The sequence below is a fragment of the Pipistrellus hanaki genome (assembly GCF_964339955.1).
Source record: "Pipistrellus hanaki genome assembly, chromosome: 2".
NCBI classification, from domain to species: Eukaryota; Metazoa; Chordata; class Mammalia; order Chiroptera; family Vespertilionidae; genus Pipistrellus; species Pipistrellus hanaki.
The window spans coordinates 191659110-191720570 of NC_140504.1; the positions used below are offsets into that span (position 1 = coordinate 191659110).

Here is a 61461-nt window from a genome sequence, read left to right on the forward strand (position 1 = left end):
TAGAGTGATATGATCAAGGTGACAGAGCTACTGTGTGTAGGGCGATCAGGAGAGGTCTCTGAAAGGGGTGCTGATGTCCAAATGACAAGAACAGGCCAGCTGAAACCGGTTTGGCTCAGTGGATAGAGCATCCGCCTGAGGACTGAAAGGTCCCAGGTTCGATTCCGGTCAAGGGCATGTGCCTTGGTTGCGGGCACATCCCCAGAAGGAGGTGTGCAAGAGGCAGTTGATCGATGTTTCTCTCTCATCAATGTTTCTAACTCTCTATCTTCCTCTCTGTAAAAAAGCAATAAAATATATATATTTTTAAAAAGAACAGGCCAGCCATGAAACAGTCACGGGGAAAACATTGCAGGGGAGGGACCGGCAAGGCAGCACCAGGTCTCCACATAGGATGTGCTTGAACATTCAAGAAGCCAAGAGAAGGCCGTGTGGCCAGAGTGACGCGGGCAAGGAAGGAAGGACCGAGTGTGGAGGGACCAGACCATGCAGGGCTCTGTACGCCTGGCAGAGAGTTGCGATTCAAGTGAGGTGAAAATCATTGGAAGATTTTAAGCAGCAAAATGACATGCTCTGGTTACATTTACATTTGTTATTTATTTATTGAATTTAGAGGGAGAGAGGAAAGGAGGGAGAGAGAGGAGGAAGGAGCAGAGTCTCCAGTTGGAGCTCCTTAAAGCCACAAGCTTCCCCTATTTACTTATGCCTGGTTCACCGGGTTCAGCACCCTAGGAGCTTGGGTCACGAAACTGTGACAGGAAGCACGTTAGTGTAAAGGTTGAGTAAGATTCCTGACCCTTCACACGTCCTCACAATGGCCAGCACAGGGCCCAGCACAGAGCAGGTGCATCCTAGGTGTCCATCAAAGAGAGTTAACTGAATGGACTAGTGTGTTTCCATGATGATGATTAGTTGTATCCTCAAAAGGGACTGAGAAAGCAGACCTGAAATTCTCCCGGAGCTCAAGAGCAAGATGCAGTTCCCTTAGGGAAAACCTGTCCCCTTCCTCCCTCCCGGGAGGTCTGCGCCCACAGGCATCACGTCACGCTTAGGAGAGGCCATTTGGCGTGAGCCCTAACCATCTCCAGGCCTTCTTGCCAGGCTGCCTAAAATGCAAAGTTCTGCTGCTCTTTGCCGAAGCCATTTCTCAGGGCTGTCTTTGCGGCAAGCAGCCTGGAGGGGTGAAGTCATGGCGAGCAGACTTGCTTACACTGGCACTGGCTATAAACCAGTGGATCCCTCCATCTCTGCGTTTGTCCACTTAGGTGTGTGCCCCTCCCACTTCCTCTTGGGCCCCTTCTCCAGGCCTCCTACGCATGATTCCCCACGTAAAGTGCTCCTCCTACGGCCCGTCCCTTCCCTCTCTTCACCCAGCCGGCTGTCACTGGGAAGGACCCTAGTCCTGGAGTTCCTGGCCCTTGAAACAGCTCTCTCCACTCTCCCGAAATGTGTCCTTTCCGTTGGTGCAGATTCGGTAGCATGGGATCTCCCTGGAGCAGGTCATTCCTGGCAGAGTGCTCCGTCATTCCTCCTGATGACCTCTAGGAGGCGGTCGCAGGCCCATGATGGTCTCTTCTTGAACACTTGCTGTCTCCTCCTCTAGTGAAGGAGACCAGGCTCAGGCTCTCAGGACTTCCGCCAGGCAAATACCCCTGCATGGCTTTAAAAAAGGCGACTTCACTTCCCTTATATGTATTTTCTAGGACTCCATTGAAGACACTGGATTGTCACTGATGGCTGCGAGAACGACCCTTCTCATCTGAAGTCTAAACAGTGAGTTCCCTTGAAGACAAAAATCTTCTGTAAATGGCAATCCAGGTAGAACAAAGGTTGAACCTGAGCCGGGAAGAAGAGGAGTGCATGCCTGGCAGGGAGGGGCCACCTGGGATTGTTAGAGAGTGGGAATTTTTGAACATGCTTCCTCCTACTTGACTTGGCCTTGAATCCCAGCTGCACCTCAAAAAGTAAGACTACTCCTATTCCATAGAGGCTGTGGACTATGCCCCAGGTAGTGTTATCGCCAGGCCAGGCCTTGAGATGGGGCCAGGTCTCATGGCCCCTTCCCAGCACGTAGGTCTTCTTTCACAGATCACTGTAAATAATATGGTCATCAATAACATGACCCTGACATTACTTAAGAAAACTGTTTTGTGTTAAATTACTTACTCTTCAAAAACAAGATGTGGTAGATGGGTTTAAAAGCGGTCCTACACAAAGGGTTGGGGCTACTCTCTGGACTCCCCGTGTGGAGAAAGGCAGAGCTGTCGCCGGCCGGCTAATAAAGGCTCTCTAAACTTTAATTTAGTCTGGACTCCAGTGGTCGTTCACTCACCTTCATTCCATAACAGGATCTCCGCTGGTCGCAGAGTCTCCAACTTAATCCTCATATAGGAGGTTCTCTGTTTGAACGATAAGATGGGACTACCCAGGGCAACATCTCCCCAGACCCCATTTCACAGCTGAGGCAGCTGGGCCTGGACTGAGACACCCAAACCCACCACCCTGGTGAGGAGCAGCCATGAGCTTTTGCCCCAGTATCCCCAAGAATACACAAATGTTTCGCCTTTTTGTTGTTGTTAATCCTCATCCGAGGACATTTTTCCATTGACTTTTAGAGAGAGCAGAAGGGAGAGAGAGAAACATCAATATGAGAGAGACATATCATTGGTTGACTCCCACATGTGCCCCAGCCAGAGCCGGGGGTCGAGCTTGCAACCGGGGCTCGTGCCCTTGACCGGAATTGAACCTGGGACCCTTCAGTCCATAGGCGGACGCTCTATCCACGAATCCAAGTTGGCTAGGGAAAATGTCACACTTTCAAGGCACAGTGGAATGTGTCTCATCTTGTTATAGATTTCGATGGCAAAGCGTCATGCTTGTTATGCAATGACACTACATCTGTGCTAAGAGAATGCAGTGCATGTATGGGGCCATGGCACCTAAATGTTTGCTGCCTGGTGGCCTACGGAAAAGGCTGGCCGATCCCCGACCTTGGTCCATCCTGTCTTCACAGCAGCCCATGGCCTGGGCTGCAAGTCTGACCACACTGCATGCCGATGTCGGCTCGGTTTCCCTTCAAATACCAGCCCCAACGCTCAGCCTTTCATCCGCAGCTGTGCGTGGGCTCCCCACAGTGCCCTTGACTCTTTCCTCTTCCCTCTGCCAACACCAGCCCTGCACTCGGCCCAGCGCCACCCCTGCCCCCAGCCCCCACCCCCAGCCAGCCCGGAACTTTCTAGCCCAAACAGCCCGTCATTCTGCAAATATTTCCTGATTCCTCTTCTGTACCCAGCCCTCGGGAAGTTGACATTCCAGGAGGGTGGGGGCGGTGTCTGTGCGCCAGACCTGCCCCTGCCTCTCCCACCCTCACGCTCAGCCATCTTCCTGGAATTAATCACAGAATCTGCAAATGACAGGGTGTGAGACAGAATTATACAGCCTCTGAGCTTCTGAGCTCTTGGGTTCCTAAAAGCTTAGAAGGGAAGAAATGCAGGAGGTTGAGCCATTAAAATGTTAGGATTAGGAAATCGTAGGGTGTTGAATTGTTAAAAAGAAAAACATTAAAATGTTGAAGTGCTATGCTGCCATAAAAAAGAAGGAATTCTTATTATTTGCAGCGACCTGGATGGAATTGGAGAACATTATGCTGAGTGAAATAAGCCGGTCAATGAAAGAAAAACACAACATGATCTCACTCATTTATGGATAATAAAGAACATTATAAACTGATGAACAAAAAGATAGATACAGAGGCAGTAAAGCAACAAACAGACTGTCAAATTACTGCGGGGAGGGTAGGGAGATCTGGGGGAGATAAGAGATCAACCGAAGGACTTGTAAGCCTGCATATAAGCAAAACCAATGGACGAAAAACTCTGGGGAGGGAGGGCATGTATGGGAGTGCGGCTGGGGAGGCGGGGGAAGCAATGGTAAGATATGGACACATAATACCTTAATTTAAAAAATTTTTAAAAAGAAATAAAATAAAATAAAATAAAATAATAAAATGTTGAAGTGGTGGGCTTGTTTGACCTGGGTATGCTAGAATCGCAGATTCTTACTCCAATGGAGTGTCTTGGTGGAAGAGACCTTCTGGGTGGTCAGGGACCCACGTCCTACGTGAGGCAGGAACCCCTTCCCGACCCCTGCAGCCTTCCTCTCCCTGTCTGACTTTCAGGGTCTCACTGCCCAGTCGCACTGTGAGCTGCCACCCAGAGCTGTCCAGGTCTCCAAGCCATAATCACGTGGTCCCCTCTGCCCGGCTCCTCCTTCCCCTCTCTCTCACCTCCCAACCTCTCCCTCTTGACAGACTAGCCACCCATCAAGGGTCTCCCCAAATGTCCCCTCCACCAGGATGTGCCCCTTCATGCCCCAAAGCAGAGGTCACAGCCCCCCCTCTATCCTCAGGTGCATCTTAAGACTACAAGTCACTTTCATTCTCAGAGCCTCAGTTTCAACATCTGCAAAATGGCCGGAATGCAAGTACCCCATCCAAAAGGATTGCTGTGGGGATGACATGAGAGAACGCGGAAAGCACGTAGGCCACACCTAACATTAGCCGAAGCTCTGGGACACGCTGGCTCCAGAGCCCACGCTGGGTGCTCCAGGCACACCCCTCCGGGGGCAAATGGGGAATGGATTGGACACGGCGTTGAGCCTGAGCTGGAAGAAGAGGAGTGTGCACCTGGCAGGGAGGTGCCATTCCAGGAAGACTTTCTGATGGAGGATGGCTGCCTTTGCCAGGAAGCATTTAGATGGAGGTGGCAGATGAAGGTCAAGTATGGGGTGAGGCTAGCATGTGATTTCCCCCAGCATTGGATGAGTGACAGGTGAGAGGGCAGGGCTGGCGTAGGAATAAAGGAGTGTTTTGAGCAGATCTGGCTAGAAATGCCAGGGGTGATCACCTGTCCCCTGTTAGCTCCCCACAGACACTCCCCCTTTCTAAACAAAAGTTATGACTGGATCAGCCCTGTGGTTCTTTTATTATTATTATTATTATTATTATTATTATTATTATTATTTTAGAGGGAGAGGAAAGGAAAGGGAAGGAGAAAGAGAGAAGCATCAATGTGAGAGAGAAACATTGATCCGCTGCCTCCTATACATACCACAACAGGAGATCCAACCCCAGGCATGTGCCATGATCAGGAATCGAACCGGCGACCTCCTAAAGTAGGGGTGTCGAACTCAATCAGAGAAGGGGCCAAAATCTAAAATCCAGCCTAAATCGAGGGCCGAATGGTTTACTGAACAGTCATAAACTGACAATGTCATAAACTGACAGCGGAGTGCAGTGATGACAGCGCGGTGCGGGCCACATTGCAAGGCCTGGCAGGCTGGATTTGGCCCGCAGGCCTTGTGTTTGACACATGTGTTCTAAAGCATAGAAGGACATTCAAGCCACACTGCCCGGGGCCCTTGTGATTCTTATCACAATCACAGATGCCCTTCAGCAGTAACCATCAGGAAACTCTGGGGGTGGAAAGCTTTATGGTCTGCAGGGCCTGGAGACTCTGTGGCAGGCCTGGGCCGCACTGTGAGCTCACAGACAGCGCACACGGGCCAGGGTCTGCTTTCACGGGGTTCGGGGTCGGGGTGGGAGCTAGGGTTTCAAAGGCCCACTACTGGCGAATGTAAACATACGAGTGAGAGTGTAAAGTGCAGGAAGAGAACGAAACAAGTAGCCCAGACGGGCAGTGATGGAACCAACCACAATTTCTGACACAGAGAAGCCTCCACGCCAGAGGCCCTGGCTCTTGACCGAGCCCTGTGGCTGCCCCGCGTGTAATCAGGGTGTGAGGCTGTCATTGAAGTGGCCACGCTCACAGCTTCAGCCACCACTTGCTCTACAAAAAGGAGAAAACCCACCAGCCAGGGCTACACCACGGGCTGAGTCATCCAGCCTGGTGGGGTATGAAGGGTGTGAAGGGTTTAGCTCTGACAGAGGCACCACAGCAAACAGGGCAAGGAACTGTGCACTTATTGAGCACTTACTGTATGCCCGGTGCTATGTTAAACGTTGGCTGTGGGCTGGTTTGGTCACCGACAGGCCCACTGTTCAGATTGAAAGTGTAACAGGAGAGTTACAAACCCAGCTCTGCTGTGTGACCTTAGGCGGGTCATGCCCCTCTCTGAGCCTCAGTTTCCTTATCTGGAGCACAGGGATAACAATGTTAGGCTCCACCAAATAAATGTATCAACCTTTGACAACTTTTGGCCTATAAAAAGGGCAATTTCACGTCATTCGATCTGAAATCCACCCTGGTAAGTTACTGGGAAGATTAAGTGAATCAATTCATCTAATTTCCTTGGCCCAGTGTCTGGCACATAGCCCGTGCTCAGTAAACAGTAGCTCGTCTGCTCTCCTTGTTCTCATGACAACATTGAAGCTCAGAGAGGTGAAGGAGCTTGTCCGAGGCCACCCAGCGGCAGGCAGCAGATTCAAACCCAAAAGCACACTCACTCCCCTCTGGAGCGGGAGGTGGGGAGCTGGGGAGGGGGGCCGGGAGCAATGCCCAAGTCTTCTTTGCACACCTGCTAGCTGGATCCTGGGGCTGGGCCCAGGTTACCTGAATCACACCTGGCTGAGGCTGAGAAACGGGTGACAACCCAACCTGGAGGGCATCCTGAAGGGCAGCGGGGGCGAGGGGGGTGGTATAGGTCAGGAGAACTCAGCCAGCAGGGATGAAGGGAGAGTGGGGTCAAGGTCAGAGCCGGCTACAAGCTTTTCTAGACTCAGCTTCCTCTCCCGGCACAAAGAACATGACTCTCTGTATGTGAGAGTCTGGGAGAGTGAGTCTGTGCCTGTGTGCACACGTGTGTGGGTGTGTGCTGCCTTGTGGAGGGAGCCTGGGTGGGTGAGCACATGCATGAGCCTGTGTGTGAGAGATGTGCATTTCTCCTGTGTGTTTCGTGTGTGTGTGTTGTGTGTGTGCGTGTATGTGTGTGTGTGTGTGTGTGAATGCACATGCATGCGTCTGAGTTTCTGTATGTGCCTCTACTGGTATTTCCCAAACAGGATAGTACATCAGTGATTTCAGGATTAGTCCTCACTTTGTGCTATGGATGTCCCTGCCCATCTCTTCATTTCTCCAACCCTCAGTTTCCCCAGCTGTCAGAGGTGTTGGGTCAGGTAACCTGCGGCAAGGTGGTAGATGGTATTATTGCTCCCAGAGACTTGCTCTCCACTTCTCAGTAAAAGGGTTTTGGATCCTAAGCTATTGATGTGTGACTTGTGGTTTCTCCTTGTAGAATATACTTCCCTGCCCAGTATCAGACTTGGTCATATGACTTGTTTTGGCCAATGAAATGTGAGCAGAAGTTCCGCATGCCAGTTCAGAGCCAAAGCCACAAGGCCTACTGGGCATGCCTGTCACCTCTCTCCCATCCTCATGCTGGGAGAATGGCATTGCTCAGACTTGAGCTGCGGGCTGGCCCACATGTGCACACAGGCACGGACTCACTCTCCCAGACTCCCACGTAGGGAGAGTCATGCTCTTTGTGCCGGGAAAGGAAGCTGAGTCTAGAAAGCTTGTAGCCGGCTCTGCCCTTGACCCCACTCTCCCTCCATCCCGGCCCACTGAGTTCTCCTGACCCCTCTCCTCCGTGCTCTTCCAAGGTGCCCTCCGGTGAGAAAACCTCCAGCCTCCATGCTGCGAAGATGGGTATCTTGCGCCACCTTGTGGTCACCACCTCTTCCATCACCCACCACCTTTTTCTTTTGTATCTTTTTGCCATTGGCCCTCATGCCTCTGAGAACTCCAGAGGAATCCCAGTCTCTTCACCACATATTTACCTCCAGGCCCCAGCAGCACAGCTCACCCCAGGAGAGACTATTGTGAACAGGGTGGCTGCAGTCCCTGCCGCACAGAGCAGAAGAGTCCGGACTAGCACTTCCGATAGAAATATAACACGAGCCACAAATGCACACCTCACGTGGACTTTTACGTTTTCTAGCAGCCACGTATTTTAATTAAAATAGGCGGGTGGAATTGATTTAAATAAATTGTAATTCAACCCAATAAATCCAAAATATTATTTCCACCTGCAGTCAATATTTTTTCAAGTACCTTATTTTATTATTATTATTATTATTATTATTATTATTATTGCATGCTAATTCTTCAAAGTGAGTGTGTTTTACACTTACTGCGAGACTCAGTTTGGACCAACCACATTCCGAGGGCTTGGGGGCCTCGTGTGGCAGCAGCTATATTGTTGGAGGCAGTTAGGGGTGATCAGGCTGGCAGGCAGGTTTGTAGTTAGAAGCCAGCAGTCCCAGATTGTACAATATCCATGCTGTTACAGGGTACCTGCCTGTCAGTCACTTAGTAGCCAGCTCCATTATCAGATTGACTGTCGCAGTATCACAGTGCTTGTGTTCAAGTAACCCTTATTGTACTTAATAAAATCACATTCACATAACTTTTATTACAGCTCATTGTTATAATTGTCCTATTTTATTAGTTACTGTTGTTCATCTCTTACTGAGCCTAATTTAAAAATTAAACTTTATCATAAGTATGTATGTAGAGGAAAAAACATAGTCTATAGAGGGTTTGGTACTACCCATGTTTTCAAGTGTCCCCGGAGGGTCTTGGAACATATCCCCCACAGATCAGCGGGCACTTCTGTGTCTCCCATACGAAGGAAAAAGCCGAGGCCCAGCGAGGTCCCCCAGACGGTCAGGGGCAGAGCCGGACTTGACCCCGGGTTAGCCAAGCCCGAAGGCCGTGTAAGCGCTTTACCACAGGCTGCCGGTGCCTCTGCACAAACTGGGGATAAGAATAGCTCCCGCCTCACAGCGTTGTTGGGGGATTAAATGAGCTAAGAGGTGTGAAGCCCTGGGATCAGCTCCTGGCACAGCCTCCGGGCTCAGTAGGTGTGGTCCCTCACGGCCCCCTTGCACTGGCACTGCCTCCAGGCCGGCAGCCCCTGCCAGGAGGTCATTCTCAAAGAAGGAGGCCACTCTCAAAGGCATTAGCAGTGATCATCGAGGGCAGTGGTCGGCAAACTCATTAGTCAACAGAGCCAAATATCAGCAGGACAACGATTGAAATTTCTTTGGAGAGCCAAATTTTTTAAACTTAAACTTCTTCTAACACCACTTCTTCAGAGTAGACTCGCCCAGGCCGTAATATTTTGTGGAAGAGCCACACTCAAGGGGCCAAAGAGCCGCAGGTGGTTCTCGAGCCGCAGTTTGCCGACCACGGGTCTAGGGTCGCGGGGAAGGAGATTTTTTAAGTGCTCCCAGTGGTCAGGTATCACTTGTGTATTTCTTTCTTTTTAAATTCTTGCTCCTATGACGCCCTCGGTGAGCTCTCAGGCTCCTCAAGGCCGGCCCTGGAGATGTCTGAGTCACCTTGCAGGTTCCCCCAAGGCCTGGCACAGAGAGGCCCCAGGCAAGGGTCATAAAAGCCCCTCCCAGCCCAGGTTCCCTGGCCACAGGCCTGGCAGGAGCCAGAGTTGGGGGTTTGGGGTGCAGCTCAGTGCCAGGAGCCTGCCCAGGCTAAGCCTGCCCTTGGCTGGCATTCCCCAGAAGGCACGGTGAGATCATGGGATGCCTCGGGGCTCTTCCGGGCCCCAGGGGAGCTGTGGGCGCAGCCTGATGTCTGAGACCTCCGGCCCCGAATCCGCCGACAGCTGTGGCCACTTCAGCTATTTTAAACCCTTGGGCTCCCATCACACAGTGAGCCCTGCAGCCAGCATCCAGGGCCCTGGGCCAGGGGCAGAGCCCCGGGGGTGGGTCAGCAGGGCCAGGCTGGACTGTAAAGAGAGGGAAATTTCATTATGTTTTAAAATATATTTTATTGATTTTTTACAGAGAGGAAGAGAGAGAGATAGCTAGAAACATCGATGAGAGAGATACATCCATCAGCTGCCTCCTACACAGCCCTCACTGGGGATGTGCCTGCAACCAAGGTACATGCCCTTGACCAGAATCGAACCTGGGACCCTTCAGTCCGAAGGCTGACGCTCTATCCACTGAGCCAAACCGGTTTCGGCTATTTTTTTTTTTTTTTAAGCTCTTCCTTTTTGCCAGACACTGCACTGGTGTTTTGCATAGATTGTCTCATGTAAAGTCACCCTACTTACATCGATGCCGAGAGACCCGTTGTTCACAGATGAGGAAAGTGAGGCTGCGAATGGCAGGGTGAATTGTCCGAGGCTCCACAGAGCCTGGCGCTTCCTGCCCTGCCAATCAAGAGACAACATTCGCCAAAACCGGTGTGGCTCAGTGGATAGAGCATCGGCCTGCGGACTCAAAGGTCCCAGGTTCGATTCCAGTCAAGGGCATGTACCTTAGTTGCGGGCACATCCCCAGTAGGGGGTGTGCAAGAGGCAGCTGATTGATGATTCTCTCTCATCGATGTTTCTAACTCTCTATCCCTCTCTCTTCCTCTCTGTAAAAAATCAATAAAAATATATATTTAAAGAGAGAGAGAGAGAGAGAGAGAGAGAGAGAACATTCCTCCTCTGTTCTTACCGCTTTGCCCCCCTCTGCCCTCTCCTCCACCCCCCCCCCCCCCACATCTGTGCAAGTTGCTACCCTGGCTCTGCCACTCTAGGGCGTCATGAGGCTGAGGACAAATGCCTTAAGCTTTCTGGGCTCACCTGCTTCGTCTGTGAGGTGGCAGTGTTGTTGGGAGGGTGCAGTGATCTCATACCAACACATGCGAAGTGCCCGGCAGCAGAGGAGGGCTCACAGGAAAAACGCAACAAGGCTCACTCCCTCCTGCCCTCCTATCTCTACCCGCTCCTGCCGCGACCTGCCCGGGCCGCCTTCCGTGGGAGTGCAGTGTTCCTCCCCGACTGTGGGCCCCACTTTCTGGCGGGTGAGATAAGGGCGTCATGCTCTACGACCCCCAGGAAAGTGGGAACCCCGGCATCTACCCAGTATCTGCCTCACAGTGATTCCTGGCAGAGGGGTGCCCAGACAGGAGCTCACCTCAGAGGCCTCAAAGTGAGCTCCGAGCTGCACCCCTCTTTCCTCTGACAGGCGGCCACCAGCTGGCTGTCTCCTTATAGGACGATGCCCTCCAGAGCCCATCAGAAGTTACCAGCACCTTCCCGCGTCTGTGCCTTTGGGGTGGGGATGCAGTGGGGGGGGGGGGGGGGAGGGGGAGGCGGGAGGCACGTGCTCCCTAGCCTCACTCAGGCTTTTCCCCTTCCCCACCCACATTCCTCCCAGATCCTGGCCACCCCAGAGCAGCTGGGCTCTTCACTAGCTCCCAATTTGGCTTTTCTAGGAGGCCGAAGAGGCCGCTGGGGTCAGGCGTGTGTCTGAGCTCTTCACCCTCTGAGTGTCACCCTTCAGGGCTCCCATCCTCCCAGCAGACCTCCTCCAACACTCATCCCCTCCAACCTGTCCCTCCCCTCTTATACCCCATTCACACACACACCCCTCGGCTCAGGTTCCCAGTAAGGACTTGCCACACGTGGCTGAATTATTTGAACAGACTTGGCGTCAGGGCTGGAGGGCCTGGGACAGGGGTGGGGTCTGGACTGGCTGTCCTCCTGCACCTCAGCCTCCACAAGACACAAACTGGTGTCCGCGGCGGCGCCTCTGGCACCCTCCTTTGCCCAGTGGCCCGCCCAGTACATCGCCCCCTCACTGTCCCTCCACCGGAGCGTCAAGATTTCAGCTCACAAACACTGGCCCTATCAATCCCTGTCTCTCCAGCCCTCATGCAGCCCCAGCAGGGGTCTTCATTGACCCTCCCCAGGGGCACCTCCCTGCACCGCAGCCAGAATGGCCCCTTTGACTGCCACACCTGACCACTCCTCGCCAAGCCAAGGCTCCCATCGCCCACCAATGCATTGGCTTGGCAATGTGGCCCAATTCTCCCTGATCTGATTGTTGGGGGGTGGAGGAGGTGTCCTGCTGTATCTGGCTTCCTGCCTCTGCTCAGACAGCTCCCTCTCTTCCCTTCCCCGCTTTGCAGAGGTCTCTTTTCAAAAGGCTCTGGTCCCGGACCCCAGGCCAGGTTAGGGCACCCACTCCTCTGGGCTCCCACCACCTCCTGCCCTTGCCCCTGTGGCACCTCCCCATTCGCGTTATCTACCCCGCAAGGCTGGGGGTACCCGAAGGAGGTCCTGAGCCTGCATTCGGGGGGCCCGCAGCCGGGAGCCCCCTGAAAGCGCGTTGAATGAATGACTCAGCCAGCCACCGGCACAACATTGGTCTCAGCTGATCTCCTCGCTGCCACCAGGGGGACGCGGAGGAGCGGAGGGCGTGGTCGTGGTTGACTGACCGGCCGTCAGCCCAACGGGGAGGAGCTATCAGACCGCCCCGCCTCCGCCCCGCCCCCCGGCGGCGAATAAGGGTGCGGAGCAGCGGGCCGGCGGCGGCGGCAGTGGTTCACCTGCGCCAGGTGCCGGGCGGCGGACCCGAGAGCACCGCACCAGCGGGCACCGCACCAGCGGGCACCGCACCAGCGGGCACCGCGCGGGCCGGCGCTGCGGGAAGATGCTGCGCGAACGGACGGTGCGGCTGCAGTACGGGAGCCGCGTGGAGGCCGTGTACGTGCTGGGCACGTCCCTCTGGACCGACGTGTACAGGTGAGCAGGTGCCTCGTCTGCCTGGCCGCCTCCGACCCAGGCCCCCCGGGAGATCTCCGTCCCGGATATCCCCATACCCTCCCGATACCCTGCCAATACCCTCCCGGGACCGGACAGCCTTACTCCAGCCTGAGTTGCCCTTCATCCCGCGCCCAGACAACCTAAGAACCTCATCCAGAAAGCTGACAGCCCCGAGCCTTGTATCAGCTTCCCCGAAATCCTGAGACCCTGCTAGACACCCAGCCCAGCCCCAGCGCCCTCACTGCCCCTTTCCCAGCCCCCTCTTCTGCACCCCGGGCTTCTGCCCTCTCCAGCACCCAGGGCGACCTCAGCACCCCCTCAGCCTTCCCGCCTTCCTCTCCCCTTTCACTTCCCCACTCTCCCCTCAGAACTGCCCTTCTCCCCGATACCCCCCTTTCCCTTCAGCCCTTCCACCTCCACCTCCGCCCAGCCGCTCACCCACTCCCCGCTCAGCTGAGCTCCCTCTGGGAGCTGCTGGGAGCTGCCCTGGGGCGGACTCTGGCCCCGGGGGTGCTCAGGCTCCGATTTCACCCTGTGGGGGCTGCTGTCCTCGGGCACTGGCTGTGGGCTCCGTGTCCCGAAATGCCTTCCCTCGACTTCACCCTGGGGTCCAGGAGGGACCTTGTCCCACCCGCTGAGGTGGCGGAGGTGGGGTCTTCTTCAGAAGAATGGCCCTAATTGGGACCTGTTCCCCCACCCTCTGCCCATGAACTTGGTGGGGTGCAGGATTTCTGAGACAGCAGAAAGAGGGGTGGGGGGACTGGGGTCAGGGCCCCACCCCAACCCCCAGGAAGCAGCCAAGTCAATGATCCATCTCCCTAAGCTGTGTGAGGTGGGCCTTGTGAGGGTGTGACTGGTGCCAATGACACGGTGGGGAGTCCAAGGATCACAGCCTCTATTCCAAGAATTCCAAATGTTCCCTGATGTCAGGGGGAGCAGGGGGCAGGCAGGGCTGAGGTGGGACCCCGCGCTGATATCTTTGGGGGGGTCCCCTAACATCTCTGTGCCTTGAGCTGAGCGGGAGGTGCCCATGTGGCTTACTGCTCCCAAATCACTGTCCCCGGAGTGCCCTGCCTCTCTCAGGCCCCCACAAACCCCTTCCCTGTGTCTTTCCACTCACCCTCCCCAGCCCCGGCTCTCTGACCCTTCAGGGCCCTGGCAGTACTGCCCAGCCAGCCTCCTGCCGCCTCAGCAGGCACTGGCCATGAGGACACCATCGAGCCCCAGGCTCCTTCCGAGGCGAAGGGCCCGCTCCCTGCAGGCCAGGACCCTCCCCATCAGCGGCCCCGGCCTCCGTTGCCCCACATGTGAGTCTCGGGGGGTTCGGAGGGCCACCGCACAGCAGCGGGGTGCAGCCCAGTCCTCGGTGGCCTGGGAGAGCTCCTCTTTTCCCACCCCCACCCCCACCCTGAACTGGGCACTGCCAGGGAGCCGGCTGGGAGCCAGGATGCTCAAGTCTCTAAGCCTCTGCTGTCACCATACCCGCCTGTTTATGCCCTGGACGCAGCCTGGAAGGCTGGCAGGAAACCTCCAGTGGGGGGTGGGGAGCAAAGAAGGGGGGTCCAGTGTAATTGGGGGGAGGGAGTGTGGGAGATGTGGACTCATCTTTGTCCTTTCTCAAGAAATCAGTCACAGCCACAATGACCCACACCCCCCACCCACACTTCACTAAGACTATCCACTCCCCCCACCCCCGCCGAGAGAGGTGCAGTCGAGCCCAGCACTGCCCAGCAGCGGGGAGAGTGCCAGCCACGGACAGAACCTCAGGTCATTCTCCATTTTCCAGTAGCCACGTTTTTTAAGGTTAAAATAAATAGGTGAAATTAATGTTAGTAATAGATTTTATTTAGCCCAATTTGTGCAGACACATTAGCATTCTGACTCGTAATCAATATAACAGTTGCGTATTAGGTCGTTTGCAGCCTCTTTTGCATATTAAGTCTTTGGGATTCGGTGTGTCTCTTATACGGACATCACGTCCCAGTGCGGTGACCGCATCTCAGATGCTGCACAGCCACCCGTCGCTGGTGGCCACCGGGCCGAACAGCCAGGCCTCGAGCCGGGTTTCTCAGCCTGGGCGCTGTTGCATTGTGGGCCAGAGAATTCGTTGTTGTGGGGACTGTCCTGTGCATCGTCGGGTATGAGGCAGCATCCCTGGCGTCTGACCCCGAGATGCCAGTAGCAGCCAGAAAGGAAGCCCATTCTGGAACGAAGGAGGCAACTGTTGTTCCTCCTGTTTCCGTGGCGGGAAGAGCTCCTGTCAGTATTAACAACAGCAGGGGGTACGAGGGAGCTCTTATGGACCAAATGCATGACCTGCTACCTTCCTCACCAGAGACCTCCGGGTCCTGCTGGGATCAACCCATTTTGGAGATGAGGAGAGTGAGGCTCAAAGAGATGAAGCCATTTGCCCAACCTCTCTTAGGACTCAGGTCCAGCTCTGTCTGAACTCATACTCAGCCTCCCCTCTATCCTGTGTGACCCTAAAACTGGCAGGTTGCATTGGATGACCCTCTCAGCCGGTGTCTCTTCCACCCTCCACCTGAGCCCAGAGACCCGCCCACCTGCTTTCCACCCTCCCCTTCCAACTGCGTCCCCCCTGACCCAAAGGTCCTGACTCAAATCCCCACGGGATGCTCCCCGCCCCAGGGTCTCCAAAGAGACACCAAGGTCAAGGCCTGGTGCGCCCTGGGCCCAGTGAGTTAGGGATGGTATCCTGACTCCTCACGCCTTCAGAGTCACGGGCGTAAGGGAACAGGGTTTAGCTCCCACACCCTTTCCCAAGGGCCCTGGGCCCCCCTTTCCTGAGCTGCACACACAGCTGGGCCCTCGCCTTCCTCGTCCCCAGCAGACCCTCCGACCCACCCACCCTCTCCCAGCAAAACAGGACGGATGCCCTGTCCCAACCACGTTCCGTCTCCGCCAGCTCTGAGCACATGCGCGGGAAGTGCGGTGCTTTGTGTGGAGATGGGCGTTGAGATAGCTGTGAGGATACTTGCCACTTCCTTCCCCTGCTCCCACGTGCACTGTCTCAGTCTGGCCGTGTACGCCTTGTCCACACATCCCGCCGCGGTCTCTCTACCTGGCCGCCGCTCTGCCCTGGGGCCGGCCTGGGTCCCCTCTGATGGTGACTGGAAGCGGGAGAGGGGTTGGTTTCACCAGGTTGGTTTCACCATCTCTGGCAGGTGATGCTTCCCTGAGCCGGAGCCAGGGACACCCGTGCAGCCTGCAGAGAGCGGAGAAAGGGCAGCCGTGGGGTAAAGTGACGGCGGGTCACACCCCGCCCAGCTCTCCCACTGACCCACAAACCACCGGGAGACGGCCCTCCTGGCCTTCCCTCCGCTTCTTACATCACATCACATCCCATCACGTCTCAGTGCGGTCACCGCATCTCAGATGCTCCGTAGCCGCCTGTCCCTGGTGGCCGCTGCTCAAGGCTCCCACTGGGCAGCTCACCCCCAGTACCTGGTCGGGAGAGGCTGGGTCTGCACCCTGACCCTGCAGGAGCTCCAGGGCAGAGTAGGTGTAAACAGTTGTCTTTGCCCCTGCAAGAGACATTTGACCCCAGGACGAGCCCAGGAGGTAGGAGGTAGGAGGTGATCCCTGCCCCCTTCCCCAGGAAACCCCAAGGCTCAGGCTGACCAGGCACTTTTCTCAGCAGGGCCTTGCCCCTCACTCTCTGACAGGAGATGGAGAGAGGGTACCAGGGCAGAAGTTCCTAGACGTTGGCACAGTCGAACCCCAGGAAGAGTGCGCTATGTCTCCCATCCCTGACTAGCCCCCAGACTTCCTCCCTCCGTCCCTTGGTTGAGATGTTTAGAAAGTACCCTTAGGACGAACGCCAGGGAGGGTGTGCGATCCGGTCTGAAGCGATGGGGACTTGGGGTGCCGTGGTCTCCCCTCCCCACAGAGTGCCAGGCCCTGCCTCGCTGAGTTTTCTCCTGCCAGCTCTCCAGCACAGACTCCGCTCCAGCCGCACTGGCTTTGGGACGCTGTCAGCCCCGGAGCACCCAGCTCACGCCCACCACAGCACCTCTCAGGTGCTGTCCCTCTGCCTGGAGCACCCCCAGCCCCAGCCCTCCACAAGCCTGACCTCCACCCATCATGTCTCAGCTCAAATGTCACTTCCACCAACATGTCATGGTGCCCTTCGCTGAGCCCCAGGCACTCTGTACCTCATGGCTGTGTTTTTTTCTTTGCAGATCTTATTATATGCACTGGCCATTCCTAGCTAACATTTAGTTAACGCCTCTTTTTTTTTTTTTTTTTTTTTTAACATTTGGATATTTGGATTCTTTTCAGTCGGTGTTGTTGTTTTTTTTTGTTTTTTTTTTCCAAGTATATTTTATCGATTGTTTTTACAGAGAGGAAGGGAGAGGGATAGAGAGCTAGAAATATCGATGAGAGAGAAACATCGATCAGCTGCCTCCTGTACACGCCCTCCTGGGGATGTGCCTGCAACCAAGGTACATGCCCTTGACCGGAATCGAACCTGGGACCCTTCAGTCCACAGGCCAACGCTCTATCCACTGAGCCGAACCGGTTAGGGCTAGTTAATGCCTCTTTTGAATCAGGCAGCCTTCTCAGCAACTTGCATAGTGACCTTGTTCATATTTAATAATTTGCAGGTGTTTAAACTTCATAACACCTTAAGGAGGTAGTGCCATCATTGCCCCCTTTGACAGTCAGGGAAACTGAGGTGAGGAATGTTTGTCCAAGAGGACACGGCAGGCAAATGGTGGCAGCACAGAGCCAGGCCCGTCTGCACTACCAGTGGCTCCTGGGGGGACTTGTGCTTTAGGTGTGACCCCTCCATGCTCACTGCCTTGCTGGTTCCCATGTCCCTCCAGCCCCTAAGTCAGTGAAGGGCTTCTTAGTTGAATGAATGAATGAATGAATGAATGAATGAATGAGTGAATGAATGAATGAGTGAGTGATGTGCAGCCTGTGATGTGTTGGACTGGCTTGTCATTGGGCTGAGCTCTTCACCCCCGCCTCAAGGGACAGACACCGTTGGGTGGGCCAGTGGAAGGTCGGGGCATGCGGCCGAGCTTGGCCAGAGCAGCACCTGCTCCCGAGAGAATGATGGGCGGAGGAATCGGGCCAAGTCAGGCGGCCCCATAAATCACAACAGCACCCAGAGCCCTCAACCCCAAACAGGAGGCCCTGCCAGGAGCTGCTCCGGGCTCGGGTTTCAAGCTGATTCTCAGGGAGCGGTGAGGTTCCCGGGAGGACCAGGCCTGAGGGTCGAGCCCACAGCCTCCTGCACAGCTGGGGTCCCTTTCCTTCCTGTCCATAGGGCCCTGGGTTGTGGTGGGAGCACAGTAGCAGCAGCTCACCCCAGTGCCCACCCCCCAGCTGGACAGGCACACCCGCTAAACTTCGGGGGGAGGCCAGTTGTCAGAGGCAGCTCTCTCCTGCCCAGCCATGCCAGACCCTGTGCCCAGGAATTCTGACTGGTCCAAGCCCCAGTCAATAACCCAGGAGCCCAGGGCAGAATCCAGCCTTTGCTGTTCCCTTTCTGGGCCTCTGACCCTCACATGAGAAATAAGTAGGGGGCTCTAGCTGGTTTGGCTCAGTGGATAGAGCATCATCCAGCGGACTGAAGGGTCCCAGGTTCAATTCTGGTCAAGGGCACATGCCTGGGTTGCGGGCTTGATCCCCATTGGGGGACGTGCAGAAGGCAGCCAATCAATGATTCTCTCTCATCATTGATGTTTCTATCGCTCTTTCCCTCTCCCTTCCTCTCTGAAATCAATAAAGATATATATATAAAAAAGAAAGGAAAAGAAATAAAGAAGTAGGAGGCTCTAGAGGCTCCAAAGAGCTTCTCCTTTGAGCCTCTCCTGAGCCAGGCTTGCCACTCACTCCGCCCCCCACAGATGTCCTTCCTAGGGGACCTTTAGAGAGGACTGTCACCTTCAGACCCTCTCTCAGGAAGGGAGCAGCCAAGTGTAGAGCTGACCTCACCTTTTGCCATTACTGGCCCTGAGACTTAGGTCAAGGGTTTGCCCTCTGTGGGCCTCAACATGCTCATCTCTATAAAATGGGATGACATTAATACAGGCTTCATGGGGTTATCGAAAGGATGGACTGATAATCATGTGGGCCAAGGGGCTGAAACCCTGCCTGGAACCTAACAAATACTCATAAGTAGTTATCATGAGTTAGTATTGGGTCCGTTATGTATTATTAAATAATAATGAGATATGGCCTCCAAGAGTTCACAAGGCTCATGAGAGAGAAATGCTGAATATTTGTTAAGTGTTGTTTGAGACACCAGCAAAGGGAGGGAAAGATGAGTCCTGACTGATGGATCAGGGAAGACTTCCTGGAAGAGATGGCAACCAAGATGCAGAAGGGACAGGTGTTCACAGTGTGACCGGGACATGCTATGCAGAAGCGGAGGTACCCAGCAGGAAACGTGGGACACATAGGGGCCGAAAGGGCAGAGTTCAAGTTTATCCTGGAAGACAAAGTAAGTTCAGACCAGGGTCTTGAATGCCAGGCTCAGGCGATGGACTTTGTCTGTAGGCAGTGAGGCATCATCAAACGTGTCCGGGGAGACAGCGGCCATGGAGGACATTGTTTCTTCCCTAGGGGGAGGATCGGGGCAGCTGGAGGCACCGGTGCCTAGAGAGAGGCTATTGAGGTTACCAAACAGAGAGGGAGGCTGGCTGAAGGGTTGCCTCCGCCAATCCCTGTCTAGAAGCAGCCACCCACCTCAAATCCAGCCACCACCTTGCCAGTACGGCTGCCTTGCCTCCCTCCCCAACCCCTCACCTTGAGGGGGCTCACCAGAGGTTGCATGCCAGGCTGGCACCCACAGCCCCCTCAGCTCAGACTCCTCCTGCAAAGGCCTGAGGACAGGACATTGTGCTCAGGCTGCCAGGAGCTGGGGTCACTGCAGCTGAGCCCAGTCGGTGTTAATGAGGCTCGGGGCAGGTGGACAAGCTGACAGCCAGACGCTCGCGAGGAGCAGACATGCCGTGCCCACTCCTGGGGCTGAGCGAGCTGCCCTGCCTGCAAGGCCACACTGGTGACCCTGACCCCTGACTGGGTGAAGCCACCGAGACCGGGTAGCTCCCGGCAGCTGTGAAGCGAGGCAGATGTTAAGTCAGAAAGCCCAGAATTCCCTGGGGTCGGGCTCAGTGAGCTTCCCTCTTGTACGTCTGACACTGCTTTGCAGCCTTGCGCAAAGATCCTTTGACACCAACCAGCCATTTATGTCCATTTCCATGGCCACCACCTGGTCCCAGACCACCACGCCGCTCACCTGGGCAGCTGCAGCCGCCTTCTCGCTGTTTCCCTCTTCCGGGTATTGCTCTCCTGAGATCCACCCCCCACCCTGCACCTGGGTCAGCTGCCCACAGCGCAGGAACAATTGACTGAGGATAGGACATTATGTTTCAAACCCCTGCTTTGAAGCGTGTTCATCGCCATGACCGGGCCCTCTCCTCCCTCTCCTCCCCGCCCCCGGCTCACAAGCTCCAAACTCACAGACCTTCCAACTTCTCCCACGCGCTGGGCACACGTCCGCCTCAGGCCCTCACTCACCCTGCCGTCCTGGCAGCTTGGAAATCCCTGTCCTCCTCCCTCTCCTCGCTCTGTCCGATCAGTGTTTCTCAAGCCGTGGCCCCCACGCCAGCAGCACCTGCGTCTCCGGGGAGTTTGTGAGAAACGCCTGTTCTCATTTGATGTCTGTATCAGATCATCACATTGGACACGTCAAATACATACATGACATTTGTCCAGTGTTCCTCAATGAACTTGGAGGAGGGGAAGAAATACAGTGTCTCAGGCCCCGAGCTTCTTCTGCATTAGAAGCTCGGGGACTGCCACCAAGCTGAATTTTAACAGGTCCTTGGGGGATGCTGATGCATGCTCAGATTAAGAGACACTGGTCTATTCGTTCTTGTCTGTCCTTCAGAGGGGAGAGTGTAGGTCTTAGCTCAAATGCCGCTTCCTCCAGGAATCCCTCCTTGACTCCCTGGTCAGGGCCTCAGGCATACCACACATCTCCTTTATAGCAATTCCCATAGCTATAATCACACAATTAATTGTGTGATTCATTGAAAGTCTTTCTCTTCCACTAGAATATATGCTCCATGGTCTAGGATTGTGGTCGGCAAACTGCGGCTCGCGGGCCACATGTGGCTCTTTGGCCCCTGGAGTGTGGCTCTTCCACAAAATAACACAGACTGAGCCTATTTTGAAGAAATGGCGTAAGAAGAAGTTTAAGTTTAAAAAATTTGGCTCTCAAAAGGAATTTCAATCGTTGTACTGTTGATATTTGGCTCTGTTGACTGATGAGTTTGCCGACCACTGGGCTAGGAAATGTTTTTTGTCAATCTGTTCCCAGCACCTAGAACTGTGCCTAGCACATAGTAAGTGCTCACTAAACACATGAGGAGTGAATGACTAACGACATAAGCAAGCCCTCCTCTTCTAGCCCTTCCTGCCGAAAATATTTCTATTAACTGCATGGCTACATGGGCCAGATGCTGAAACAAAAAGAAAAACAGCCCCTGTCTCCACAGGGGAAAATAAACATGGGGACAGATCAACTACATTGTGTCTTCAAATAGGGTGGACAGTTGCCAGGCAGAGAATTCCGGGAAAAGCATTGTGGGTTGAAGGAACCACATATGCAAAGTGCACGGTGAGATGGAGCAGTGCAGGCAGCTGAGAGGTTGGAAGGAGTTACAGGAAATGAGTCTGGAGAGTCGGGCTGAGATGTAGTGGTGAAATGCCACTGAGTGAATTCCAGGCTGAAGAGTTTGGATTTTATTGTATGGGTCGGTATGGGGAGCCACTGCATAATTCCAAGCAGGTGAGTGGCCTGCTATCTTTTTTTTTTTTTAATATATATATATATATTTTTTTTTAATTGAGTTTTTACAGAGAGGAAGAGAGAGGGATAGAGAGTTAGAAACATCGATGAGAAATATCGATCAGCTGCCTCTTGCACACCCCCTACTGGGGATGTGCCCGCAACCAAGGTACATGCCCTTGAACAGAATCAAACCTGGGACCTTTCAGTCCGCAGGCCGAAGCTCTATACACTAAGCCAAACCGGTTTCAGCTGTTTGTTTGTTTGTTTGTTTGTTTGTTGTGTTGTTATTGTTGTTGTTGTCGTCACTCCAGTTACAGAGTTTGGGAAGCCAAGAAGGGTAGCTTCCTTCATTCATTTCCCCCCCAAAGCCTGTAGTGAGCATGGCCATGTGCTGGGTGCTGGGATGCAGTGGTGGGCAGAGTAGATGTGGTCCCAGGACCTGGCAGCCTGTCCTCTGTCTGCACTGTCTTGGTCTTTGCTGCTATCCTATAAGCAGGAGCTCAGAGCCACCTCCAACACCCCCACTCTCTCGCCCTGGACAGTGTCCAGGGCGCCTCCCTGCAGCCTCCGGGGGTAGCAGAGGGGCCCACTGCCCCTGGCTCTTGGGTTTCTGTGGAGGTTCTGAGAGGTTCTTCCGGGAGGGAGGCAGCCACCCGGATCCGCCTGGGACAATGGGCGCCTTTGTTGCTTCTGCCAGGGCTGCTCCAAGAATAGCTGTTTGTTCAGTTCCAAGAAGGGCTGGTGCTGGGGAGCAGGAGGGCGTGGGGCCCTGGGGCTTCAGCGTGGGCCAGCATTCACCCCTGAGCCTCTGGGCCTCCTCCGCGTCTCCCTGGCCCGGAGGAAAGAAGGCAGCAGGAAGCATCACTGACAGCGCTAACTACTGCCAGTCTGGGTCCTAAGCCAGCATCCCGCCCTGCGAGTTTGTAACGCTTTTTTTTTTTTCTAAATAGAATTGTATGCAGAGCCCAATCTATAAAACCAGGTGGAATAACAGTGGCTCTAGCTGAAGTGGGGACCCAGCGGAGAGAACCCCAGCTTCTCAGAACCTAGGACCTTAGCCTCAGCCCGGGACTGGTCCCCTTCACTCAATGAGCACGTGATGAAACAGAGATGAGGGCAACCCAGGAAGTTGGTGGTCCCAGCAGGGACTTACGCTCGAGGAATATTTCCCAGGACTGAGCCCACGATTGCCCAAGCTCTTGTGATTTTTACCAAAACCATATTTCACCTACAGTGCTATTAGCAGTGTTCTGTAAATTAGCTCACAGTTTTCCTCTACCTTTATTTTAAATGGAGATCTTATATCATTGCCATATGTAGCAAGCCTTCAGCAATTGCCTTAAAAAGATAACACATTTAATCAATACATACATCTTTTAAAATGCTCATCCGCATGCCACATGAAGGCATTTTACACATGTGCCCACACCTCCCTTTGGGAAATGCTGCCTGGTGCTTCTGTTTGTTTGTTTGTTTATTTTTTTAATATATTTTATTGATTTTATACATAAAGGAAGGGAGAGAGATAGAGAGTTAGAAACATCGATGAGAGAGAGTCATCGATTAGCTGCCTCTTGCACACCCCCTACTGGGGATTTGCCCGCAACCAAGGTACATGCCCTTGACCAGAATCGAATCCAGGACCTTTCAGCCCGCAGGCCAATGCTCTACCCACTGAGCCAAACCAGTTTCGGCACTGCCTGGTGCTTCTGACAGGCTCGCCTTCGTCCTGCTCGGCCCCCTGAGCAAGCCAGTGGCAAATGGGGCTCGAACCCACATCTTCCCTGCGTGTGTCCCCAACCCAGGGTTTTTGCTTAGACTCTGTGCTTCTCCTGATGACGGATATGGACAGAGGGCAGCAGGCCATGGCCAGCAGGCGTCCAGCTGTTCTCACGATAGGCTGGGGACGTAGAGGGTAGACGGGCACGAGTAGGAGTGGCCTTGGCGGCTCCTTTCCCAGCGATGAGTATGAGCTGCCGGACCCTTGCCCACTCTCTCCCGCCAGTGGCCATGACCAGTGGGCTTCGCCAGAAGCCCCTGTCGTCTGGGGCCCGGGTCACAGAGACCCTGTGTGGTGGCCTCTGCAGATTCACACTCACCACAGTGGCCGCCCAGGGCTCTACCCACCAGACAGCACTGCTGAGCATCTAGACCAGGGTCTCCCAAACTCCAGCCTCTGGGCCAGCAGCCCAGCAGCTCCTGAAAACACGGTGGAAATGCACATTCTCAGGTCCCACCCCAGACCTGCTGAATCCGAAACTCAGAGGAGGGGCCCAGCAGTCAGTGCTGCTGCTGCTGCTGAACATCAAGAACCGTTGGTCTGAACCTCATTCAACCCTGGTCGCTGTTCACACCTTCAGCGGCCCTGTCACACCTCAGTCCTGCCAGCCAGACTCTCCAGGGATCCATAGTCTGTAGCCTTAAAATAAACCCTGAGGATTTCAACAACACCCATGGGGATTCTAATTCCCAGCCCATAGTGGAGAACTATTCTGGTCCCCAGGAGCTCCAGGCCCTCAAAATAGCAGATATGCCCTTGAGGCAGACACGTGTACCTACGTCTCAGTCCCAAATCCCACGAGAATCCCACCTAAATCCCTCTGAGCCCTCTTTGACCTTTGGGAACCTTCGGACCATAAACTGGATTTAGCAAAACCACCAGCCTTAGGCACCTTTCTCGCCTAGCCTCTTTGTCCTTTCTGTTACCTCCCCTTAAGCTAGTGTCTTAGGCAGCTAGAGCTGCTGTAACCAAATACCATGGCCGGGGGTCTAAAGGCAGAAATTTATATTCTCACCGTTCTGGGGCTCGAAGTCTGAGATCAGAGGGCCAGCACGCTCAGGCTCTGGTGAGGACCTGAGCTGTGGCTTGCAGCCAGCTGCCTTCTCACTCTGTGCTTCTCATGGGCATGAAGCATCACTTACAGAAATCTCTCCCTGGACAAAACTTCTTCGTTTCCTGTCCTGAAATCTTGATGGCTTTTCAAGAAATTTCAAGTATTTTCCTCTCAATAGAAAACCACTCTGGAACCCCAAGGAATGACTCAGAGGAGGGGACCGCGAGCTGTGGAAGCTGCGGCCGGAAGGAGGGGTCTCTGTGGCAGAGCCAGCTCGCACCTGCCCCTGTGGGACTCACGTTCCAGGCTCCATCCCTGTGCAAACCCAGCGCTTGGGTGACGGCCTCCTGGCTTCATCTGGGTTCTCCTGACCTCCAGCTCACATACCAGATGGGGTAGGAGACAGGGTCCGGGCTTAGTGCTGCATTGGAAGTGAATTCATGCCTCGCCTGGGGCTGTCATCCCCGCCTACGGCACCACAGATCCCCCACAGCTGGCTCCCATCAGAAACATCAGGAAGCTTGCTGAGCATGCAGATTCCCAGGTCCCACGCCCTCGAACATTCTGACTCCTTAGGTACAAGACTGGCCCGGGAATCTGTGCTTTAACAAGTGCCTCTTCGCCACAGGTGATGGCAGTGTAGCAGGGTCCTTTGGAGTCCCCCAGGCCAGACAAGCTCGGAGGGTCCCTGCAGCCTCCTCCTGAGTCTCCTGGTCCCACCTGCCCCAGGATCCACCTAACCCGCTTCCTCTCTCCCTGCAGCGCCGCCCCCGCGGGGGCCCAGACCTTCAGCCTGAAGCGCTCGGAGCACGTGCGGGTGGAGGTGGTGTGTGACGGGCAGGCCGAGGAGGTGGCCACCAACGGCAAGCAGCGCTGGCCTCTCTCGCCCAGCACCACGCTCCGGCTCAGCATGAGCCAGGCCAGCACCGAGGCCAGCAGCGACAAGGTACCACAGCTGGGGAAGTCCACCCCGCGGGTCGAGGGAGCCAGGGGCCGCGCTGGAATCGAGACAGGCTAGGCCAGAGCTGTCCCACAGAAGCAGAGTGCAAGCCACACGTGTCATTTTCCATTCCTAGAGCCACATGAAAGGAGAAAAAGAAACAGGTGGATTTAATTTTAATAATATACTTTACTTGTCAACATGCACCAAAGTATTACCATTTCGGTATGGTACCAACATAAAAAACATTAATGAGGTAGCCTACACTCTTCTTTTTTTCAAATATATTTTATTTAATTTTTACAGAGAGGAAGGGAGAGAGATAGAGAGTTAGAAACATCGATGAGAGAGAAACATCGATCAGCTGCCTCCTGCACACGTCCTACTGGGGATGTGCCTGCATGCCCTTAACGGGAATCGAACCTGGGACCCTTCAGTCCCGACGCTCTATCCACTGAGCCAAATGGGTTAGGGCCTTACACTCTTCTTTTATACCAAGTCTAGACCTGGTAAGCGTTTCACATGTACAGCACATCTCAATCCGGACTTGCCACGTTTCGAATGCTCGATACCACCTGCGGCTAGTGGCCTCTGTAGGAGGCAGCTCCGTGTTGGCCAGGGGAGGATGGCTTGCTGGAAGGTTAAAATTGCGGGCTGCTGAACGATGGCATATTAGAATCATTGGTGTCCACGGGTGTCCTTGTTTGGATCATGTGTAACATGGGCCGCCGGGTGCCCATGCCACCAAGTGATTTGCCCAGGTGGCAAGGCCAAGCCCAGACTCTCCTCACCGGGTTCTCTAGTTATGAACTTCAGGTGCCCCGTGGCAGTGATGGGGCTGGGCCTTCTCCAAGGGAAACAGTCTCAGCTCTGCCCCTGGTTGCAGATGTGGGAACCCCGCAGGCAGCAGGATATACCCGGGGGCACAGGTGGGCAGTCAGCACCCTGGATGCACTCTGAGGGGATGGGAATCCCCTCTCTAGTTTGATAATCTGGGGAAAGCAGCCCACCAACCCAGGAGTGCTTCCTGGAGGAGAGGGCTCTGATGTTTGGAAAAAGCTGGCTTGACGGGCTGTGGGGTGAAAGGCGGGGAAGACGGTCACTGTAGCGTTTCCTGCCTGTGATAAGTGATCTCTGCTCTTCTCTCCCTCCCGCCGCACGCCCTCCCCACCAAGATCACGGTCAGCTACTATGAGTCGGAGGGAAACACCCCCATCGACCAGGCCGGGCTCTTCCTCACAGCCATCGGTGAGTGGACAAGGCTCTGGCCTGGGTGCCTCATCCCAGGGCCTGGCAGCCGCCCTTCTCAGCGGCACTTGGGCTGTTTTCAGTGCTGCAGGCCTGGCACACGGATCTTCCCCTGAATAATGCAGGACCGAGGAGTGGAGCCGAGGCCCTTCTCTCCTAGGGTGGGGGTGTTCTACTAGGGAAGAGGTGTGCCCTGGTCTGCCAGCCACTCACCCCAATGTCAGGGTCCCCATCCCAGGCTCTCTGGATCATGGGGAAGAGAAGCCTGTTCCTCCCCCTTCTCCCCTGCAGCCCGGAGAAGAGCCTGCCTCTCACAGTGAGGGCCACGGCCTGCCCACAGTCCCTGACCATCTAGCTCACATATGTCAAACACAAGGCCCGCGGGCCAAATCCAGCCCGCCAGGCCTTGCAATGTGGCCCGCACCGCGCTGTCATCACTGCACTCCGCTGTCAGTTTATGACATTGTCAGTTTATGACTGTTCAGTAAACCATTCGGCCCGCGATTTAGGCTGGATTTTAGATTTTGGCCCCTTCTCCGATTGAGTTCGACACCCCTAATCTAGCTACTCCTTTGTCCTCCCTGGACCCAAAGAGGCAGCCTGGGTCCTTCACTCACCTCGTTCAAGCCCTTCATTGAACTCATGAGGGCAGCGAGGCCCAGAGGTTAGGGGACTCCATAGTCACACAGCAACCCGGTGGCAGGTTGAGTTCAGAACTCAGGATTATTCCCTCCCAGGTTTTTCCCATTGCACAGCGATCCCCTGTCCTGCGTGGAGCCCAGCCTGGCTCAGCGAGGCCCAAAGGTGTGGTCTTGTGAACCTTCCGTCATTCAACTCTTCTGCCGTTAGGATGTTAATGATATGTATTTTTAAATTTTTTTAATATATTTTATTGATTTTTTTACAGAGAGGAAGAAAGAGGGATAGAGAGCTAGAAACATCGATGAGAGAGAAACATCGATCAGCTGCCTTCTGCACACCCGCTACTGGGAATGTGCCCGCAACCAATGTACATGCCCTTGACCGGAATCGAACCTGGGGCCTTTCAGTCCGCAGAGCTAAACTGTTTTTGGCGCTGTATTTTTAAATTTTTTTTAAAGATAGGATGTGATTATATTTATGAGGGTGATTTGCCCATCCAGCCTTAGTTTAACATTGACAGTTGCTATGGGGTTGGGAGTGGGGGAGAGAGGACTGCCAGCTGTTGAGTGTTGACTGCATGCTGAGCACTTTAAGAGTGATACTGGTGCCTTCCATCTGTTGGATACCTCCTCTGTGCTCTGGACCGTGCCGGGGGCTTTGAGGAAGAGGGGGAGGAGAAACAGCTGACATTTATTAAGCACCGACAGTGTGCCTGGCTCTAATACTTGATGTCCTACTGTCATGATCTTAGTCTAGTCTGACCACTGTACCAAGGATAGACATTACTGCTGTCCCCATTTTACAGATGAGAAAACCAAGGCTCTTAAAAAGTAAAACAAACAAAGACTTGCCTGAGGCCGCACACCTGGGAAGTGGTTTGTGAGAGCCAAGTCTTTTCCGTTATCTCATATTGTCTGGGGATCTTGGAATTCACCCCTTATATTCAAACCCGCCGTCCCCCCCCCCCAAAAAAAACCAGCTAGTTCCCAGGCCAGCCCCTCCTTCTCCGGCCTGTGCTTCCAGCTGCCAAAATAGGCTCAGTGGCAGCGCTCTTCTGCTTCTCAGCTTGTTCCCAACGGGCTTGGGTGCCAGTCACCCTGTCCCTCCTCCACCGAGGGGGTGCCCAGCCTGGGGCGGGGTCGTCAGGACAACCTCAGGGTCCTAGGGAGATGGAAACTCGAGCTTGCCAAGCTGCAGCTGAGGGCTGGCACAGGCTGGACCTCGCACGCACGCATAGCCCCCAGCTTGTCTCGGATGACCGTGTCCGAGGAAACCTAACCCCACAGAGACGGACACCTGAGGACGAAGCAGGAAGGGCAGCGGCCGGAGGCCTGTGAGGTGAGGTGACCGCAGCAGCTGGCTGCAGCATCCACCGGAGCAAGGCAGACTCAGGATAGATGGCAAATGCACCGTACAGTGGCGGGACTGGGCTTCCCCTCGCCCCTAAAGACGGCAAAGCGTGTGCTGACGCCCGGAAGATACTAAACGCACCCAGGGTGGATGGCCAGGCTCGTCCTTCTGACATTCTGAGGCTGTGGTCCCACTGGGCAATTATTTTTGTTGTTGTTGTTACTCTTCACCCACGGATATTTTTCCATTGGTTTTTAGAGCGGAAGGGAGGGGGAGAGGCAGAGAGAGAGACATCGATGTGAGAGAGACACATCGATTGGTTGCCTCCCACACAAGCCCTGACCAGGGCCAGGAATGGAGCCTGCAATGGAGGTACATGCCCTTGACCCGGAACCCTTTAGTCCGCAGGCCGATGCTCTATCCACTGAGCCAACCCAGCCAGGGCACTGAGTGATTACTTATTTAACTGCCACAAGGTCCAGATATTTAGGTTCCACGGGCCAGTAAAATGCCCACCACCACCCCCACACACCAAAAATAAGTAAATAAGACCGGCATCTCTGATGCTGGGCCCAAGACAAGGTCCCCACCTTCTCTAGACCTCACATGTTTCAGGCTATAAAATGAGCAGTTTGAGCTCTGGCCAGTTGTGACTCAGTTGGTTGGAGCATCGTCCCAAACACCAAAAGGTTAAAAGGTTTGATTCCCGGTCAGGGCACATAACTAAGTTGTGGGTTTGATTCCTAGTCCTCTGAGAGGCAACCAATCGATGTTCTCTCTCTCTCTCTCTCTCTCTCTCTCTCTCTCTCTCTCTCTCTCTCTCTGTCTCTCTCTCTGTGTCTCTCTCTCAAATCAATGAACATATCCCTGGTGAAATTTTTATTTTAAAAAGAGGGGTTTGAGCTCATTGATCCCTAAGGACCTTCAAAACTCCAGTTTGGACTGAAGAGAACTCTCCTCTTAAGGGAGAAGAGGGGGTGGGAGGACAGAGGTCAGGGCCTCACCCTCTTTGCTGTGGTCCTGGCGACGGGAGCCGCACACCAGCCTGAACCTTGACGATGCTTAGCATCCACCTGAGGGCCTCCTTCCTTGTGCCCGCTCCCCAGCACCTGGGGTGGCTGTGGGGGACAGAGGCCTCCTTCCCCCCCACACCCCGGGCTGCCTGTTAGGGCAAGAAAGCCCGGCGCCCTGCCACTGTCCATGGGGCTGGCCACCCCCCAAGATGCCTGTGGCTCTATGTCAGAGCTAAGGCTTCAGCGTCTAGATTCTCCCTCGGGCAGACGGCCTAAAAGCCAATTTGGCATTTTCCGTTAATCTGCCCCACACCCCAGGCGCCACCTGACACCTTGGGGCTATTCCCAGGAGCTGAGATAGGACTCGGGGCCTCCGGGGAATGTCTAGAGCTGAGACCCTCAGACAGACATGCTCACCCTCCTCCCCAGGATGGCACAGCCATCCCAAGAGGGCAGAGGTCACGCCAGCCCTGCTCTCTGACCCCACAAGGATCATCGCATTGGAATCTCGTTAAATCGGACACTGGGAGAAGGTTGGCGGGAGGAGTCCTCCGGGGATGGCTGGTAGCTTGGAGGGGATCCCGAGGGAGGGGGAGGGGCGGGAAGGCCATTTCAGTTGAATCTGGAGACGGCTCACGGGTCATAAGACAGAAAATGTGCAGTGGGCGGTTGGAGGGTGGGTGGCATAGCAGCCCGGTTACGTAATGCCCGGATTGCATAACGGGGAGCCAGCAAAACCTACCCGCACGTCATACACCAAGAAAGAGCAGTAAGCGGCTTCTGTAGTGTGTAGGGGTCGCTCCAGGCAGGTGCGGGGCTGGGCCTGCGGGGGAACGGCTGTGTTCCTTTAGAAGCTGTTTGGGACCATTCGATTTCCTGTCTGTGATGTGCACGTAGCCAACAGCTTCTCCCTGTAAGAATCCCTAACGGAGGAAAGCACCATGGAGTGCTCCCAGGGACACACCCAGGAGCCAGTTCCTCCGGGACGACCTTCAGGGGAGCAGGTCAGGTGTGTGAAGGCGGCCTTGGCCTTGGAAGCAGCCCAGGGCGGAGGGCAGCCTGAATCCGCGGAGGGAACAGCCCAGGGCAGGGGTCTGGATCCAGAGGCCTGAGCGGGATGCCTGGCTCTGCACCCTCTGGGGACTTCCTGTCACTCCCCTCCCCCCCTCCCCGCTGCCTCGGTTTCCTCGGTTTCCCCATCTGCACAGGGGGGATAGAAGGGAGAGCGAGCATGGAAAGTGCCTGCCACTGCCAGAGGGAACTGTACACCTGGGAGATGATTATCTTAAAAAGCAAAGAGAGAGACTCCTTCAGGAGGCGGGCCTGAGGCAGGTTCCCAGGGAGGAGTGTCCGTGGGGCGTGTCCAGTTGGAAAGTTCCTGAAGGTCCCGGAGCCAAAATCAATACGGTTCCTCCACCTGAGCCTGCAGCCTCTTTATCCGCAGCCGGTGGATCTGGCTCTCCCACTTTCTCCCTAAAGTAAGGTGACCAGACGTCCCGCTTTGGGCGGGACAGTCCCGATTTCTAACAATTTGTCCCGCGTCCCTCGGCATTTTAAAAAAGTCCCTATTCTTTCTTTTTTTTTTAAATATATTTTATTGATTTTTTACAGAGAGAAAGGGAGAGAGATAGAGAGCTAGAAACATCGATAAGAGAGAAAGATCGACCAGCTGCCTCTTGCACACCCCCACCGGGGATGTGTCCACAACCAATGTACATGCCCTTGACCGGAATCGAACCTGGGACCTTTCAGTCCGCAGGCCGACGCTCTATCCACTGAGCCAAACCGGTTTCGGCAACTCCCAATTCTTAACAATTTGTCCTGCGTCTCTCGGTGTTTTTAAAAAAAAAATAATAATACTTTTTTAAAACGCCTTGGGACGGGGGACAAATTGTTAGAAATCGGGACTGTCCCGCCAAAAGAGGGACATCTGGTCACCTTACCCTAAAGTCCTTAGCCTTGCCGAAACCGGTTTAGCTCAATGGATAGAGCGTCGGCTTGGGGACTGAAGGGACCTGGGTTAGATTCCGGTCAAGGGCATGTGCCTTGGTTGCGAGCATATCCCCAGTACGGGGTGTGCAAGAGGCAACTGATCGATGACTCTCTCTCATTGATGTTTCTAACTCTCTATCTCTCTCCCTTCCTCTCTGTACAAAATCAATAAAATATATTTTTAAAAAAGATAAAAAAATAAAGTCCTTAGCCTGCTCCAGCCTCCCGGGTTTCTGATAGGGCGTCTCTGAGCCTGGGTTTGCTCACCTCTAAAATGGGAGCAATACTGTGCATCCCATAGGACGGGGACTCCTTGAGAGCAGGCCCGGTGCCCCAATGCCCTCCCCACCCCCACCCCTGAGGGCTCTGGACCCAGATGCTCCCCAGTGACCTGCTGAGGGAATGGGGCCAGGAGGGGAGATAGCTGCCTTACAGGGTCTAACGGACAGGGGGGCTGCAGACGTGGGGTCCCCTCTCCCAAGGACCAGGTGCCTTTAAAGTAAGGTGACCAGGCATCCCGCTTTTGGTGGGGCAGTCCCGATTTTTAACAATTTGTCCCACGTCCCGTGGCATTTTAAAACAGTCCCGATTTTTGGAAAGAATAACATTTTGTCCCAGGTCTCGTGGCGTTTTAAAACACCACTTGACACGCGACAAATTGTTAAAAAAAAAAAAAAAAAAATCGGGACTGTCCTGCTGGTCGCATTACTTTAAAGCTGCCCCTCCTGGGGCCTCCTTCTCACCCTAGAAAAGCCCCGTTCCAGGGTGGGAGAGACCCGAACTATGAGTGAAGGCAAGATGTGAACTTAATCCTCAGACTCAGGACGAGCCACCCAAGGAGGCTGACATCAGTGCCCTTCCTGAGCCAGGACCCTCCGCCCCACCCCGTCCGGGGAGAGGGCCCGCCTGCCAACAGGGACTCACCAGGAATCCATTCATTCCCACCCAACTCCCGGCGCAGTCCAAGTCATGCCCGGCGTGAGGCTGAGCCCTCGGGCCGTTCCCAGGCCTGGATCCGGCTCCTCTCGCTCCGTGCGATGCTCCCATCACCTTCCCAGCAATTCCCCGGCCCTGCCCTGCCAGTCTCCAGTGCATTCTGCCTCGCAGGGACCTTCGGTGATTTCTGAAGGCATTCTGGTTGTCACGCTGGGGATGTCACTGACACCCAGGGCGCAGAGGCCAGAGGGACTGCCCAGCAGCCCACAGTGCACAGAACAACCCCCACACAGCAGTGTCCTCCTCATAGTGTCCGTGGTGCCTACTATTGCAATTAGTGCAACTCCTCTGGCTGGAAAGGGCCCCATTTTGCAGGCAAAGAAATGGGATCAGAGAGGCTGTTCAATCTGGCCAAAGTCACACAGCTTATAAGCCGAGAACCAGAGCTGGAACCCAGCACTGTCTGATGCTACATCTTGGGTTCATGTCACTGCCCCACACAGGTTCCATGAAGCCTGTCCCCACAAAGGTCCCTTCCCCAAGAGAAAGAAGAAACGGGGACCCCATCCCTGGATCCTCTGTCTGACAGCCGGGCCTCTCAAACACCCTCAGATTGAGAGGGGTCAGAGACCCAGTCTCCCATCCAAACTAAAGCCCTCCGTCCTTGGAGGTGGGATCTGGGCCACTGAGCATGCTGGGAGAGGTACACACGCTCAAACACACCTGTGCACACATGACCTGGCCAGGCTGGGAGGGGACTCCTGTGACTGTTTTCAAAATAAGGACTTCCAATCAGATTTGTGTGGTGTTCCACTCAGGCCACAGGGTGACCCTGGGCAGGATCTGGCCTCTCCGACCCGAGGCTCCGGATCTGTACACTAAGTCCCACCCCACGCACCACCAGAGCTGACTGGTGGGAGACCCAGACCCAGCTGACCGCACCCCTCGAAGCCATAAGCAGGCGGGGGTGGGGAGGCAGGGTCGGATGAGATGACCACGGCAAGGCCCTCTCCTTCCAAGGACCAGGCAGATGGTGAGCCACACCCTGATGCCACCATCCCTGCCCCACCCTGCCTGGCAGGCTCAACAACTCACCCGTGTGTCTGTCCCCAGAGCTCTCCCTGGATGTGGACGCAGACCGGGACGGCGTGGTCGAGAAGAACAACCCAAAAAAGGTACCTCGCTACCAGGCAGACTCACTGGGGTTGTCTGGGGAAGAGCCCCAGCTGGATCCTATGGCAGCCCGGTCCTCCCAGGAGACACAGGCAGCTGTCAGTCTCAGAGGAGGAGATCGGGGCCCGGGACAGGCTCCCCGACACACCACACACCGTGACAGACACTGCACACAGCAACAGACACACCCCACACAGTGAGAGAACCATCATACACCGTGACAGACACCCTACACAGTGACAGACACACCGCACACTGTGACACAACACCCCATACCATGAGAGACACACCGCACACATGACAGACACACCGCACACCATGACAGACACCGCACACCATGACAGACACCGCACACCGTGACAGACACACCGCACACCGTGACAGACACTGCACACCATGACAGACACCGCACACAGTGACACAACACCCCATACCATGAGAGACATACCGCACACCGTGACAGACACACCGCACACCGTGACAGACACACCACACACCGTGACAGACACACCGCACACCATGACAGACACACCGCACACCGTGACAGACACACCACACACCGTGACACACACCCCACACTGAGACAGATACACAGAGCAGCCACACTCCTGCGGAAACAAGCTCCCACGTCTCAGTTTCCCCACCACAGGATGGGGACCCCAGTTCAGAAAGTTGTGGGAAAAATTAAATGTCCTGCCACAGAGTAAGTGCCACCAAGTATTTGCTCTTATTATTTTGCTTTTTTTTTTTTTTTTTTTTTTTTTAATCTGAATGGGAGAGCCCACCAGGATCCGAAGGCTGCGTTAATGCCCTCAGTTCAAGTTCAATGCTGCGTGCACAACCTCACTCCTGTTCACTTATTCATTCATTCATCATTCATTCGCTTTTCTTCCTCTTCTGCTCCCTACAAAGGGTCATTCTAATGGCTTTACTGTGTCCCTTTCTGTTCCTATGATTCTTACAAAGCCTGCCAGCTGGTTGGGGTGCGTGTATTTTTAACTTGTGCAAACGGCACTGTGCTCTTGACCTCATTCCGTTCCGTACTTTTGCCTCAACCAGGTTCTTTAAGCCCCGTTGGCTTTTCTCTATTACATCCTCTCATTATCTCCCACAACAATCTAAGGCCTGGTTGCAATTATACATCGATGTTTACTTTAAAAAGGTAACTGAATGCCCCCGTGAGGACACTGGGGACTGGCTGCTGGCCCCAGATTTCCTGCTTGTTGCTGGGGGACCTCAAGCCTATTGGGGAACCCCTTTTCCCAGGCCCCTCAGTGGGCTCTGCCCTGGTCCTGCCTTCCCCAGGCAGCCGAGGCCACCTCACTCTCTCCATCTCTGTGTCTTGGCTCCCTGAGACCTCGGAGGCCTCCGGCCTGGCCGGAGGGCAGCAGCCTTGGTGAAGGCACGCAGTCCCTGAGGGCCTGAACGTACCAGGCTTTCTCCGTGAGGGCCAGTGACGTTTCATATTTCACTTACCATTTCCTAAATATTTGCTGAGCATATTTTACATTCCAGGACTGGTCCGGCCCTGGGGACATGCTCCTGCCCTCAGGGAGCCCACAGGCCACTGGAGGGGGGAGAGGGAGACCCACATTAAGTAAAGAATGTCGCTGGTGGCTGTTTCATCACAATTGTCCTAAATCCGCCCCCAGAAGAGCGTGGACAGTGTCGTACGTGTAAACCCAGGGAGGCTGCTCTGAATGGAGAGTCATAAAGGCTTTCCGGGAAGGGGGACCACTTTGCTGTGACTGGGAGGAGGCGTGGCATTGGCCAGGTGAAGGGAGACGGGACCGGTGCAGCGCAGGCTGAGAGCTTGGCATCTTTGGAGAGCAGAATGGCGGCCAGTGTCGGGGAGCAGAGTGGGTGAGAGGAAGGTGAGGGGCACGGATGGAGAGGTGGCAGGTCTCTCCGGGCCTTGCAGGCCACAGGGGCTTTATCCTGAGGCAACAGGGAGCGCCCGACCCGGGTGGGAACAGGAAAGCAACCTGATCTGGGTGGAGTGCCTTCTGAGCCACCCTGGCTGCTGGGTAGAAAGGGATTGCCCATTGGGGCCCTTAGAGAGAGTCTGGGAGCACTGGGCGTCTGTCCGTCAGGGTGTCTTCCCCTCAGCCCCCCGGGCACTGCAGAGCCTGTAGCAGAGGCCTGCCTGCCCTGTCTCTGGCCGCCCTCCGTCTGCCTGCCTCCACCCCTCTCCGGGCTCAGGCACATCCAGCGTGAGGCTCAGGAGGGCCTCAGAGCCTTCCAGTCTCTCTCTCTCTGCCGCCATCCGTCCGCCTCCTGGACTTCCCGGCGGTGCTTACACCGATGTCTCTGGGCATCAGATGTGGGATTGCAGTCTGCCAGGTCACAGCTGCCCTGATGGGGGGTAGCTGCTCTTTAATTCTCCTCCTGGGCTGCCTCTCTGGAGTCCTGTGAGGTCTGGGCTGGGACTGTCTACCAGAAGGTACAGAAGAGAGAGCCGACCTCTCCCCCTGCCCCTGCAGGCGTCCTGGACCTGGGGCCCCGAGGGCCAGGGAGCCATCCTGCTGGTGAACTGTGACCGGGAGATACCCTGGCTGTCCAAGGAGGACTGCAAGGACGACAAGGTCTACAGCAAGAACGGTACCCGCAGGACCCGCACGTGGGGGTGGGGGCAGGGAGGAGCCATGGAAGCAGTCCTGCTAAGTCCTGGGCGGGGTGAGGGTGAGGCAGGAGTGACCCTGGGTCTCCTGGGGATGGAGGACTCAAACAGCCACTCTTGCTGAAAACAGAAGACAAAACTACTCATATAGTCCCATTGGAACCATGGTTTTTAAAGAAGATACATATACGTAGAAAAAAGACTGGAAGGAAATTCCCCAGAGGTTACTGGTTGTCTATGGAATTAGAGATGCCAGCCGGTGTTTATGCCTTTCCATAGTGTCTATCATACACACGTGTGGGGGTTTTTCTCCGTCCTGATTAGAAAGGTAACAACAGCCCTTGGTAAGCCAGCTTGGCAGCCCCACGTGTCATCATCCTAACCTCTCCGCCTGTCCGCCCGTCAGACCTCAAGGACATGTCGCAGATGATCCTGCGGACCAAAGGCCCCGACCGCCTCCCCGCGGGATACCAGATCGTCCTCTACATCTCCATGGCGGACGCGGACCGAGTGGGCGTGTTCTACGTGGAGAGTGAGTGGGCCGGCCCAGCCCCCGCGGTCCTGAGCCATTCAGCGCTCGCTGAGCTGTCCCTCCCCCCGGGGGCCCAGCTCTGCCCTCGAAGGCTCCCAGGCCTCCCTCCGCAGTGGTGGCCCCACAGGGGCAGGTGCTGCCGAGAGCTCCGGGCCCCTCAGTAAGCGCCTGGGCCGCTTAGGAACAGAAACGATGACTAAGTCATATTACTGGTAGTGGGCATCGCTATCCCGTGAAGTCAGAGCTCCCCTCTCTCAAAGGGGGTGGTTGTGCCACAAGTTCTGTTAGAACCAGAGGCCCTTCTCCCCATGAACCAGGGGACCAAGGCCTTGGGAGGTCCTTTTCCGGGGTCATGTCACCTTCATGATACCTGAGGCAGGTATCTGCCCCTGGGTGCGTTTTGCCCATCTCGGATTTCCTGGAGCTCAGCATTACTTATATATATATATATATATATATATATATATATATATATATATATATATAATATATAAATTGCTTTCAGAGAAATAAGGAGCAGGAGAGATAGGTGGAAACATCAGTGATGAAAGAGAATCATTCACCAGCTGCCTCCTGCACACCCCACATTAGGGATCAAGCCCACAACCAGGGCATGTGCCCTGGATGGGAATCGAACCATGACCTCCTGGTTCCTAGATGGACGCTCTACCACTGAGCCACACCCGCCGGGCATGCCTCCGACTTTTAAAGAGCCCCCGGCACTGCTGAGGGCACCCTGAGGGGGCTGACCCCCTTGCTCCTCTTGTCTGTGACGGACACCCTGGGCCCCACCGTGTAGGGAACGTGCTGCCACCACAGAGCGACCTGCTCTGACCCGTTCTCTCTGTACGTACGCGTTGAGCGCTCCCAGCACCGGGGTCCCCACAGTGAACTCTGCAAGCACACCCTGCCCTGGGGCAGTGACGGTCCAGTGAGGGAGACACGGGAACGAGCCTGATCGGAGGAAATGACACAGACCACGTGATAGAGAGTGTGCGGGGCAGAGGTAAGGTACTGCTAGCCGGAGCAGGTGGCTAAGCTGAGACCCAAACCCACAATGAGGAGGAACCAGCCCTTTATGAGCTGAGAGAAGCGTGTTCCAAGCACAGGGAGCCGCACGGACAAGGCACAGAGGAGGGAACCAGCCTGGAGGAGCAGAAGGAAGACCAGAGCGAGGAGCTGTGTTGGAATCAAGGTCAGAGAACTGGGTAGGAGCCAGGGCCTGCAGAGAAGGCTCAGCTTTTCCTCTGACCGCAGTGGAAAGCCATGAGAGGGTTTTAAGCAAGGGACTGTCAAGAGCTGATTTATGTGTTAAAATGCTCTCTAAGCAAAATAGTTAGCATTGCAGTTCGCCCTGGGTGCAGGGTGGGGCTTTCCTGCGTGCCCAGCTGCCTGGAGATCCGGGATCTCCGGTCTAGCTCTGGGACCACCTCTAGACCAGCCCACTGCAGCCAGGGCAGTCACCTGGAGGGGTTGGTCACAGGGTTCTCTGGACCCTCACCTCAGGGAGTGCTTTGGCCAGGACAGCAATGGACAGCTGCCACCTGGAGCCAGTCCTCCTCCGGATCCACCCTGAGCTCGGCAATGACCTCATACAGGTTGGAATGTCCCCAGAGTCAGGCCGGCTCTGCAGCCCCAGGGGGCCAGAGGTGTTGATGTTTACCCCAGCCAGGCCAGGGTTGCCATGGGGGACGGGCTGCAGGCAGGGGCTGGAGAGGTACAGGCAGGACCTTCACCTGGGCTCCTTGACCATGGCAGTGAATTGTGACGCCTGGGTGTTATCCAGATGGGAGTGGTTTGAGATCTGGTCCGGTAACCACACCCCTCCCCCTCCCTCGCCACCCGAGATGGGTCCGGAGCAGACAAGATGAGGAGGAATCACCACGCAAGCGCTTTGGATGCTTTGGACAGCGGTCCCCAGTCTGTGCTATCTGGGCTGGCATCCTGCAGGGGGGGTGGCATTACAGAGACAGACAGCGATGATCCCAGAATAGTCCGTTTCCCACAAAACGTTCCATCCTGGATGGCTGCTCTGGGGTCACACGAAAGGATGGTGGCTGTTTCCTTTTCTCCCTTTTTTCCTTTTTCTCATTTTGGGGTGGCATCAAAATCAGAGGGCCAGTGATCTGAGAAGATAGTGGGTTTTGTATCCTAAAAACATCATCTTCCATCTCATCTCAAGGGGACCCTTTTAGTAAGAGGGGGGAAAGTGTAGGTAAAGAGCTTGGAATTCAGGGAGAAAAGGTTAATCAGATGGTGATTCTTTTAGATAGATAGATAGATAGATAGATAGATGATAGATATTATTGATTTCAGAGAGGAAGGGAGAGAGAGAGAGAGAGAGAGAGAGAGAGAGAGAGAGAGAGAAATATCAATGATGAGAGATAATCATTGATCAGCTGCCTCCTACACACCCCCTATTGGGGATCGGGCCTGCAACCTGGGCATGTGCCCTGATCAGAAATTGAACCATGACCTCCTGGTTCATAGGTTGACATTCAACCTCTGAGCCACCTTAGCCCGGCTAGATGGTGACTCTTCATCTGTCTCCTAAGCAGGCACACTCTCTCCCTGGAGCACAATGGCTCAGATACCGACTCGGTGGCTTGCAGCCCTTCAGGGGCACGGAGGTTGGATTGCCTGCGGGTCTCCTGGAGCCAGGGCAGGTCCCGTCATACACCCCAGGCCCCGGAACAATAGCTTCTCCATGCACCAGTCACCAAGCCTGGTAACTATATAACTAAAACAAAAATATTCAACTTCTTGAGTTCCCCATCAGGCAGGGGGCTGGACTGGAGGCTAGGGACTCCAAGAGGGGAGCTCTGGAGCCCAGGAGATTCAAACCCCAGATCTAAGCAAGTCTAACATATCCAGATCTCGTGTTCCTCATTTGTGATATGATTTGGGGACAAGAGGCCTAGCTGAGCCATTGGTGATGGGGACTCAAGAGGAGTGAGTGTCAGGCCCTCGGCACAGTAGCTGGTCCATGGAGCGCTCTCTCTAGATGGCACTTGTTGCTTTTGTTGGCATTATTATGATGATTATTAATAATCATTAGAAGTCTCGAATGCCATTAGGAAGATGCAGCCTCAGCTTCGGCCCCAGGGTCCCAGAGTTGGGGCCTGCCCTCTTCCTACCAACGATACAGAGGCCAGCGTGTCCATTTGCCCAGGACCTTCCTAGGTTTAGCACTGGAAATCCATCCCCCCGGGAATCCCCTCAGTCCCGGGCACAGCAGGGCAGTGGCTCACACCGTCACCCTGAGGAGTCTCCTTGGGAGGTGGAATATCTCCAAAGTGACCGGAAGGGCTGTGCCAAATCACACCGCACGCCCGGGCAGGGCCAAGGGCTGGGGCTAAGGAGAGGTCAGGGTGGCCGGCGGACCCGGCTCCAAGGCATGTGGCCGCTCCATAAAGGGGCATTGTTGGTTCCTGTAGGGAGAGCCAGCCATGCCCAGGCGGGCCTGCACCCAGCTGGGGACAGTGGCTAGATTGTTCCCACGGAGGAATTGATCTGCCTAGAGCCGGCCCAGTCCGCCAGAACGAGAAACAACTGTAGATCGCCGGCCAGGAGAGGGAGAAAGCTGCACGCAGATGGGCAAGATCATGTCCCTCCACCTGACCCCGCTCCCCTGGCCAGGCCCCTGCCCTCCCCAGGCCCTGGTGGAGCCCCGACCCCACCACAGCTTTGGAGCTTTCTGCAAAGACCAGTCACCTCCTAGGCCTGAGATCTCTCCCCCTGAGCATCTATCGGTTCCAGTGCAGCCTGGTGTGGGGGCAGTTCAGGTGCTGCCTGGTGTGTGGGCGTGGACGAGCTTGAGTGCCGAGGGGGGATGTTTTTAGTTATGGAGATTGGGACACAGGCACACGCTGTCCTTGCTGAATGAGGAGGACCTTCTGCACAGGGCTGTGGCGAGTTGCTTGGAACATTCAGTGCCTGAGCCTTTATGCCTCATTTCTTGGGCCTATCCAAGGGGAGGTGGTGGGAGGTGTTATCTCTTTGGCTTCTGTTGTTCATGAGTCGTTTGATGAAAAGGTCATGATTTTTTTTTTTTTTTCAACGAGGAAGGGAGAGGGAGAGAGAGAAACATCAATGATACCCTACCTGGTTTGGTTCAGTGGACAGAGCGTTGGCCTGCGAACTGAAGGGTCCTGGGTTCAATTCCAGTCAAGGGCACATGCCCTATGTAGGCTTGATCCCCAGGAGGAAGCACGCAGGAGGTAGCCGGTCAATTATTCTCTCTCATCGTTGATGTTTCTAATGTTTCTATTTCTCTCTCCCTCTCCTTTCCTCTCTGAAATCAATAAACATATATTTTAAAAAGAAACATCAACGATGAGAGAGAATCATCGACCCGCTGCCTCCTGCACACCTCCCACCGGATATCAAGCCCGCATGTGACCTGACCAGGAATGGAACCATGTGACCTGACCAGGAATGGAACCATGTCCTCCTGATTCATAGGTTGATGCTCAACCAATGAGCTCCACCAGCCAGGCGAAAAGGTCATGGGTTTTGCAGTCAGGGGTGTGCTGACTCATTCACGGTTCTCAGAGTAGTGGTAGCCACAGGTCCCAGCTGTGTTGCCAGTGGTTACCCACGGTACTAAGTTTACCGAAGTTACTGATGCTGTGTCCTTTTATCTTGCAATGGCCCACTGGCATAGGTATTGTTATCGTCCACTTAACAGATGAGTAAACTGAGGAGAGGAGAGGTTAAGTGAAATCCCTGAGGTTTCACAGCTTAGAAAGCCAGAGTGGCATTTGAACCCAGGTCTCTCTGACTGTGGAAGCCATAACCGCTCAGTGACCGCCCTCAGTGAGGTATGCAGGCTGGGGGAAAAGTAGGTTTGCAGTTGTGAATACTCAAAACACGGAGTTTATTCTTGTGTTATTATTTATAAACTAGAGGCCCAGTGCATGGATTCATGCACCAGTGGGGTCCCTCGGCCTGGCCTGTGGAGATCAGGCCAAAACCAGCTCTCCAACATCCCCCAAGGAGTCCCAGGTTGCGAGAGGGTGGTTCTCAGGTGATGGACCCCAGAATCAGGCTCTCTCCTCTCTGGTTCCGGGTGTGTTACCCAAGAACCACAGCTGTCAAAACACCACAGCTCGGCAGCTCCTATATTGAGTGTCTGCTCTCAGGTGGTCAGTGTGCATCATAGCTACCCATCAGAGCGTCTGCCCCCTGGAGGTCATTACGCATCACAGCTACCGGTTGGACAGTTGAATGGTCGGATGGTTGCTTAGGCTTTTATATATATAGATTATCGTACTATTTTCCATATGAACAACTGTAAACCTACGTCCGTCCCGCCCTGTCTGACCAGGGTCATGTGGCGCACATTGTCCTACGTGAGGAGCCATTCGAAGCCTGGGCTGCAGTGGTTCCGTCATTCATTTTGCAAGTTTTAATCAGCCCCCCTGTTTGTGCCAGGACTGTTCTGGTTACATGTTCTAACCCTTGGGCGACCGGTCACTAACCATTACTGTTGTTGGTGACCATAGTGCTAAGCTGAGTCTGATTCTGCCCTTCCAGCTCTGCGGGGCATAAAGAAACTCCTTCTGGAACTGCGTAGGGCCCTACGCCCATGGCTTTGCCAATGCAAGTACCCTTCTCCTCATTGCCCCCACCTCCGCCACCCCTGAGGACATCTCAAAGCCTGCCCCCTCTGCTCAAATGCTTCTTCCCATCCTGCCTCCTTCCCTGCCCTGCCCTCCCTAACCCAGTAACCCCGTGGGCTCACTCCCCCACAGCTCTGTTCTGTCTTACCATCAGCAGAGCGCTGCTCTTCAACAGAGATGCTGGGCCTCTCTCTCCCCCAAAGCCCTTGCCCATGCTGGTCACAGAGTAATGAGTCGATGCATGCACTCTGAATTGGCCTAAAATTCTCCTACGGGGTGCGGGATGGGAGCCATATGGGAGCCAGCGGTTCAGTAGATATTTATTAATCCCTGAGCCAGACCGGCTGGACCATCTCTGCCCCCACAAAGTGACAGCCTCTTGGGGCCCACAGTGAACACTGTGGTCAACGCCATTCAGAAAGGCTGGGATGTGGAAAGACGGGGGCTGCGGAGGCTCCAGACAGAGCCCCTGGCTTGGTCTCTGAGGGACCCGGGCACAATTCTCAGAAGTGACACAAATTAAAAAAATTAAAAGTGACACAAATGGAGGCCTGAAAGGGGGGAGACGGTGGTTCCAAGCAGAGGAGCAGCACAGGACACACCTGTCTGTCCTCCCAGGGATAGCCAGGGACCCACGCCTGGGTCTTGTCGCAGAAATTCCCCTCCAAGATTGCCTGGAGGGGATTTGGGTGCAAACGGGCACCCTGTGTTTTATTCTGTAATGGGGAAGGGAGCTTGGGGTTCGGGACTGGACGTGACTTTGAGCCCCAGCTCAGCCACTTACTGGCTATGTGACCGCGAACAAGCCATTTCTGCTTTCTGCCGCTCGGTTTCCTCGTCCTAAAACAGGAAGAAGGATGGCTTTCTCAGCGTCACTGGCTGCTCAGCCGTCCTCTGCCGTCATCCATGAGCACCATCCTGGGAAAGTTGGCTCCCTTTATTTTTATTTTTTTAATATCCTTTTCATTGATTTCAGAGAAAGGAGATGAAGAGAGAACATCAGTGATGAGAGAGAATCATGGATCGGCTGCCTCCTGTACTCCCCCACGCTGGGCTGGAGCCCACAACCCAGGCATACGGCCTGTCTGGGAATCAAACCACGATCAGTGTTTGCTCCTTTACAGACAAGGAAGCCAGAAGCCAGAGAGGTTGTCTGGTTCGGGGCCACGCGGCTAGCACACGGTAATGCTGGGACAGTGACCAGGCCACGGCCCCTCTGGTGGCTTTTCTGCTTGTGCTTTTCCTCTCTTCATCTGGAGGACAAGTTCCTCGGCCCTCGTGTCCCCCGTCCGTGACCCCCACCTCGCTGACCTCCTCCTGGTGGGGCGGGGCTCCCACATCGGTCCTTCTCCCTCCAGACCCGTTCTTCGGCCAGCGTTACATCCACATCCTGGGCCGGCAGAAGCTCTACCACGTGGTCAAGTACACGGGCGGCTCGGCGGAGCTGCTGTTCTTCGTGGAAGGCCTATGCTTCCCCGACGCGGGCTTCCCGGGCCTGGTCTCCATCCACGTCAGCCTGCTGGAGTGCGTGAGCGAGGTGAGGGCCCCGGCTCCCACACGCAGGGCTGCCCCTGGGCGCCGGGGGGCTCCTTCCAGAGGGCCAAGCCCAGGATCCCCTCCCCCCGCTCTCTCCCTCTGTGCTCCACTCCCCTCAAAGCACCAAGGGAGAGTCCAAGCTTGGAGACCTACATGCCCCCACCATTCATGTTCCAAGGGGGCTGGGTCCAGCTTACATTGACCAGAACAGGCTCTGGAGTCAGACTGCCCAAGTTCAGGCCCATGAGACACCTGGCAGGTGAACTGACTCCCTGGGCCTCGGTTTCCTGGGCTGGCTGTGTAAGAACTCGCTCACAGAGCACCCTCAGGTCCGTGCGGAAAGGGAAGGCAGGGAAGGCACCGCTAACAGCACGGGTGGGGAGGGGGCCTGGCCTCCAGGGTCTCACACTGCCCCCCACCAGCGGGCACCGCAGAGACTCCAAGGCAGCCTGGGCGGGACCATGTGGGCCGGCCTCAGGAAGAGAACTTGGGTGGGGCAAGATCAGAAAGGGTTAGGAGTGCCAAAACCCGTTTGGCTCAGTGGATAGAGCGTTGGCCTGCAGACTGAAAGGTCTCAGGTTTGATTCCCTTCAAGAGCATGTACCTTGGTTGCAGGCACATCCCCAGTAGGGGGTGTGCAGGAGGCAGCTTATCGATGATTCTCTCTCATCGATGTTTCTCTATCCTTCTCTCTTCCTCTCTGTAAAAAATCAATAAAATATATTTTATTTTTTTTAAAAAATAGAAAGTGTCAGGAGTGTGCGCTCAGCAGTCAGACAGCCTGGGTTTAAATCCAGCCTCTACCACTCACTAACCATGTGCCCTTGGGCAGCTACGGAAGAGGTCTCTGACTTCGAGGTCTGTGACTCGGTTTCCCCACCTGTAAAACAAGGGTGATAGTGTATCTACCTCCTGGGGTAAGGCAGAAAGGAGTCGGTGCGTGTAAAACCCCCACAGGGCCTGGCACACAGTAGGCGCTCAATAAATGTACTATTGCTATCAGTGTCCCCCCCACCTGGGAAGGTAGGAGTGACAAGCACCCTGAGGAGACTTTTGGGTCCCCTCCCCTTCTCTCCCACACCAGGAGATTCCGCTGACACCCATCTTCACGGACACCGTGGTGTTCCGGATTGCTCCGTGGATCATGACCCCCAACATCCTGCCTCCCGTGTCCGTGTATGTGTGCTGGTAAGCAGTGGCCATGGTGCAGACGGGCAGTGTGGCAGTGTGGCTATCACTGAGCCTTCAGGGCAGACAGACCTGGGTTCAGGTCTTGCGAAACTCACTTGGCCTCTATGAGCCTCCGTTTCTCTGAAATGCTAACATCACAGCATCTCTGTGAGGATTAAGTGAGACCAATCAGACAAAGCATCCATCCAAAGTCATGGCACAGAGTTTTCGCTCTAAAAATAAGTTACCGTCTCTTTTCTTACTCTTGGCCCATGCTGTGAAGTTGGGAACCTCCTGTGCAATGGATATTCACCTCATTCGTTCAGCAGTTTGTTTTTTATTAAGCACCTACTATGTGCTAGACAGCTGTAGCAAGATGAAAAGCAGGAGAAGGAAGTGCCTCTCCACCCAAGGGCCTGGAGTCCAGGCCCATCCCCGGCCTCCGTACTAAGCAGAGCTCCTCTTTGGAATCCGGGGGAGTCAGAGACAAGGTTTTGGGACAAATGGGGGTGAGAGTCCCCCTCATTTTATTTGTTCATGACCTTGGCAAACACCGTGTGTGTGGGTGTTTGCTTGGCCCTTGAGTCCAAGGGCCTTTGCAAAGGTGACTGAACACAGGTGTGGCCTCACCTGCCTGCACAGCCTCCAGGTGCCACCTCAATCCTTCCTCACCCTTCCTCCCGGCCTTCCCCTCTCCCTAAACTTCTCAGCATGAAGGACAATTACCTGTTCCTGAAAGAGGTGAAGAATCTGGTCGAGAAGACCAACTGCGAGCTGAAGGTCTGCTTCCAATACATAAACCGCGGAGACCGCTGGATCCAGGTGAGGAGCCGGGCTGGGAGGGCGCCGCCCAGGGCTCAGGCAAGGAGAGGGCTTAACGTCACCATCCTGGCACAGCGCCGTGCCGCGCACGTGTGGGAATGCTGCCGTCAGCTCACACACGCACATGTGCTCACAGACATACATGCATAAGGCGGTTCGCTGCAGCCTAGGCAGCAAAAGCCTGTAAAACAACCCAAATGTCCCTCCATGGGGGACGGGGCGAGGGGCACACATATGATAGAACAGCCTTCCAATGGAGGAGCCTACAGCAGCCAGGAAGAAGCCAACTGCAAATACAGCATGAATTCCATGTTAAGGTGTTTCTTGCAGGAGGATGTTATAAAGCAGGGATCATATGAGCACTCACATGCTTGGCATGTGCAGAGCCTGTCCATGGAAGGGTGCATAGGAACAGAACCAGAGCTGTCACCTGCGGTCAGGAAGAGAATTGGGGATGCCAGCTGGGACTCACAGGTGGTGCTCTGACTCCTCTGATGGCTCCCCTTGGTGTCCCCACAGGATGAAATCGAGTTTGGCTACATCGAGGCCCCCCACAAAGGCTTCCCCGTGGTGCTGGACTCCCCCCGAGATGGAAACCTGAAGGAGTTCCCAGTGAAGCAGCTCCTGGTGAGACGCTGAGGGCCACCCTGGGACGGGGAGGGGCGCGGTCCTGGGGACTCTCACAGGAAGGAGTGGTCAGGAGACCTTGGCACCCTTGACAAATTAGTCTGTTGCCCAGAGCCTCCGTTTTCCCACCTGCGAAATGGGTCAGTTGGAATAGTGATCTCTAAGGGCCTTTCCTGCTCTGGTAACTGATGCATTTCCAACAAATGGAGGGTTTTCTGTTAGATGAGAAGTAGGAACTGTGTGTCACAAAGGCAGGTCAGGGGCCCTGACTTCCGCCACTGCCCCACCCCCAACTTGCAGCGAAATAAGTTTCCAAGAGGAAAATTATAGTCAAGCAATTGTCAAAAATCATGGTTACAACTTCACAGCTCATGAAAACAGTGTTTTGTTTTGTTTTGTTTAATTTTTTCATTGATTTTTTAGAGAGAGAGGAAGGGAGAGGGATAGAAAAATAGAAACATCAATGAGAGAAACATCATTGATCAACTGTTTCTTGCATACCCCTCACTGGGGATCGAGCCCACAACCTGGGAATGTGCCCTGACTGGGAATCGAACTCTTGGTTCATGGTTCAGCGCTCAGCCACTGAGCCACACCGGTAGGGCTGCATTTGTTATTTTTTAGGCAATTTGACCCCCCCCCCCCATTTCCACTCCTCTTTAATGCCCTCTCCAAAACATCAGGGCTACTCAGAGGCGACCCCTTGGCCAGGTTCACACCTGCTTCTTATGAACCTTCACTCACCTGTCCCCCTCTTCACGGGAGACGGGGAACCCCTTGGTGTGAGCGCAAAGCTCTGGAATGTCAGGCGGATGTCTACCCCTTAGCAGCGGTGTGGCCTTGGGCAAGCAACTCACTCTTTACAAGTGGCCTGAAGCCTCAGCTTGCTCATCTGTAAAATGGGGATGGAAACAGTATCCACAGAAACAATCTCACAGGAAGATCGAAGGCGTCCTCTCAGGCATCTGTGCTGCACCTGATACACTGCCCGTCACTAGCTGTCGTTCTGTTTGTTGTTCCACAGCCCTGGGCAGTGTCCTCGGTGAGGACTGTCCCTTCCCTCCAGCACTGGGAGGGGCAGTCAAACCGGCCCGCCCAGCCGCAGGCATGAGAACCGAGGCTTCCCAGACCCTCCTCGCACGGTCCCTGGGTCACCACCTGCCTTCAGGGTTAGCTGCCTGCTTGCAAAGCCCTGGGCTGCATTGTTCCCGGAGGCCTGTGCCAAGCCCGGCTCTGTGCCGAGTGCCTGCCCGCCTGTGTGACGCTGTAAAGCCCCAGCTGCCCCAGCCTCCAGCAGACCGCACCTTGCCATCTGGGCTCCCGGGCGAGAAAGCGCTAAGCTTCAGCCGTCCATCCCACCCGCCACGGCTGTCCCTGGAGCCTCTCAGCTGGGCCAGGGCCAGGATAGGCCATATATCTTTCCCCTTCACTTTTTTTTATTACGAGGATTTTTGTTAGACAAGCTTAATCCCAGCCCAGTGCAAGTTCCCAAGCAAGACCCCTACTTTTTTTTTTTTTTTTTTTTTTTTTTTACCAAAAAATCATAAAAGGAACCGTAAAATTCAGGTAGTCACCAAGGTTATAACAACTGGGGACCCCTGGAATTATGCCAGCTCCAGAGCCCTGTGCTAAGAAGGATTCTGAGGCTACATCTGGGCTCAGTGGACAAATACGGTTGTTTGAGAACAGATTGGAATGTCATATGTCCCCTACCTGCCATGCCTGCATGTATCAGTCAGCTTTCACTAGGTAAGGCTGCAGTAACAAACAACCCCCAAATCTCAGTGCTTGACAACAGCAAAGGTCCATTTCCTGCGTACACTCATGTTGGTTGCTGGTTGGTTGTCTGCAGCTCTGCTTCCTTGTTCCTTCCTCATTCTAGAGCGCAGGCTGCAGGAGCAGCTCAAGTCTGAGCAATGCCATTCTCCCAGCATGAGGATGGGAGAGAGGTGACAGGCATGCCCAGGGGGCCTTGTGGCTTTGGCTCTGAACTGGCATGCGGAACTTCTGCTCACATTTCATTGGCCAAAACAAGTCATGTGACCAAGTCTGATACTGGGCAGGGAAGTACAATATATTCTACAGGGAGAAACCAGAAGCCACACAGCAATAGCTCAGGAGGCAAAATCCTCTCACTGAGAAGTGGGGAGCAAGTCTCTGGGAGCAATAATACCATCTACCACCTTGCCGCAGGTCACCTGACCCAACACCTCTGACAGCTGGGGAAACTGAGGGTCGGAGAAACAAAGAGATGGGCAGGGACATCCATAGCACAAAGTGAGGACTAATCCTGAAATCACTGAAGTACCATCCTGTTTGGGAAACAGAGGCACATGCAGAAACTCAGGCACATATGTGCGCATTCACACACACACACACACACACACACACACACGTTCATGCCCATGTTCATGCCCACACTCACACCAACATGCCCACAAACTCAACCTCCCCCAGCCAGGCTCTACTCTTTGGTGATAATGAGAAGACCATGGGTGACCCCCGCCCAGAGGCTACGTGCCCACAATGCCAGACCTAAGGCCGTCAAGGCGTGATCATCAGAAGGTGACCGCGTCGGGGCTAAGGACACCCCGTGGCCGCAGGACACTAACGATGGGTGTGTGCCCCCTGCCTAGGGCCCGGATTTCGGCTATGTGTCCCGGGAGTCCCTCTTTGAGCCTGTCACCAGCCTCGATTCCTTTGGGAACCTGGAGGTCAGTCCCCCAGTGACCGTGAATGGCAAGACCTACCCCCTGGGCCGGATCCTCATCGGGAGCAGCTTTCCTCTGTAAGAGAAGCCAGGGTGGGGCTGGGGGCGGGCCGGGGTGGGGGGGGGGGGGGAAGGTGACTCTGTCTCTTTAGGAGTGGTTTGGGTTGCTCATATGTGGAGCAAATGACTGAGAGAGCGAACCCCTCCCTTGACTCTCTGACGAGATACAGACATTTAGGGAAAGAAAACCAAGTTAGCCAGTGCATCTCAGCATAAATTAGGGTCAAATATAAATCTAAATAAAAAGCGATCTTCCCGCTGAGACCCGTTTGGCTCAATGGATAGAGCGTCGGCTTGGGGACTGAAGGGTCCCGGGTTCGATTCCGGTCAAGGGCATGTACCTTGGTTGCGGGCATATCCCCAGTAGGGGGTGTGCAAGAGGCAGCTGATTGATGACTCTCTCTCATCGATGTTTCTAACTCTCTCTATCTCTCTCCCTTCCTCTCTGTACAAAACCAATCAAATATATTAATAAAAAAAAAAAAAAAAAGCGATCTTCCCAAAAGTGGAGGTTCTACAGTGAGATTGGGATGAAGGCGTCTGGAGAAGGAACACTGAAAGAGGGGAGTGGGAGCGCACCAACCAGTCCTAGAGGGGCCATACACAAGATTCATAAGACGGCATGGCCCTGCCCCAAAGCCTGAGTGCCTGGCTCCATGGCTTGTCCACAGCACCCTCCTTCCATCCCCAGATGCCCACCCCCGCCCCACCCCCCGTCAATGAAAAGGCAGAGTCTCCCTTGGTCAGGACAGTCTCTGGGGAGGTAGTGAGTGCTGTGGGTCCTCACTTCACAAAAGGGCTGCCAGGAACCTGCCCAAAGGGGACCAGCCAGGGTTTGTGCACCAAGTTCCTCAGCCACGTGGGATCCCTACCTTCTCAGTGGAGGCCACTGGCACGTCAGTGACCGTTTGCCCACCTTTCTGTCCTTCTCCCTCCACTCAGTAGCCTCATCCATTCAGCAGGTATTTCCCAAGCACCAGCCAAGTGCCACGTCCTGTGTTCAGCATGAGGCTCCAAACAGGAAGCCCCGCCCTTGCCTTCAAGGAACTGGGGATTGAACAGACATGAAACAAGGGGTGTACAGTGACATAGGGATGTTAGGGAGCCCGAGGAACCCAAGGAGGGGGTCTCTGGCCCCCATGGGGAGTTCAGAGAGGGCTTGCAGAGACAAATACTTATTGAGAGCCTTCTCTGTGACCAGGCTCTGGGGACACAGCAGTGAGCCAAACAGACCAAGTCCCAGCTCTTGGGGAGTTTGTATCAGGGTGGGGGAGAACAGGAAATAAACATGGAAGCAAGAAAATAAATATGATGCTTCTGGGTGCTAACAAGTATAATGAAGAAGATAAAATAAGGTTACATGATCAAGAGTGATGGGCCAAGGGTACTTTAGCATTTGTGGTTTTGAGAAAGTAACATGAAAATGAGGGCTGGATGATGAAAAAGAGGCAGCCGTGGGGAGATCAGAGGGAAAGAACATTCCAAATAGAAGGAGCAGCAGGGGCAAAGCCCTGAGTGGTAACAAGCAGGTAGCTGGAGCAAACAGAACAAGGAGGAAGAAGGGGACATGAGGAAGGAGGCTCAGACAGGGGCCAGATCAGAGAGGAATTTGTGGCCTACCATAAGGACCTTCTGTTATAATCTAAGGGTAATGGGGAGATCGAAGACCTCAAGGGGTCTGGAAATCAGGAAGGGCTTCCTGGAGGAGGTGTCACTTGAATAGATTAAAAATGAATTAAGTAGAAGTTAATGTAGCAAAGAGGCACAAAGGCTGGGGCAGATTCTGGAACCATGCCTGTGCCCTAGACCCTTCAGCCGTCCAGGCGGGACCCCTGAGCACAGAAGCAGGGGCTGAAGGCTGGGCTCCAGGCCCTTTGCACAGGCTCTAGCTGCAGCGAATGCTCCCTTCCGTCCCCTTGGCTCAAACACCTCCCTGCCTGAGCCAGGTTCTCTCAGGCCTGTAGCGCGGGCTCCTTCCCATGACTGCTCTGCTGATGCCACCCTGGGATCAGGCTGGGGACCAGAGGCTGCAGGCCCCCTGGTGAGGCAGGCATGGTGGACAACCTTCTAAAACGCTGCCTTCTCCCCACCCTGCCCCAGGTCCGGCGGTCGGAGGATGACCAAGGTCGTGAGGGAATTCCTGCAGGCCCAGCAGGTGCAGGCGCCCGTGGAGCTGTACTCAGACTGGCTGACCGTGGGCCACGTGGACGAGTTCATGACCTTCGTCCCCATCCCGGGCACAACGGTGAGCTGGCTCCTGAGGCAGGAGTGACTGGGATAGTGGAGGACCCATGTACTTGTCAGCAGAGGGTGGGATCTAGAGGAAGTAGAAGAAGGAATGAGGCCGAATGTGGTTTGTATGGTGTAGGTGTAGCAGCTACATTTTTTAAAATATCTTTTTATTGATTTCAGAGAGGACGGGACAGGGGGAGAGAGATAGAAACATCAATGAAGAGAATCATTGATCAGCTGCCTCCTGCACGCCCCCTACTGGGGATCAAGCCTGCAACCCAGGCATGTGCCCTGACCAGGAATGGAACGGTGACTTCCTGGTTCACAGGTCTATGCTCAGCCACTGAGCCACACTGGCTGAGCTAAATTTTTAACCCAATATTTCCAAAATATTAGCCTTTCCACATGTTAGCCATAATAGACTTTGCATTCTTTTTTTTTTTTGCATAAGTCTTTCAAATCTGGTGTGTGTTTTCCTCTTAGCATCTCAGTTCCGACTAGGCGCAGTTCAGATGTCCAATAGCCGCACAGGCTAGGGGCTACTGCGTTGGCCATAACGCCCCCCGAGAGCATGCGTAGGGGTCTGGGCTCTGGAAAGAGGTTCTCTCACTCTCTGGAGTAAAAGGAATGGCTGCAACTTCATACCTAGGAATCGTGTGCACATGGCCCGGCCTCTGGGCCACTTGAAGAAGCTCCTCCCTGCGTCCAAGGCCAGGCAGCCTGTGCCACGCGGCGGCCCCTGGGCGTGGGGAGGCTGCAGACAGGGGCAGACAGGGCTCCGTGTCCTCAAGTCAGGGCTCCCTCCCGCTCAGCAGCCACTTCCCCTCGGCTGACACTGTCCCCCTTGCAGCAATTTCGGATGCTCATGGCCAGCACTTCAGCCTGCTACAAGCTCTTCCGCGAGAAGCAGAAGGAAGGCCACGGCGAGGCTGTCATGTTTAAAGGTGAGTGCACGCCGAAACCGGTTAGGCTCAGTGGATAGAGCATCCGTCTGTGGACCGAAAGGTCCCAGGTTCGATTCCGGTCAGTGGCGTGTGCCTTGGTTGCGAGCACATCCCCGGTGGGGGATGTGCAGGAGGCAACTGGTCGATGTTTCTCTCACATCGATGTTTCTAGCTCTCTGTCCCTCTTCCTTCCTCTCTGTAAAAAAAAAAATCAATAAAATATATTTAAAAATTAAAAATAAAAAAGATAAAGATGAGTGCCCATGGGTCCTGGGCAGGGAGCGGGGCCTGAACCCCCAGAGAGGCCCTGGGGAGGATGGGGCTGATGACCAAGTTGTATTCTAAGGGAAACGGAGGAGATGTCACCTGGGGTTGCCCTCCTGTCCCTGAGCACCCAGCTCCGGGGCACCTGGTCGGCTCCAGGCTGTCTCCGTGGGGGGAAGCATCCTGGACTGTGAGCTGCCCGTGGCTCCTTGGTGTGTCAGCAGCAGCCGCCAGGGGCTCCCCTGGGGCCTGGAGTAAACTCTAAATGGCCCCAACCCAGGGGAGCCTGAGCTGGTTCAAAACTGACGTAAAGTCTGCCTTCAGGGAGCTCGTGTTTTAGAAAGGGAGAAAGAGAGAAGCATTCACCCTGCATCTGAGGGGCGGGAAGAAAAGGGGGCGTCAGCAGGCCTGCTCTGCAGCCACCAGTCAGTCCCAGGGTGGGACTTCCCTGCGTCCCTGACACAGCCACACAGAACTGGGACAGACACAGGCGGGGGCAGTATGCTCTTAAATTAATCATGGACAGACGGACAGTGGGTCAGGCGGGGAGTGACCAGGTCAGACGGGCCAGGGCAGTTTCTTAGGTTTTTCTTGAATTACTTTTGGTCACTTGCAGGTTGCTTTCTCCAGTCTACCTGCTTCCAAAAGGCTCCCCCCTTAGGTGGGCTGACACTTACACCCATGGCTGCCCTCCCCGAGCAAAGGCAGGATTCCTGGCAGGGACTGCTGGCGAGAACAGGCAGGACCCGTTTAAGGTCGCACTGTCCTTTTTCATCCTTCACCGATGGAACTTTCTTTTCTGGGGTTGGCAGGCGTGAGTCTTGACTTTCTGGAGGCTCCATTCTATATTAAACATGCCTCCAACGCTATCCATAAGATCTAAAAGCCATTATCTTTGTACAAACACAGCTCGGGTACAGGGGGAGAGCCTCGGTCTGTCTGCACTGACACGCAGGGGTCTTCAAACTACGGCCCGCGGGCCACATGCAGCCCGCAGAGGAGTCTGATCCTGCCCGCCAGGTTTTTTGGGCAGTGAGCGCAGCCGAGGTGTTACAGTAGGAATTAGTAGTTCATATAGTCCGGCCCTCCAGCTCTCTGAGGGACCGTGATCTGGCTCCCACTTTAAAAAGTTTGAGGACCCCTGCTATAGGCTGGGAAGTACCATGTGTCAGAGACTCTTCCCAGGATGTGCACTAGCTTTGAGACCGTGGCTGAGTCATATTACTTCTCAGTGCCTCCGTTTCCTCGCCTTTCACTCTAGCTCATAGCCATGTGGGAAGGTGACTGAGGTGATCCATGCAAAACATCCGGAAGCCTGCCTGCGCACAGTAGGTGCTTGCTAAGCACCGGGTGCTACTCATCAGGGCAGAAACCCCATGGGCCACGTGGTGGGATAGGAGGCAGAAGCCGGCACAGAGCAGGGCAGGGGCCGAGCGTGAGGCAGGTCTGGAAAACAGGAGGGTGACACCTCTGGGCATCTTGCTCCTGCCATCCTCACCCCGGAGGGCTGCTCATGCTCAGAAGCAGGCTCCAGGTGGGAGACTCAGGTGGCTCACTGTGCCACCTCACCCTCTGGCCAGAGAGAGAGCAAGGCAGCTGCCACCCACTCGCTGGCCTGGGGGACATGCCTTTCCCCCCCCCTACCCTCCCACACCCCCAGAAAGGAGTGTGTGCTACCATCCCCAGGCAGAAGGGGCCTGGTTTCTCCCAGGATTGCCCTCCTGTGCCCCAGCCTGTTCCCAGCCCCGTCCCCCTGGCCCTAGCAGTCAGCCCAGAAGCTGCCAAACCCGAGGCTAACCCGTCCCCTGTCCTCTGATCCCCACAGGCTTGGGCGGCATGAGCAGCAAGAGAATCACCATCAACAAGATTCTGTCCAATGAGAGCCTGGTGCAGGAGAACCAGTACTTCCAGGTGCGGGCGGGCAGGGGCCCAGCTGCTGCTGGGTGGGGTGGGGTGGGCAGAGGGCCCCTGGGACTGTGCCCAATGCCACCTCTCACATCCTCAGGGCTTCCGGAGGGAATGGCCAAGGGTTCGGGGCACATGACAGACGGAAAAGCTCCAGCGAGCATTGGGTTCAGCCTCCCTGCTTGACCCCGTGCTAAAGCCGGAGAACAGGGTGACAGAGACAGGACGTGCGTCCGCAGAGGCTAGGAGCAGACAGGGGGCCTGGGAAGGTAGGCACACCAGGCAGCGCTAAAGAGCCCAGACTCTGAAGGCTAGAGAGCCCATCACGTTTGGGGGAGGTACACCCCTTTAAAATAGGATGGAAGCGCCAGACCTGCTCTCCACAAAAATGCAAATATGAATATATGCCCTGAATTTCGCGAGATGAAATGGGTCCCTGGGTGAGGAGCAAATAGTCACACATACTAGTGTGTGAAATGCTACCAGGTATGGGACATTACTCTACATGCGTGACCAGGTCATGACAGCAGCCTGTCCCGGGAACCAGCACTTCGGGGGAGGCAGGTAGGGGTGCTCACTTATGTCAGAATGAGCAGCAGTTATGATCAGTCTCTACGGGGGTTGCAGTAAGCAATCTTCGCTCTGGCCTGGTCCAGTTCATGGGTCCAGCAGCAGTTACATCATGGAACAGTCTCTCCTCCATAAGTGCCAAGTTTACAAAAATAAAAATTAAAAAAAACACAGAAAACAAACCGATTTAAACAAAAACATGTGATTGGCTCATCTATGCGGAAAGTCCTGTTGTGGAGTGGATTTCAGGCACAGCTTGATCAGGACTCCCGCTCCATCGACCTGCACTTCTTGGTGCCCTCGTGGGTGGGAACACAGCTGTAACATTCTCACATCCACCCAGAGCACCACCCACAAAGACAGAGACCTTAGACGCCCCCAACAATTAAATAAAATGCCTTCGACCTGATCTACTGTCCAACCCTGAACCTGCCCGGGGGGGCAAGGCGGTAGGGGCGAGCGTGCACTAACCCGCTCTCACCAGAACGTGCGCGTGCGGGCAATCCAAGGCAGCCTTGCAAGGGGAGGGTGGAGTGGAGGCTGGAGAAGCGAAATCTACAAACCCCAGCCACGTTCACAACACGCCTCGGTGACTATCTGAAAGTTGACTTTATTATAATATCAGCTCTCTGGCCTATTTTTTGGCAAATTCTGGGGTGAACTATGAGGGGAAATCATGGCCCCCTCCCCACTTTTGGCAGTACGACCTGGGGCACTTCACTAAGAACTCCATGTCTTCAGTCCCCTCAACTGGGTTCACCTCCCTCAGGGTTCCAGGTGGCGACCCCAAGTATTCATTCCTTACCAGCCTCTCCCACACCCCCGAGGCTTTCTCCCCGCGGAGTAGACACCCTTGGCTAGCCTCCCCATTCCCTGAGGATCCAAAATGTCAGCCCTTTTTATAAGGAGCAGAAAAGGGTAGGTGAAGGGTTTGGAATTCGGGGGGGGAGTAAATCCGGTAAAAGTCTAGTGATCTTCTGAGCATCCCCTGAGCACCCTCCCCTGACCGTGATTCTTCAGCTGCACCCCGGGCAGGGACGTTCTCTCCCTGGAGCACAATGGCTCGGATACCGTCTCAGTGGCTTGCAGCCCTCCAGGGGCACGGAGGTTGGATCGCCTGCGGGTCTCCTGGAGTCAGGGCAGGTCCCGTCATACAACCCAGGCCCCGGAACAATAGCTTCTACACGCACCAGTCACCAGGCCTGGTAGCCGTGTGCCCACAGCTATGTACAGTACTGTATCAGTGGCAGGGCTGTCCTCTCACTGCCTGCCCTCCCTCCCCCTCCCAGCGCTGCCTGGACTGGAACCGGGACATCCTCAAGAAGGAGCTGGGGCTGACGGAGCAGGACATCATCGACCTGCCTGCTCTGTTCAAGATGGACGAGGACCGCCAGGCCATAGCCTACTTCCCGAACATGGTGAGGCGCTGGGGTCCCAGACCTCACCCAGGCCAGTCAGGGGGCGGCCAGACCCAGAAGAACCCCTGGGCTGAGGCCGTCCACCGGGAGGCCCAGGTCCCAGTCCTGGCTGAGCTGCTGTGTGGCCTCAGCACCCACCCCAGGCACTTGGCCTCTCTGGGCTCATTCCTTCTGAAGGGAGACAGGCTCGTCCTGGCTGCCTCACTGGCTCCTCGGGAACCCTTTACCTTAAACAGATAGGAAAGGGCTGTGTAAGTTAAAAAGGCCTTTATGGAGTCCTAGACGGTGTGGTTCAGTGGATAGAGCGTCGGCCTGTAGACCAAAGGGTCCCGGATTCAATTCCGGCCATGGGCACATACCTTGGATGCAGGCTCCTTCCCAGCCTGGGCCCTGGTGCAGGATGCAACCAATTGTTTTATTTCTGTCACATCTATGTTTCTCTCTGTCTTTCCCTCTTTGTTCCACTCTCTCTAAAAATCAATGGGAAAATATCCTCGGGTGAGGATTTTTTAAAAAAAAAGACCTTTATGGACAGGGGATAGACAGGGGAATTCTTGTTATCATAGAGGAGAGTCTATAATACATGTTGACAACATCCTCCATGTAAGCATTTACATGCATGCATGCATGTACACGAAAATACACATGTGCATTTATATGCCCTGCTGCATGCATATATAGCTATGTGCACGGGCAAATACATGCACCTACACACAGAAGAAAGCCTGACTTTCCACTTCAGCTCTGCCATGTGTGAGTCACTTAGCCCCCTCTGTGCCTCAGTTTCCTCATCTGTAAAGTGGGGACAAATCACAATCCGTACTTCCCAGGGTTGTTGGGAGAGTCCAGTGAGTTTAGAACAGGGCCAGGCGCATAGTAGGTGCTCACTGAACGGGAGCTGTTGCCCCGCCCTCCATCACAGGTGAACATGATCGTGCTGGACAAGGACCTGGGCATCCCCAAGCCGTTCGGGCCGCAGATCGAGGAGGTGTGCTGCCTGGAGACGCACGTGCGCACGCTGCTGGAGCCCCTGGGCCTCTGCTGCACCTTCGTGGACGACATCTCCGCCTACCACAAGTTCCTGGGCGAGATCCACTGCGGCACCAACGTCCGCAGGAAGCCCTTCGCCTTCAAGTGGTGGCACATGGTGCCCTGACCTGAGCGGGCGCCGCGTGCGGGTCTCAGCCCGCCGGGAAGCCGCGTTGCGGCCAGGCCAGCCCTGTGGTTCTCGTGAGGGCCAGACGCCCCTCAGCCATGAGCATTAAGAAACTTTGAGGAAACAAAACAAAACAAAAAAGTTTGTTATTTACAGGACCTAGAAATCGCACAGCACACCTGGGGCCACACGAGGTCGTGGGGTTCTGCTTTTATTGGGGTCGAGGATGGGGGCTCAGGGTTTCCCCAGGCTCGCTCTCCATTGGCACATTTAAAACATAAGAGTGGGCTGTTAAAGCCTGGGAGAGGAAAAGCCAGCTGCCCAGATGGTCAGTTATCAAAGTCAAACAAGATCTCAAAGAGAAAGGAGCCCGGGGCAGTGGCCAGGTGGGGCAGCAGAGAGATGATGCTCGAGAGCCATCATCCAAGCGGCCGCCTCGGCCATCAGCTCTAGCCAGGCTCCTGCATGGCAACCCAGAGAGATCCCCCAGTCTGGGCCACACTAGCAGGGCTCAGCAGGTCCCTCCCCTCCCCAGTTCTCCCCCAGCCTCCCCCAGCCTCCCCCTGCCCGACCAGACCCACTGGGAGGCCTACAGGAACCGGGGAGGGATTTGAGATCTCAGTGCCTTGCCCTCCCTCAGAAGGCCCTCAGCGTCCACTGATGTCACCCCCAGGGACCCTCCACTCTGCCCTTCCAGGAGCGGTACAGCCCTGACATGAAACAGCAAAGCCGCAGCTACCCAGACTCTGCCTCAGAGAAGCCTTGGTCCCTTCTCCAGGTGAAGGGCGGAGGTTCAGGGCACGCCAGTTCTCCTGGTGGCCATGCCCCAAAGTCAAGGTCGATCGAGTGGAAAGGGACCTGGGACCCCGACATACCTTAAGCTGCCATCATCATTTCAAATTCACCTGCCTCTGGGTTCCCAAGTATTCATTCCTTACTAGCCTCTCCTACATGCTCTTGGCTTTCTCCCTGAGGAGTAGACACGCTTGGCCACCCCATTCCCCGAGGGTCCAAAATGCCGTTAGAGCCTTCCCTGGAAGTAAATTCCATCAGAGCAGCCTTCTCCATCCCAGAGGCTCCTGCCTCACCTTTCTCCTGGACACAGGCTCTCCTGGGTGCTGGGGGCTTCTCCTCAGCTAGGCACCCTGGTGGCTGAGAGTTCAGTGTGTCCAAGGCCCTGGGCCGGCCACACCCATCTCCTCCTGCCTGGTTCTCAATTCTAAGGCCAGTCCCTGGCCTCCCTCCTCTCACAGGTGCCTCTACTTCTCATTCAGGCCTTACTCCGGGCTATAATCAAACATCTGGCCCTCCTCCCCAGTCATCAGACCCAACATCTAGGGACCCTGGCCCAGCCTCCGGCCAGATGGGCCAGTTCTGGGCCCGCTGCTGGCCTTGGGGACGATTGATTCTCCATGGAAGTTCACCAGAGCGTGTGCTGCAGACCCTCTCGTGTGCACATAACCAGGTTAGTTCTCTGGCTCCCCCTGACAAGACTCAGCTGCAACTAAAAAAAAAAAAAAAAAAAAAAAAAGTTCCTTCAGTGCCAGCTGATGTCAGGAGAATACATGAGTTATAGTTCCACATGGAGGGTTAAAACGAACCAATTTATAACCGATGGAAAGATGATAAATGTGTATGCTTCCTGCTTATTTCATTCAGTCATCCAATAAACATGCATTGTGGGCCTACTAAGTGCCAGCCACAGTGCTGGGTCCTGAGGCTCACAGGGGTCAGTAGCAAACTGAACGTGGCCCCTTCCTCATGGAGCCAGCAGTTCCCAACATGGCACGCCCACCTTTCAAAAGCCAGCATGTGCCCCTTCAGTGACGCGCTCCTTAGAAATGGCGGGCTGCTGTACGCAGAAAACACACCGGGCACACAGCTGCCTGCAAGCCACTGTCTCAGAGAAATAAAAGGCATGGGGCGAGGGGAGGCGGGGAGAGCGATCTTCATGACATAGACCTCCTTCCTGTCCAGCTGGGCCAGGACCCCCGAAATATCAGACCCCAGAGCCTTCAGAAGCAGAGGTGTCCCTGAGGGGACGGTGGCCCCTGTCTTTGGGGGACAAAGCCCCAGATCTTCTCTCCAAACCCAGAGCTGAAGACACCAAGTGCCTGTGGGAGGGTGTTTTTCTGGAAACTCAGAGTTTGTTGTGTGAGTGTGTGGTGTGTGTGTGTGCGTGTTGGGTTAATGTGGGTTTTCGGGCTTGCTTTCATTTTTTTTTTTTTAGTCTACCTTAAAGGGAAGTGAGTGTTTCCCGTGTAGAGACAGTGTGTGTGTGTAGGTTTTTCTAATGCTTTCCCCGTCCGTAAGTCAGCAAGTCCTGATGATTCTGGAACCCTCAGGACTCAGGGACCCGTTCCCATCTTGCTTGCCCACCTGTGTGACTACCCTGGGTGTGGACACTCCCTCTCCCCCCAACCCCCCTGGACTCATTGCTCTTTCCCACCCCCACTTCCTATAAATTGTAGGCCTAGAATACACTTCTGTGTTGCAAAACTCAGCAGAGTTCCTGTTTCCATCCTTATTTTGAAATACGTTACGTAAGAGGGCAGGGGCATTGTCAAGATGACACAGCTTCAGCTTTCTGGTCAAGAGGCCGTGATCGAGATCAAAAGATGTGTGTGGAGAGCCTGATTAAACAGCAAAAAAATAAACGGTAGAGGGGAAGTCACGTGGCTGTTGGTGTGAGTTCATTGCTGCCTCCTGGACACGATCTGGAGAGACGCAAACCACATGGCCCCTCTTCTGGTCCTACAGGCCCTGCTCTTCTGGGCACAGGGTTGGGGCCTCTCAGCAAGGGTAGCTCAAGGGTTTGGAATCCCCCACATACTCACTCTATGGATGTGTATGACACGGCCACCGCCCAAGGTCAAGACCAATACCCACAATGAAGTCTGTGTTTTTCTGGTGAGGTTCCCCAGAGAAAACTCTGAGATGAGCTTTTGAGGACCAGTGATTTATTAAGGAAGTGCCTCTAGGAGAGGCGAGGAAGGGAGTGAAGAGAGCAGGACGGAAAAAGAGAAGACAAACAAGAGTGTGGTCGCAGGTGCAGCCTCCGCCTGCTCCCTGGGAGCTCTGGAGTGTGTGTGGCGTCTCAGAGTTCCTGCACCTGCAGGTGGAGTGTTGTACACTGCACCAGTCAATCATTGGCTATGGGAATAGTGGCTCTCACAACGGGTACGAGGGCACTAGTAACCCCTGGGTAATCATCTAAAGAGGATTGTAGCTGTGGTTTTTAGCAGCAAAGTCACAGGACCTGGGGATGAGCTCCCAGAACTAGAAAAGGATCTTGGCAGGGCACCAACAGTGTCCACTGCTCTGGGGAGTACCATGTTCTCACAACATGGAATTGTTACACATAGGTACTTGGGATTTAATTCACAGTATAAAAATCCATACACAAAATAATAATAATAATAATAATAATAATAATAATATAAAAATTAAAATCCATACACTATAGCCATGGTCTAACAGGCTCTTTGAGGCCCTCAAGTTGCTTGCTGAGCCCAGAAGCCACTTCCAAACTCTTTGGGGTACACCTGGGGGCTTCTTATCTCTTAGTCCCATCTTGGGCTTCTGGATTGATGCTTTGGTGCAGCCATTTTAAGAGGCCACTGCAAAACAAAAAAATCACTAGTTCTCTTACTCTCAGACTTAACTCATAGGTCCAGCCCTCTGAGGAGGTCACTCTTCTCTTTTATACCCAACTCATGTGGCCC

General features: G+C 54.7%; 1 protein-coding gene across 1 annotated transcript; it reads left to right on the forward strand.

Annotated features, from left to right (window-relative positions):
• The first annotated feature begins 12324 nt into the window (after positions 1-12324).
• Positions 12325-60410, forward strand: PADI2 (peptidyl arginine deiminase 2). The gene is made up of 16 exons (XM_084875237.1): positions 12325-12561; positions 25015-25198; positions 26368-26440; positions 33487-33548; positions 36030-36147; positions 36573-36698; positions 43681-43859; positions 44943-45046; positions 45739-45850; positions 46370-46477; positions 49114-49265; positions 51348-51492; positions 52330-52423; positions 54513-54598; positions 56452-56580; positions 57503-60410. The coding sequence occupies exons 1-16, from the start codon at positions 12470-12472 to the stop codon at positions 57734-57736; spliced, it is 1998 nt and encodes a 665-aa protein (XP_084731363.1). The 5' UTR covers positions 12325-12469; the 3' UTR covers positions 57737-60410.
• Positions 60411-61461: the final 1051 nt, after the last annotated feature.

Bases quoted from the DNA above. Each gene is read 5' to 3' on its own strand.
- PADI2 (XM_084875237.1), top strand. From the start codon at position 12,470: ATGCTGCGCGAACGGACGGTGCGGCTGCAGTACGGGAGCCGCGTGGAG. The intron at 12,562-25,014 runs GTGAGCAGGTGC...CTCTCCCTGCAG, and splicing joins CTCTGGACCGACGTGTACAG to CGCCGCCCCCGCGGGGGCCC. The intron at 36,699-43,680 runs GTGAGTGGGCCG...TTCTCCCTCCAG, and splicing joins GGGCGTGTTCTACGTGGAGA to ACCCGTTCTTCGGCCAGCGT.